The following is a 72,089-nucleotide window of genomic DNA, read 5'->3' as shown; positions in this document are numbered from 1 at the left end:
TTGAGGAGCATTCCCATTGGTTCAATTAGAAGCATTCCCATTGGTTTAATGAGGAGCATTCCCATTGGTTCAATGAGAAGCATTCCCATTGGTTCAATGAGGAGCATTCCCGTTGGTTCAATGAGGAGCATTCCCATTGGTTCAATGAGGAGCATTCTAATTGGTTCAATGAGGAACATTACCATTGGCTCAATGAGGAGCATTCCTATTGGTTCAATGAGGAGCATTCCCATCGGTTCAATGAGGAACATCCCCATTGGTTCAATGAGGAGCATTCTCACTGGTTCAATGAGGAACATTACCATTGGCTCAATGAGGAGCATTCCTATTGGTTCAATGAGGTGCATTCTCACTGGTTCAATGAGGAGCATTCCCATTGGTTCAATGAGGAGCATTCCCATTGGTTCAATGAGGACCATTCCCATCGGTTCAATGAGGAGCATTCCCATTGGTTCAATGAGGAGCATTCCCATTGGTTCAATGAGGCGCATTCCCATTGGAAGCCCCAGTGACACATTCAAAAATGCTTTGCGAGGGATTGCTATTCTTTAGTATAACTAGCCCCAACCCCGCAAATACTGCTGCTGACAACCCCCCTGCCAACACCCATAGCAGTACCACTGGTACCAACAGAACCCCCTGCCAACATCCACAGCACCCAAGACAACCACCAGCGCCACACACGCTGCACCGCCGACACCCACCCTCACCGCCCCTGAACTACTGGGAAACCCTGGCAAAAGCATCTTTCATTTTGCCACCAGAGTTTCCCATTGGTTATTACACTAACCAATGAGATCCCTTAAAATGGAGGAACCCTGACTTTTCAACCTTTACATTGAGAAAAAGTAAAAAGGAACACAGCCTAGTTCTGTGTTGGACTGGGACTGTGCATACACGTTATATTTTGTCATCATGTCACACTTTACTCCATCTGTTGCCAGCATTGCTTTTTCTCTCTTTTAGCCGCAGCCTCAGCCCTGGATGGAGACTACGTCAATGTGGAAAGAGAGTGACGGCTGGTTGAGCTGGTTTTCAGCACCGAGGGAGAATGTTACGGGATCAAGAAACACCTCTGACTTTTCCAAATTTTGACCATGCAATTTCATATTTTGGAAACCTAAGGGGTGGGGATTATTTATAGATGGGAGTGCTTTAGGATTTGCACACTCGTCACATGTTGCACGCATGTCATAATAGATAGCGTTCCTTGTGAATTTTCGCCAAAGTCATTTTTGCGTCAAAAATTCTATTTTCAATGAAATAACATTTTTTGCGAAAAAAGTTCTTAAATATTCGCGTTTTTGCAAAAAAATTTATTTTGATTGTGAAAATGCATAAAACTTTAATTTTTATCATGACAATTTTAGTGCAAAACATCTGTATTTTTATCGCAACAGTTCACGATAAACATGAAAACAGCGAAAAATATTAACACTTTTTAAAAAAAAAAAATTTGCTCAAGAATCAAATTTAACATTATTTTCATGAAAATAAATGCGAAAACAATATTAGCATTTTCGCTCATCACTGATAATAGATGATTAATTGTTAATGTCTTTTATTGTATTCAGTTGCATATAGTAAGTGATGCAGGTAGAAAAAAAACAAAGTCTTGTAAAAGTAATACCGTTTAATGGCTAACTGATAAAGTTAAATAATGCAAGCTTTCTGGGATCTAGTCCCCTTCTTCAGGCATATTTCCAGATGTAAGCTGAAGTACTGATCACCTGACATCTAACTGCTAAACAGCAACCAGCACAACTGCCATCTATGTGTTTATTATTAGCCTGCATCAGTGTTTTACTTCAGCCAACATCTGGAAATATGCCTGAAGAAGGGGACTAGATCCCAGAAAGCTTGCATAATTTAACTTTATCAATTAGCCATTAAAAGGTATTAGTTTTACAAGACTTTGCTTTTTTTCTACCTACATAATTTGTTTGGCTAACACGGTACAGAAACATTTTTACTACTATATAGTAAGTGAAAAATTATAGCTTGTATTTTTTTTTGTGGAAGACAGCTTTGCAAATCCTTCAAGCCAGATAATGAAAAATAAACACTGTAAAATGCTTTATAAGCAACAAACACAAATGTGTGCATTGCAGATTATGATATACAGTATTCCACGCAACAGGCATTAAAACAAGAGCCTGAATTGAATGTTTCAAATGTTATAGCCAATCTCTTAGCATAATAATTTACAGTTCACAGAATGAAGTGTGTTCCTCCTCCTGTTAATGTGTAATTACATAAAAAGCTTGAAGATCGGAATTTCAAATGGAGTCACAAAAAACGGATTCAAAAAAAGCATCACATTTAATTCTAGTACAACATTCTTCAGGTTCATACAGATCAAGGAATCAAATTCACATGCAACTTCACATGTATAGTCCAAAATAATGGCCTGACACGCGTTTCACGGTAAATCACCGCTTCCTCAGGCACCTACCAAAATACATATACATTCTGTTGGGAAAGCATATACAAAAAAATACATGTAAACTCACAAAACATACTCAAATATGGCCAGAGCGTATATCAGGATTCAAAAACAGATCTGCATCAAATCTTACCAGTTACTTTAAGCGTAAGGATCCATTCACGCTGAATCAGTTACTGTCAGTTATAACTGACGTGCAGTCCAGTGTCCATGTTTTCCTATGGGTCAGTTCACGTTATATGCATTTAAGGCTGGATTTACATTTAATGCATTGCATTGTGTTGCGTTATGTTGCACCCCATTGAAAAAAGCATGTTGCAACGCAACACAACTCGATGCAACTCAACTCATCTTAGTTTAAAGAGAAACTCCGACCAAGAATTGAACTTTATCCCAATCAGTAGCTGATACCCCCTTTTACATGAGAAATCTATTCCTTTTCACAAACCGACCATTGACTGATATTGTGGTGAAACCCCTCCCACAAGAAACCCCTCCCACAACAAAAGTACGTACTCTTGGCAGTTTCCTGTCTGTGAACCTTGCTGCATTGTGGGAAATAGCTGTTTACAGCTGTTTCCAACTGCCAAAAAACCATGAGCAGCTACATCACCTGCCAACAGTAAAAATGTTCACTGGAGTTCCTCTTTAAAGGGAACCAGAGACGCCAGAAAAAAGATTTTATACATACCTGGGGCTTCCTCCAGCCCCATACGCACGGATCGCTCCCACGCCGCCGTCCTCCGCTTCCTGTATCCGCCGGTACCGGGTCCTGTAGTTTTGGCCAGTCGGCGTCAGCGCGCAGCCAATTGTCCGCATCACAGGGGCTCCCAGCATACCCTTACGCTGGCGGCTGCATACTGCGCAGCCGCACGCGTAAGGATATGGAGGGAGCCCCTGATCATGCGGACAATTGGCCGCGTCCGCCGGAAGTGACGGGACCCGATACCGGCGGATCCAGGAAGCAGAGGATGGCGGCGTGGAAGCGATCCAGGCTTATGGGGCTGGAAAAAGCGACAGGTATGTATGAAATCTTTTTTCTTTTTCCATGTCCGGCGTCTCTGGTTCCCTTTAAATCCAGCTTTTCACAATGCACTGCCATGGAACAACTGATCAGTTAAAACACATCTTTAACAAGAATTCAATACTTGCCATCAGAAATATACACTAGGCTACTGCATTTTTCCAATGGCAGGTATTGAATTCTTGTAATATTCTTGAAATATCTTATTTCATGTAGCAATAAGAGAGGCAAGGGGTCGGCACCACAGGGAGCGTCTGTGATGTGAGGGACTATGGCGGGATACACACACCGCTATATACTCTGGCACAGCCAGCTTGCTCTGATGCAAGCAGTCAAATGTTTTTGCAAGGAAGGCCAATTTCCTCTTCCTCTCTTCCTTGCAAAAAAAATCTTATTTCATGTGCCTCTGAGGAAGCGGTGGTTTACCGCAAAACACCTGTCAGGCCATTAGTTAGGACTCTGCATATGATGTTGCATTGATCTGAGTGAACCTGAATAATTTTGTACAAGAATTATGTGATGCTTTTTTATCAGCAGACCAGTGTTTTGTCTTCATTTGAACCTCTAAACTTCAAGCTTTCTGTGTAAATATACTAATTCACAGGCTGCTATAGAAGTAGGAAGATCCTGTTCTAAAGATGCCAGTTTTGTAGCTAGCTTGATGAAGGACACAGTGACACCTGAAACAGCATCCTGCTGCTACTTTCTAAAGTGTTATACTCTGGAATCCAAAGGAAAAAAAATTGTCCTGAGTAGATTTACCTGATGCTGGTTACCAAGTTTGTCAAAAGTCCTAGAGTGTGCAAGTTTGGAAAAATTGAAATAAAAATAGTGATGCTGACTAGTATTCTTTTACCTTTACCTTTAAAGATCTCATTTAGGTGTAGTTTATGTATGTATATATATATATATATATATATATATATATATATATATATATATAGTGTATATACACACATTCGATAGGTCATTACTTTTAAAAATGTGTCATTAAGTTTTAAAAGTGTGTATAAAAAAAGTAAAGATAACTGTTCAAACTGATAACTAAACCAAATCATAGATTCTCATCTGTTCATCTGCATTTAGCAACCTCCACTGCCTGCTTCCTCTCCTCCTTCAGTCCAGTGAAGTCACGCCTCCCTACAAGCGATTGACAGCTGTGATAGACCATCAGCCAGGAGGGAGGTGTGGTTTCTACCCATAAATAAATCAATCTCCACTCTTCATACCCATGTGACTTACCGCAGGAGCAGTGGCGGACACAGCCAGCAGTGGGCCCCTGTGCAAAATTGCAATTGTGTGCCCCTATGACATGCGGGGCGCGAAGCACGCCGCGGCAAAAAATGGCTATGGCCATAACCTAAAAACGGGTGTGGATAGAACCTGCGGCAAAAAATGGGTGTGGCAATGACTGGATGAGGGCGGAGCTAACTGTAATTTAAAGTGAACCCGGGGTGAGAGTGATATGGAGGCTGCCATATTTATTTCCTTTTAAACAATACGAGTTGCCTGGCGGCCCTGCTGATCTATTTGGCTGCAGTAGTGTCTGAATCACACCAGAAACAAGCATGCAGCTAATCTTGTCAGATCTGACAATAATGTCAGAAACCCCTGACCTGCTGCATGCTTGTTCAGGGTCTATGGTTGAAAGAATAAGAGGCAGAGGACCAGCCCGGCAGCCAGGCAACTGGTATTGCTTAAAAGGAGAGAAATATGGCAGCCTCAATATTATTCTCACCTCAGGTTCCCTTGAAAAGTGCAACGCAAAGACAGTGGGCCCAAGTTTTGGTGACCCTTTCCCCAGAAAATTCACATAATTGTGCAGGTTTTCCCAAGAAAATACACATAATGTGAGCAGATTTGCCCAGAAAATACATTCAATCATGTCGGCAGATATGCCCAGAAAATACATTCAATCATGTCGGCAGATATGCCCAGAAAATACGTGCAATCATGTCGGCAGATATGCCCAGAAAATACGTGCAATCATGTCGGCAGATATGCCCAGAAAATATGTGCAATCATGTCGGCAGATATGCCCAGAAAATACATGCAATCATGTCGGCAGATTTGCCCAGAAAATACATGCAATCATCTGGCAGATTTGCCCAGAAAATACATGCAATCATGTGGCAGACCTGCCCAGAACATACACCTGCTAAAATAAATAAAAAAAAAAACATTTACTCACCTGCAGCAGCAGACCTCCTGTCCCAGCCTCCATCCGGCGCGCAGCTCCCATTGGTGGTTTGGTGGATAGGTAGCCTGGTGGGTGGGTGGGTAGGTAGGTAGCCTGGTGGGTAGGTATGTAGCCTGGTGGGTGGGTAGGTAGGTAGGCAACCTGGTGGGTGGGTAGGTAAGTAGCCCTTAGCCGGGTGGGTAGGTAGCCTGGTGGGTGGGAGGGTAGGTAGCCGGGTGGGTGGGTAGGTAGCCTGGTGGGTGGGTGGGGTAGGTAGCCGGGTGGGTGGGTAGGTAGCCGGGTGGGTAGGTAGCCTAGTGGGTGGATAAGTAGCCTGGTGGGTGGGTAGGTAGCCGGGTGGGTTGGTGGGTAGGTAGGTAGCCTGGTGGGAGGGTAGCCTGGTGGGTAGGTAGCCAGGTGGGTAGGTAGCCTGGTTGGTGGGTGGTTAGGTAGCCTGGTGGGTGGGTTGGTAACTAGCCCGGTAGGTAGGTAGGTAGCCTGGTGGGTGGGTGGGTGGGTGGGTAGGTAGCCGGGTGGGTGGGTAGGTAGGTAGGCAGCCTGGTGGGTATGTAGCCGGGTGGGTAGGTAGCCTGGTGGGTGGCTGTATAGCCGGGTGGGTAGGTAGCCTGGTGGGTGGGTAGGTAGCCAGGTGGGTAGGTAGGTGGGTGGGTAGGTAGCCGGGTGGTTAGGTAGCCTGCTGGGTGTGTTGGTAACTAGCCCGGTAGGTAGGTAGCCCATGGTTAGGTAGGTAGCCGGGTGGGTTGGTAGGTAGCCTGGTGGGTGGGTAGGTAGCCGGGTGGGTGGTTAGGTAGCCGGGTGGATAGGTAGGTAGCAGGGGCGTAGCAATAGGGGGTGCAGCGGTAGCGACCGCATCGGGGCCCTTGGGCCAGAGGGGCCCCGAAGGGCCCTCCCTCAATTACAGTATTAGCTCTTTATTGGTCCTGTGTTCATAATAATCACTTCTATAGATACTTTGAATAGTGGTAATCATTAACAAACTGTTTCCCATCCCCTTCTTGCACCTCTGACACTGTAGTTCCTATTGGTAGGTTTTGGTGCGCCGTATCAATTGCTATGTATAGAGTGCTTGGGGGGCCCCATTGTAAAACTTGCATCGGGGCCCACAGCTCCTTAGCTACGCCACTGGTAGGTAGCCTGGTGGGTGGGTAGGTAGGTAGTCTCTTCTCTTGGGTCTTTAGATAGATAGCCGGGTGGGTGGTTAGGTAGCCGGGTGGGTGAATGGGTAGGTAGGTAGGTAGCCGGGTGGGTAGGTAGTTAGCCCTTAGCTATCCGGGTGGGGGGCCTGACTCCTATCCTCCCTCCCTCCCTCACCTCGGGGGCCCCCCCCCCTCCTAGTATGCACGGTGGGAGAGCGGCAAATTCAGGAAGTCTCCGGGGCTCCAGCAGGCGCTAGAGGCTCAGCCACTTGGTCTCCCGTGTCTCCTCTCCTCTGTATACTGCTCGCTACTTCCTGGTTTAGTAACGAGCAGTATACAGAGGATACTAGGAGACATCAGAGACCAAGCGGCTGAACCTCTAGCGCCTGTTGGAGCCCCGGAGACTTCCTGTATTTGCCGCTCTCCCGCCGCATGAGGGGGGGCCCCGAGGTGAGGGGGGGAGGATAGGAGTCGGGGCCCCCCAAGAAAAAAAAAATTAAAAAAAAAAAACAGCAATACTTAATGGACCCCTGAAGCAACGGAACTTCAGGGGCCCTCGTGCGGTGGCACGGCCTGCACGGCCGTATGTCCGCCACTGCGTAGGAGTTATTATCTACACAAAGTAGGAGAAATTGTTGCTTATTTTCTACACCTGCACTAACTGAGTGACACAGCAGCAGGTTTGAACAGTCCCAGTCTCTGTTAGGGACACTGTGAAATGTCTGTAAGGAAATTATAATTTTTTTCACCGTTTTAGATTTAGATTTTTGAAATTTAGTTTATATCTGTATATTGTTAGGGTTGATGACATGACAGACATATGCAATTGCTTACCTTGTATCCAGTAACTTGATATAAAATGCTCAACTATTTAACACTGATCATAACAAAATCGGTCAAGACCAAAGGCACTGCAAGAGAGAATGCAGAGGTTGGGACCACAACACGGCCCCTGGTTTGTTAAAAATCAGCTCACTTAAAGAGACACTGAAGCAAAAAATAAATTATGATATATACAGATAATTACTAGAACATTAGTAGCAAAGAAAATATTATCTGTAACGATTGTGGAATTATGTTCGTGGTCAGCGCACAAGATGTGCGCTGACACTGCGGAAGTCCTCCACAAGCGTATTAAATGATAGAACCCAGCTTTGGTGCAATGCACCTGTAGAGAGAAAAGTGAGCACAGAGACAGAATGTATGTGTGTCCACCAATCTAGTCGCCACCCGGCGACGGTGAACACACAACAGCGGAAACCAAGTGGGAACGCAATCGCAAGAGTGGCGATTGCAAACAGTGACACAAGACCGAGTAGAGACAGAGCACAAGTGTAGCGAGAAAGACACAGTAAATAACAATGATCAGAACGCCAAGGAAAATAACAAACGCTAGCTAAACGCGAACTTTGCACTCATTCGCAACAGAGAACGCGTTGAAGACACGATCACCGCACGTTAGGCGCCCAGTGATAAGCGTGCAACCCGACCTAACCAATGAAACACAAACACGAAATAGAGAACGCGAACGCTTGCTAAACGGTTACCTCACCGAGCCCACAGCAAGCGTTCGTACCAGACAAGACAGACAGAAGGAGTAGGCAGTAGCAACCGCAGCTCTGACCTACATGCCCAGACAGAGTACAGAAGGATCCACCACCACTACCGCTAGGGCGAATGCGATCCCAACAGACAGAACGATTTCCCTTTCGACCGCCGCTGGCGACAAGACAATCGCAACAGATAGGACAGAATACAAATAAAACACAAACCTGACTGCACTAAATAGGAGTGCAAAGAGCACTCCCCAAGGATTAACTACACTAAGATAGCAATGGCTGAAACTCCAGGTGAGTTAGCAGGAACAAACCTCTATGACCAGCAAGGAATTCTGGGAGCAAAAGGTATTTATATTGCAAGCCATCAAAGGAAGCAGCTAAGCAATTTGCATGACAAATGTATGCAAATTCCTCACCAGCAGAGCAACTCTGAAACTTGCAAAGTGAAGACAGGTCTCTTTTCCAGAGACCTGCAGCACTCAGACCTAAAAAATGGTCAAACAGCTGCCTGCCTGTGCAGACAGCTGAACAGATCATTACATTATCACATTCTTATTTTCAGTTAAAAAGTGTTTTTTATAACATTGCATCATTCTCTAATATTTGTTGTTTACAAACTACTCAGCATTCTAAATGATTTTAAAGAGCAGGCAAGTGAACTTTTGACCTATCCTCTGGAGAGAAAAAGAAAATACAGTGACAGACAGTTGAGATAACAAGCTTCAGACGACAGAGCTCTCTGCCACTTCGAAAGTCATGGAATTCAATGGCTCTTTTGCATAGATAATGTGAGGATCCGCGCGGCTGCCTGCGCAGGCAGGCAGCCTTTTGACCACTGTTCAGGTCTGCATTCTGCAGGTCTCTGGAAGAGAGACCTTTTGTCAGTTGTGCAGCTTGCTGCTGAGGAATTTGCATACGTTTGTCATGCAGATTGCCAAGCCACATCCTTTGTAGGCTTGCTATATAAAGAGCTATGTTTCCCAGAGTCCTGGGCTGGTCATAAGGGTTAGTTCCTGTGAAACACTCCGGAGAGTGTCAGCCTTGCTCATTGTTTGAAGATTAGCTTAGAGTAATTCCTGGGACTGCACTAGGCAGGTTTCCCTAGTGCAGTTAGGATTGCTTATCTGTTTTGTTTGTCTGTTGCGATTGTCCTGTCCCAGCGATGGTCGACAGGAAATCGTTCTGTGTGTCTGGGTGCTAACCTGAACAGAGGTGTTTACTGGTAGCCCCTTCTGTTCTGTCTCCCTGGATCGCACTAGCCTCTTTCGCTAGTGCTGTGGATCCTATCTCTCGCTTGTTCCTGTTTTCGTGTGCCTGTCTTGTCCGCTACAAACGCTTGCTAGAGGCTCGGTGAGGTAACCGTTAAGCAAGCGCTCGCGTCCTCTGTTTCATGTTTGTCTGTCGGTGGTTAGTTAGGCGTGCTTGTCTCTGTTGTGCTTATCACGCGGAGACCGCGCATAAACGCGTGCACTGTTGCGAATGAGTGCGGTGTTCGCGTTTAGCTAGCGTTTGTTATTTTCCTTATCTTCTCATTGTATGATTTGCTGTGCCTTTGCTACACTCGTGTTCTGCCTTGCTGTAGCCTTGTGTCACCTCTGGCAATCGCCTCTCTCGCGATTGCGTTCCTGCTTCATATCTGCTGTTGTGTATGCACCGTCGCGGGTTGGCGACTAGTTTGGTGCACACACATACAATCTGTCCCTTTGCTCAATCTCATTCAGGGCTATCTTGCCCTGCGTTTCTTCCCTTCGTGCAATTCCTGTCTGGCGTGTGTGGTAGGGCGGAGGAGCTGTTCCTCTGCACTCCACAGCTCCATCTGCCGACAGGAATTTCCCTCTACAGGTGCTTTGCATCTTTTGCTGGGTTCCCTCAAATTACACGCTTGGAGGATTTCCGCAGTGTCAGCGCACGTCTTGTGCGCTGATCTCGGAGAGAATTCCACAATCGTTACACATAACAACTGGAGTTTCTTAATTCTTCCTGTTTTGGAAACAATATTAGACTCATATATATGCTGCTAATGTTTTATTTCTTAGCTGTACTACACATACACATCATTATATCCTCATTTTTTTTCGCATCAGTGTCTCTTTTAGTACAAGCAATGATTGGCCAATTTTACTACCTCCATGTGGAATAAGGGCCAACAGATTCTGAATAATATGAACTACTTGGAAGTAGAGATGGGCCGAACGGTTCGCCGGCGAACGGTTCCACGCGAAATTCGGTGGTTCGCATTCGCGTCCCGCTGGCGAACCTTTGCGGAAGTTCAGTTCGCCCCATAATGCACCTTGAGGGTCAACTTTGACCCTCTACATCACAGTCAGCAGGCCCAGTGTAGCCAATTAGGCTACACTAGCCCCTGGAGCCCCCCCCCCCTTATATAAGGCAGGTAGCGGCGGCCATTACGGTCACTCGTGTGCTGCCTGCGTTAGTGAGAGTAGGGCGAGCTGCTGCAGACTGTCTCTCAGGGAAAGATTAGTTAGGCTTAACTTGTTCCTGTCTGGCTGCATACCTGTTCTGTGAACCCACCACTGCATACCTGTGCTGTGAACCCACCACTGCATACCTGTGCTGTGAACCCACCACTGCATACCTGTTCTGTGAACCCACCACTGCATACCTGTGCTGTGAACCCACCACTGCATACCTGTTCAGTGAACCCACCACTGCATACCTGTGCTGTGAACCCACCACTGCATACCTGTTCAGTGAACCCACCACTGCATACCTGTGCTGTGAACCCACCACTGCATACCTGTGCTGTGAACCCACCACTGCATACCTGTTCTGTGAACCCACCACTGCATACCTGTGCTGTGAACCCACCACTGCATACCTGTTCTGTGAACCCACCACTGCATACCTGTTCTGTGAACCCACCACTGCATACCTGTTCTGTGAACCCACCACTGCATACCTGTTCAGTGAACCCGCCACTGCATACCTGTTCTGTTCAGTGGACCCGCCACTGTATACCTGTTTAGTGATCCCGCCACTGCATACCTGTTGTGTTCAGTGAACCTGCCACTGCATACCTGTTCTGTGAACCCGCCACTGTATACCTGTTCTGTTCAGTGAACCCGCCACTGTATACCTGTTCAGTGAACCCGCCACTGCATACCTGTTGTGTTCAGTGAACCCGCCACTGTATACCTGTACTGTTCAGTAAACCCGCCACTGCATACCTGTTCTGTTCAGTGAACCTGCCACTGTATACGTGTACTGTTCAGTGAACCCGCCACTGCATACCTGTTCTGTGAACCCACCACTGCATACCTGTTCAGTGAACCCACCACTGCATACCTGTTGTGTTCAGTGAACCCGCCACTGCATACCTGTTCTGTTCAGTGGACCCGCCACTGTATACCTGTTTAGTGAACCCGCCACTGCATACCTGTTCAGTGAACCCGCCACTGCATACCTGTTCAGTGAACCAGCCACTGCATACCTGTTGTGTTCAGTGAACCCGCCACTGTATACCTGTACTGTTCAGTGAACCCGCCACTGCATACCTGTTCAGTGAACCCGCCACTGTATACCTGTACTGTTCAGTGAACCCGCCACTGCATACCTGTTCTGTTCAGTGAACCTGCCACTGTATACCTGTACTGTTCAGTGAACCCGCCACTGCATACCTGTTCAGTGAACCCGCCACTGTATACCTGTACTGTTCAGTGAACCCGCCACTGCATACCTGTTCTGTGAACCCACCACTGCATACCTGTTCAGTGAACCCACCACTGCATACCTGTTGTGTTCAGTGAACCCGCCACTGCATACCTGTTCTGTTCAGTGGACCCGCCACTGTATACCTGTTTAGTGAACCCGCCACTGCATACCTGTTCAGTGAACCCGCCACTGCATACCTGTTGTGTTCAGTGAACCCGCCACTGTATACCTGTACTGTTCAGTGAACCCGCCACTGCATACCTGTTCAGTGAACCCGCCACTGTATACCTGTACTGTTCAGTGAACCCGCCACTGCATACCTGTTCTGTTCAGTGAACCTGCCACTGTATACCTGTACTATTCAGTGAACCCGCCACTGCATACCTGTTCAGTGAACCCGCCACTGTATACCTGTACTGTTCAGTGAACCCGCCACTGTATACCTGTTCTGTTCAGTGAACCCGCCACTGTATACCTGTTCAGTGAACCCGCCACTGCATACCTGTTGTGTTCAGTGAACCCGCCACTGTATACCTGTACTGTTCAGTGAACCCGCCACTGCATACCTGTTCTGTTCAGTGAACCTGCCACTGTATACCTGTACTGTTCAGTGAACCCGCCACTGCATACCTGTTCTGTGAACCCACCACTGCATACCTGTTCAGTGAACCCACCACTGCATACCTGTTGTGTTCAGTGAACCCGCCACTGCATACCTGTTCTGTTCAGTGGACCCGCCACTGTATACCTGTTTAGTGAACCCGCCACTGCATACCTGTTCAGTGAACCCGCCACTGCATACCTGTTGTGTTCAGTGAACCCGCCACTGTATACCTGTACTGTTCAGTGAACCCGCCACTGCATACCTGTTCAGTGAACCCGCCACTGTATACCTGTACTGTTCAGTGAACCCGCCACTGCATACCTGTTCTGTTCAGTGAACCTGCCACTGTATACCTGTACTGTTCAGTGAACCCGCCACTGCATACCTGTTCAGTGAACCCGCCACTGTATACCTGTACTGTTCAGTGAACCCGCCACTGCATACCTGTTCTTTGAACCCACCACTGCATACCTGTTCAGTGAACCCACCACTGCATACCTGTTGTGTTCAGTGAACCCGCCACTGCATACCTGTTCTGTTCAGTGGACCCGCCACTGTATACCTGTTTAGTGAACCCGCCACTGCATACCTGTTCAGTGAACCCGCCACTGCATACCTGTTGTGTTCAGTGAACCCGCCACTGTATACCTGTACTGTTCAGTGAACCCGCCACTGCATACCTGTTCAGTGAACCCGCCACTGTATACCTGTACTGTTCAGTGAACCCGCCACTGCATACCTGTTCTGTTCAGTGAACCTGCCACTGTATACCTGTACTATTCAGTGAACCCGCCACTGCATACCTGTTCAGTGAACCCGCCACTGTATACCTGTACTGTTCAGTGAACCCGCCACTGTATACCTGTTCTGTTCAGTGAACCCGCCACTGTATACCTGTTCAGTGAACCCGCCACTGCATACCTGTTGTGTTCAGTGAACCCGCCACTGTATACCTGTACTGTTCATTGAACCTGCCACTGCATACCTGTTCTGTTCAGTGAACCCACCGCATCAGTGCGCATACCTGTGCAGTTAAGTGAACCCACCTACCTACGTGAGTGCACGCAGTGTGATATACCACTCCGTGCATACCCGATATGGACAAAACAGGTAGAGGAAGAGGTAGTGCCAGAGCCAGAGGAAGGCCACCCGGCAGGTCTGCGCGAGGTCGTGTAAATGTAATTTCGTGTGGACCTGGCCCACAGTACAGTGCTCGGAAGAAGGCACGTCCCATCACCTCCCAAGATTGTCAGGACGTGGTTGAGTATTTAGCGACACAGAACACCTCATCTTGCTCAGCCACCAGCGCTACTACTAGCACCACTTCCGCTGCATTTGACACTTCGCAAGAATTATTTAGTGGTGAAATCACTGATGCACAGCCATTGTTGTTACAGCCAGATGAATTTTCACCAGCTCATATGTCTGCGTTACGCGGCAACACTATGGATGTAACGTGTAAGGAGGATGAAGGACCTACTGATGGTGCATGTTTGGATTTTTCTGAGTCAAGCGAAGCTGGGCAGGATGATTACGATGATGACAATGATAGGGATCCTCTGTATGTTCCCAATAGAGGAGATGAAGAGGGGGACAGTTCAGAGGGGGAGCCAGAGAGTAGTAGGAGGAGAGGAGTTGCTGAAAGAAGCTGGGGCAGCTCTTCGTCAGAAACAGCTGGTGGCAGAGTCCGGCACCATGTATCGCCACCTATGTACAGCCAGCCAACTTGCCCTTCAGCATCAGCTGCTGAGGTCCCCATAGTGCCCATATCCCAGGGTGGCTCAGCGGTGTGGAAATTTTTTAATGTGTGTGCCTCAGATCGGACCAAAGCCATCTGTTCGCTCTGCCAACAAAAATTGAGCCGTGGAAAGGCCAACACTCACGTAGGGACAAGTGCCTTACGAAGGCACCTGGAGAAAAGGCACAAACAGCAATGGGATGGCCACCTGAGTAAAAGCAGCAGCAGCACACAAAAGCAAAGCCACCCTCCTTCTCCTCTTCCTCCTCCATCAGGTGCATTATCTGCTTCTGCCGCTTTCTCCCTTCCACCTTTACAGGCACCCTCCTCCACTCCGCCTCTGCCCTTGAGCGGTTCCTGCTCCTCTGCCCACAGCAGCAGTCAGGTGTCCGTGAAGGAAATGTTTGAGCGGAAGAAGCCAATTTCGGCCAGTCACCCCCTTGCCCGGCGTCTGACAGCTGGCGTGGCGGAACTGTTAGCTCGGCAGCTGTTACCATACCGGCTGGTGGACTCTGAGGCCTTCCGTAAATTTGTGGCCATCGGAACACCGCAGTGGAAGATGCCAGGCCGCACTTATTTTTCGAGAAAGGCCATACCCCAACTGCACCATGAAGTTGAGAGGCAAGTGGTGTCATCTCTTGCGAAGAGCGTTGGGTCAAGGGTACACCTGACCACGGATGCCTGGTCTGCCAAGCACGGGCAGGGCCGCTACATTACGTACACAGCCCATTGGGTGAACCTGGTGGTGAACGATGGCAAGCAGGGCGCAGGGGACCAAATTGTGACACCTCCACGGCTTGCAGGCAGGCCTCCTGCCACCTCCTCTCCTCCTGCTACATGCTCTTCGCTGTCCTCCTCCTCCTTGGCTGAGTGGCAGTTCTCCTCTCCAGCTACACAGCCCCAGCTCCGCAGGGCCTATGCTGCATGCCAGGTAAGACGGTGTCACGCCATCTTAGACATGTCTCAAAGCGGAGAGTCACACTGGAGCAGCTCTCCTGGCTGCTCTTAAAGAGACTCCGTAACAAAAATTGCATCCTGTTTTTTATCATCCTACAAGTTCCAAAAGCTATTCTAATGTGTTCTGGCTTACTGCAGCTCTTTGTACTATCACAGTCTCTGTAATAAATCAACTTATCTCTCTCTTGTCAGACTTGTCAGCCTGTGTCTGGAAGGCTGCCAAGTTCTTCAGTGTTGTGGTTCTGCTATGAACTCCGCCTTCCAGGCCCCTCTATGCACACTGCCTGTGTATTATTTAGATTAGAGCAGCTTCTCTCTTCTCTATTATCTTTTACAAGCTGGATAAATCGTCCTCTGAGCTGGCTGGGCTTTCACATAGTGAGGAATTACAGACAAGGGCAAAGCTGTTTGCAGGAAGAAAAGAGCAGCCTGCCACTTCAGTGCATGAGAGATGCAGGGGGAAAGAAACACACAAATGATCTCTTGAGATTCAAAAGGAAGGCTGTATACAGCCTGTTTGTGTATGGATGTATTTTCTATGTGTGGACATACTGTACATCAACCTACTTCCTGTTTTGGTGGCCATTTTGTTTGTTTATAAACAAACTTTTTAAAACTGTTTTTAACCACTTATAATGCGGTGGGGAGCGGCGAAATTGTGACAGAGGGTAATAGGAGATGTCCCCTAACGCACTGGTATGTTTACTTTTGTGTGATTTTAACAATACAGATTCTCTTTAAGAAACAGGTGGATGAGTGGCTGACCCAGCACCACCTGGAGATAGGCAACGTGGTGTGCGACAACGGCAGCAATCTGCTTGCCGCTTTGCATATGGGGAAGCTGACACACATACCCTGCATGGCACATGTCATGAATCTAGTGGTTCAAAGATTTGTGGCAAAGTACCCTGGCTTAGCGGATGTCCTGAAGCAGGCCAGGAAGTTCTGTGGGCATTTGAGGCGGTCTTACACAGCCATGGCACGCTTTGCGGAAATTCAGCGCAAAAACAACATGCCGGTGAGACGCCTCATTTGCGATAGCCCGACTCGCTGGAACTCGACCCTGCTCATGTTCTCCCGCCTGCTAGAACAGAAGAAAGCCGTGACCCACTACCTCTACAACTACAGTAGAATGAAACAGTCTGGAGAGATGGGGATGTTCTGGCCCGACAACTGGACACTGATGAAAAATGCATGCAGGCTCATGCGGCCGTTTGAGGAGGTGACCAACCTGGTGAGCCGCAGTGAGGGCACCATCAGCGACTTAATTCCCTACGCTTACTTCTTGGAGCGTGCTGTGCGTAGAGTGGCGGATGAAGCTGTGAATGAGCGTGACCAGGAACCGTTACGGCAGGAACAGGCATGGGACCAATTTTCATCAGACCCAGCTGTTTCCTCAACACCTGCGGCAGCACAGAGGGGGGAGGAGGAGGAAGAAGAGAAGTCGTGTGCAGAAGACGAGTCAGACTCAGAGGATGATGAGCAAGGTGTTTCTTTGGGGGAAGAGGAGGAGGAGGGGACAGCGGCAGGAGAACAACCGCAGCAGGCGTCGCAGGGGGCTTGTGCTGCTCAACCTTCCCGTGGTATTGTTCACGGCTGGGGGGAGGAGGTTGACTTACCTGACGTCACTGAGGAAGAGCAAGAGGAGATGGAGGGTACTGGATCCGACTTTGTGCAGATGTCGTCTTTTATGCTGTCCTGCCTGTTGAGGGACCCCCGTATAAAAAACCTCAAGGGGAATGAGCTGTACTGGGTGGCCACACTACTAGACCCTCGGTACAGGCACAAAGTGGCGGACCTGTTACCAACTCACCGGAAGGTGGAAAGGATGCAGCACATGCAGAACCAGCTGTCAACTATGCTTTACAATGCCTTTAAGGGTGATGTGACAGCACAACGCCAGCAAGGTACCACTGCCACTAATCCTCCTCCCGTGTCCACGCAGTCAAAGACAGGACGCTCCAGCGATCTCATGGTGATGTCGGACATGCGGACGTTCTTTAGTCCAACGCCTCGCCGTAGCCCTTCCGGATCCACCCTCCACCAACGCCTGGAACGGCAGGTAGCCGACTACCTGGCCTTAAGTGTGGATGTAGACACTGCTGTGAACAGCGATGAGGAACCCTTGAACTACTGGGTGCGCAGGCTTGACCTGTGGCCAGAGCTGTCCCAATTTGCCATCCAACTTCTCTCCTGCCCTGCCGCAAGCGTCCTGTCAGAAAGGACCTTCAGCGCAGCTGGAGGCATTGTCACAGAGAAGAGAAGTCGCCTAAGTCACAAAAGTGTTAAGTACCTCACCTTTATCAAAATGAATGAGGCATGGATCCCGGAGGGCTGCTGCCCGCCCCAAGACTAAGTCAGTCCCCGCACACACAGCATCTCTGCCTGCACGCCGTGTGACTGGCTTCCTGGGCTGCCCCAAGAAGACTAAGTCGCTCCCAGTCCCTCCACACAGCATGTCTGCCTGCAGGCCGCTTGACTACCTTCTCCGCCACCACCAACAGGGTCCGGGACTCCAGGCGGATTGCTGAATTTTTTAGGCCGCTGCTAGCAGCGGCCGCTGTATTAATTTTTCTGGTGCGTGTACATGACTGCCTAATTTTTCTGGCTGCACTGCGGGCAGCTGCAACAACAAAAGAAAAGGCATGTACATGCGCCCATTCCCCTTCGTGATCATTACCTTGCCGTGGTGAAGGGGCTTGCGTATCACAATGAAGCAATGACCGGCGGATAGATGAGTGTCTCGGGGGGCACACAAAAGATAATAAGGTCGTTGCTTCATTGTGGTCAGACCAAATTTGATCAGCTGGACAGTCACTGTTCTGTCATTCAGCTACATCAGCCAGGCGACCATATGGGCTGTAAAGCCACCAAAACATGCACTCTCGCCATGGTGCGCACCAGTCCAGCACGGCCGTCACTACACAAACAGCTGTTTGCGGTGCGTTACACGGTGAGTTTGTTGTGTCAGTGTGAAGCAGTACCTTAATTACACTACCTGATTGATGTATACACATGCAAGATGTTTTAAAGCACTTTAGGCCTGTCATTTAGCATTCAATGTGATTTCTGCCCTTAAAACGCTGCTTTGCGTCAAATCCAGATTTTTCCTGGGGACTTTTGGCGTGTATCCCACTCCGCCATGCCCCCCTCCAGGTGTTAGACCCCTTGAAACATCTTTTCCATCACTTTTGTGGCCAGCATAATTATTTTTTTTTTCAAAGTTCGCATTCCCATTGAAGTCTATTGCGGTTCGCGAACTTTAACGCGAACCGAACCTTCCGCGGAAGTTCGCGAACCCGGTTCGCGAACCTAAAATCGGAGGTTCGGCCCAACTCTACTTGGAAGTAGTAAAACTGGTCAATCATTGGCCAATTAAAATTGGATATGTGTATGTACCCTTACATTGCTGTATGTAATGAGCATTTGAATGCATATTTAATAGAATTGAAATTTACTAATGACAAAAAAAAAGGTTTCAATTTAATAAAAAAAATCTACATTACATAAACTTAGTTCAGAAATCTTTTAATGGTTTTATTACGTCTCAATAGCACTGTTTGCAATTCAAGTAGGAGGAACAGGAAAAGTTACAGCAAACCTACGGCAAACCCATTTGATAGAAACAGAGCATTGGAGGAAAAACAAGATAATCAGAGAGGATATTAGAAATAAGAAATAGCAACCCTACTTAACCTTAAAAAATACAGGAAATACTACTATCCCCAAAACTATCAATCACTCAAATTACTCAAAAACTGATATAAAAAAAACTGAAGAGTGCTGAAATGGGAAAGGTACAGAAATAAATATAGACATACAATTAAACCATTGAAATTCTTAAAGCAATCACGTTGTTAAAGAATACCTGACCCAAGTCAAAGCTACCTAAGGTAAGCCCAGATCCCTGTTCATACTGGATCCAAACAGCTCTGTGCATCGGCGGTTTCTCTCCTCGTTCCACCCGGTCCCCGTACTCTACTTTTTGCTAAAGTCACACTTATAGACAGGAATAGGCAGGCTTTTGGTAATGTTGCCTCCTATCACCCTCCTATTTCCTCTTCTTACCACCCCATTCACTCCTTTTCATGGGCAGAGAAGAGGAGAGAATGGGAGGGTGACAGGAAGGAACATTGTGGCAAGCCTGCCTCTTCCTGTTTCCTTTAGCCAAAAGTCACATTTTTCGAGGAGCGATTACGGGGACCATGGGTAGCAAGTAGAGGAACGGACCACACACGGAGATATGTGGATCCAGCATTACCATACCACTGTGCTTATATTGGGTAGCTTTGCTCCAGGTCAAGTGTCCTTTAAGGCACGTACATGATGTCACACATGTGCCCAGTGCCACGTTGTACAGGCCACGTGGTCACGGTAAAGGAGGACATGACAGGGACAGCAGAGAAGGCCAGAAAGCATGCCAGGGGATAGGTGAGATTTTAGGAAGCCCGTGCACCAGGGGGCATTTTTATACTGGGGCAGCAGCCAGGAAGGAGGCAAAAGTGATGGCACCAGGCCGATTTCTGATAGATTTCATGCTGAAATGTGGTGTATTGGCAGGCAAAAGATCCCAATTTCCTGATGTATGGGCACCTTTAGGGCTAGGGGCGTAGCAATAGCCATAGCAGTCATAGCAACTGCTATGGGGCCCAGGAGAGGAGGGACCCAGGTGGTATTTGATGTGTTCACTTTGTTACTCTACCCTCTGACTTTGTCTCAGTGCCCGTGGACTATACACACTAGTGTACATTGCTTGGGAATGTAAATTGCCTATTCAACTCATATCTGTAGGGTACGGGCAGGAGGCATTGCTCTAGAGTGCCTAGATCTGATGGTTCCATAAAAATGTTGCTATGGGACCCCCTAGTCTCTAGCTACACCATTGTTTAGGGCCCATTCACACTGGCGATTGCTCTGGTGATTTTACCGCAATGAACGCAGTAAAATCACTATACACAATAGTGATTTTTGAGCGATTGCGATTAGCGCTTTTTAAGCACTGTATTGTGACCACTCTAGCAGGGGTGTAACTAGAAGTCCCCGGGCCCCCCTGCAAGAATTTGAGTGCCCCCCACCCTGGGGCCTGCTCATGGCCTTTTTATGGGGGCAGGAGGGGTCACAGCATGAGGGGAGAGGCTCTCCCCTCTGCGCTCCCCTCCTGCCTCTATGTAAGTGTTAGCAGTGGCGGCGGCAGCTATAATTACCTCCATTCACCACCAGTGGTCACTGATCTGCAAGGGCTTCACATTACTTCCTTAATATGAAGCCCTTGCACATCGGCAACCTCCATGGTGGATCGAGGTAATTATAGCTGCCGCCGCCGCTGCTGACGCTTACATAGAGGCAGGAGGGGAGCGCAGAGGGGAGAGCCCGAGGTGAGGGAGGGGGGGTCCATCCCCCCTCCCCACCGACATGCTACCAAGCTCTCCCGTCATGCTGCGACCCCTCCTACCCCCCCAAAACAGCCCAGGGGGGCCCTAGGCACCCCTGCGGGGGCAGGGGCTGTTTCCCCTAATGTTACGCCAGTGCACTCTAGCAATGCGGTAAAATGCTGCATGCACTGCTTTTTGCGATTGCCGCTAATCGTGAATCGCCTGCGATCAGTGGCAATCGCAGCAGTAAGATCACTGCCATTACGTGAGTATTGCGCTAAAGTGCTAGCGCTTCAGGGATTAGCAGGAATTGCCCGCTAATTGCCTCAGTGTGAATGGTACTGAAATCTCCATCAACAGTAGGAGGAGGTGGGTGTGGAATTGTACGCAGTTCTATGCTGGAGAAACGCCTCCAAGTCTACTGGCAATAAGGAACTACTGGATACATTTATCATGTGCATTTAAAATAAATCACACTAAACCGGGAATTTTAGATATCTAGGGATTTTTGTTGAATATACTACTGAAATTTCATTAGCAAGACTGGTAGGAGGAGTTAGGAAGGCTACGTTTGCAAAAACATTTAAGCATGAACTATAGTTTCAGAAAACAGTTTATCCTTTCCAAAAATGCACAGAGACAAAAAAAAAATACTCCTTTACAAAATAGTACACTAATAAAAATCAATTCAGAAAAGTCCTAAGCAGCAAGAGCCTTAAAGCTCGGCAGGTAACTCTGCAATAGTATCAGCTAGAAACAACATTCCATCTGTACAGAGTATAATAGTACAGTTCCTTAGGTATCTCAGTAAGGTAATAACACAAGCATCCAGCAGCAACTTATTCCTTAGAGTCCATATTTTAGCTATAACACACTGCTATGCACTGTGAAAGGACTTGGCATGGCCAGAAACGCTGGAGATCTCTCAACACTCTCTTTTCAAAATCAACGTCCTCTGATGATGGTGTTCTCCGGACGTGCTCCACACGTGTGCTACATACAGCCATCCTTCCCATGTCCAGAACCCGGACATGGGTGGCCAAGCAGAGTTCATCTAAATGTCCATCACAGCTTCTACCAAACATCTCCATAAGGTGGCATGGTTCCTAGACAGCCTTGTTGATTGGTCAGTTTTTGGCAAGGTGTTGGGTGGAGTCTCACACCGATGTCTGCCTGCATTTAGAGTCTACCTATGGTGAATACTCCATATCTTCCACAGTTCCAGAGATGGGGCAGGTGTAATAAGGCAATGTGAGGCTAACAGTAACTCCTGAACTTCGGTTATTGAAAGCCATCCATTACATTAAAAGACCAACAAGAAGGCCACAAAAGAAAGGTCCCCTCCTGACATACTGGGACTTTCTTCTGACCTTCAGAGAAACAAAATAAATTTAACAATGTCTGATCATGTACTTTAACCTTCAGGGGTTTGTTTAAATGGCTCGAGTTGACTTCAGAATCACTTTAAGTGGCAGCAGAAATGTGTTTGTGTGAGTACAGTAATTGAAAAAATACAGAGGTGTTCTAAGAGGTAGCAGCCATGATAGTTCAATTGCATAATCTTCTTCAAGTGGCTGCACATTATCCTAACAGGGATTATGGACAGGGATGGATTAGGGCAAGGTACCAATTTAGGGAAAAGAAAAGAGGACAAGATTGGTGCATCATGGGAAACCACAGATGCTCACTTAAAGCAAACAAAGTGTTTCTGAAATAAAAACATACTTACCTATGGAGAGGGAAAGCTCTGGATCCTATTGAGCCATTCCATTTCTCTTATGGTTTCTTTTGTTCCAGTGCTGTCTCACCCATTCAAATCTCCCACAACAGGAGGCTTGGGAAGTTTTTCTGGAGCACAAGAGCTCCTGAAGACGGGTGGCTGTGTAGTGCGCATGCGCGAGGGCACGAGAGAGAAAGTGCTCGTATGCACACTACAGAGCCGCCCACCTTTGGGAACACTTGGGCTCCTGAAGACTTCCGGAGCCTCCCGCGGCAGAAGAGAGCAGTCACAGACCCATCAGTCGGAGAATGCTAACGGGGGAACCAGTGCTGGAACCAGGGGCCAGGAAAGGAACGGGAGGGCTCTATTGGACCCAGAGACTTCCCCCACCATAGGTAAGTACCTTTTTTATTATTATTTTAGGAACTCTTCAGTTTTACTTTAAAGCTTAATTACCTTGAAATAGGGCTGGTCAAAAAATGTCAGCAGAATTCCAATTTCCGAGCTTCCGATCGGAAATCAGGTTAACGGCATGCGGAAATCGGATGCATTGCCACAACTCAGACATTTTACCTGTTGTGAAATACATTTTGAACGTAATCGTTATTAGAATGTGAAATTTCGCATTGAGTGTGTGAAAATGGTTTTCCTCATTCCAGTTGACTTCTAAGGCATTTGTTAAAGATTAAATTGTTACAAGAATACCCATAACGTTTTGCACATAAACTCATCTATGCAAAAATATGTTCAAAATAATCAAGTGAATTGCATGAACGTAATTTCAAGTACTGTATATTCTGGCGTATAAGGCTGCTTTCTAACCCTTGAAAATCTTCTGAAAAGTCGGGGGTCGTCTTATACGCCGGGTGTCATTGATGCCGGGTGATACGCCCTCTCCTGTTACCACCTCTCAGATCTCGCTGCTGAGGACTGTAGTGAAGCGGCGCAGGTGCACATATGCGAGATCTGAGAGGCAGAGAAGGAGGTAAATAGGATACAAGGGTGGGCCAGAAGGGTGAAAGAGGAGTGTTTTTTGGGCACATCACGATCTATTCTTCCATACCGCTCTGATAAACAGGGAGACAGAGAGAGCTGACCAATCCGCTTAGGGAGAGGGAGAGTTGACCAATCCAACCAGTCTATCGCCTGTTTAGTGTTTTATACTGGGTACCACATACAGGACAGCACCAGTATCTGTTCATACATAGCACCAGTATATACTGTTTATTTTTTTCATTTTTATTTGGTGTGCGTTGGAAGAAGGGTAATCTTATACGGCGAGTAGATCCCAAACTCTATATTTTAACTGGAAGAGTTGGGGGGTCGTCTTATATGCCGGAAAATATGGTAACTAGCAAAAATTCAGCAAAATCGAGATTGCATGCAAAATAGTAATTGAGGGTCAGGATCGTATAAGCAAAAATTATTCAAAATTTCACTAAAGCCAAATTATCCAAAACAATCAGCACTACTGCTATTGAAAACTTATTAAAAATATATATCTACACATACATATAAGACGTACATTTTACCCAGAGTACAATACACTATTAGTTATAGTTTTTTCCTATGTTGCTGTCACTTACAGGCATTATTATTAATCTGACAAATCTGCACCGCTAAATGACTACGGTTTTGTACGGTACGGTTTTGTACCAGCACATGCCTAACTCAGGATTCTCCATTTATTTTATTATTTCCAAAAGCACTGCCTAGAAAGGAGCTCAGAGGCATGTCTAGGTAAAATAGCACCCATGGCACAAACTGAACTTGCCCCTCCCACCTTCACCGAAACCCCCTGAATAACAGCATCCTACCTCACCCTCAGAGGCTGAACAACCCCTCACACAATCAGGGTCCCCACACAAATAAGGGCACTCCTTCCCCACAGAGCTCTCACTCACCACACTAATGCCAAAAATGAATATGCCCCCAGATACATAAATTAAGTAGTATCAAGAAGTCACATGAATGCAGATAAAAGAATTAAGTAGTCACACATGCATCCAAATAACAGAATCAAGTAGTCACATGCATCCACATAACATAATTAAGTAATCAGCTGCCTCAAGATAAGAATAATAGCCCGAGATAGGTAGTAAGGGTCCACTGTATAGGTAGTATGATGCCCCCAGTATAGGTAGAATGCTGCCCCCAGTATAGCTAGAAATTTGCCCCCAGTATAAGTAGAACTAGAACGTTGTCCCCAGTATAGGTAGTATGCTGCTCCCAGTATATATAGTATGCTGCCCATAGTATAGGTAGAAAAGTACCCCCAATATAGGTAGAAAGTTGCCCAAAATATAGGTAGTATGCAGACCCCAGTGTAGGTTGTATGCTGCCCACAGTATAGGTAGTATGATGCCTCCAGTATAGGTAGAAATGTGCCCTAACTATAGGGAGAAAGGTGCCCCCAGTATAGGTAGAAAGGTGCCCCCAAAATAGGTTGTATGCTGACCCCAGTATAGGTAGTATGCTGCCCCACTGTATAGGTAGTATACTTCCCCAGTATAGGTAGAGTGGTGCCCCCAATATACGTAGTATACTGCCCCCAGTATAGGTAGAAAGGTGTTCCAGTATATGTAGTGTGCTGCCTCCAGTAATGGTAGCTCACCCGTCAGCTAAAAGTGTCCCTCTTTTCTCATCCTCTGCACACGCTGTCTGCCGCCCTTCCGACCTCGAGATCAGCCCGGAGACAATCAGACCTGTATCAGCATGGGACGCGAGAGCAGAGTGGCACACAGCATGCATTTCAAATACAGGAAGTGACGTCACTTCCGCATCTGTGTGCCGCTCGGGTCTCACGCTGATCTGCAGGTCTGAGAGGGAGGGCGGGCTGCTGGCAGGCTGTGGAGTGCGTCACCATGGCAACAGGCGCCAGCATGGTACCGATAGGGAGAAGACTGATTTTTTTGTGGGGTGCACCCTTGTAGATACGCATCTGAAGGAGGTATACAAAGTTGCAGGGCAGCAAGTTTACCACATGCAGCTTTCTGGCAGTTGAACTGAACCATCACTGTACTGTCCGGGGAGTATTTTTGAAATTAATGGAAATCTTGAAAATCCTTCATGAAGAGATGGATAAGTCGAAAGCCTGTCAGTTCAGGGCTGTCAAAATCCTAATCCAATTGTAAGTTGCAGTGACCTAGGAAAAAAGTAATTTACAGTGCATTCACTCTGGGACAGCTATAGATCTTACATGAAGGTGTACATATGGATTTTAAATGTTATGGGGCATATTGACTAATAGGCAGTAAAATGTCCATGCACAAGTAAGCACACAGCAATTGTACCATTTGACCCTAATTTGGTGGCATGCATTGCAGAATTAGAAAACACTTGCATTACCTAAGCAATGCTCACACTGCTAGGGTAACTGGCGGAAGTCACAGGAGAATTGCCGTACGTGGCCTACGCAAAGCGATTTTGCCATTCCAGTAGGGTCCCCAGTATCCGGCTCCAGCCAGGGATCACCTGAAGCCGGATACATTTATTTGCCGGTTGCTTGACCAACCTGCCGAAAAAGCACATACATCCCCGCTTGTGCAGGACAAAATACTCACAGAGCCTCCAACGATGACTTGCAGCTCCTATCAGGCTCCTGGCAGCTCCATGCATGGCTCCCGGTGTGTCACCTGACCCACGTTTGGTCACGTGACATGCCAGGAGTTGTGCATGGACGCCGGAAAGCTGCCAGGAGCCTGCTTGGAGTTGCAGGATGTCACTGGAGGGTTGGTGAGTATTTTGTGACCAGCAAAGCCCCCCAAAACAGTCCCAGTTATCTCCTCATGCATGTCAGTTAGTTGAGACATTTGGCCGCCTGAGTTCAAGATATCGGGGACTTTGCTGTATGTTGTGAATATGCCTCACGGTTCTTCATGACAATGGTCCTGTGAAGTGGAAATGTTGATAATGCTTCTCCTGCTTGCCCCGTGATTTTTTTTAGTTAATGACAGATGCGTCAGAAGCCAGGCCCCTAGATGCTCAAGGGGCCCTAGACATGTACTTAGGGGATACCTCATGAATGATCCAACCCCTATCATGGAAATGAATTCAGAGTTAGCAGCTATGACGGATGAGAAACTTGTCAGAGCTAAGAACCTTTAGCAAGCTGATTATGGCTGTGTTTCCTCTCCTAAAACAGCAGAAAAACAAGTGAGAAATTGTTGATGCGAGGACTATAGTGGTCCTCTTGATAGTGACCACACACCATTGCGATGGTTGAAGATCATGTTATCCAAAATCTTGAAGATCCAGCCGGGGAGACTTGTAAAAACCAGAGTTGAGTTCAGACGGCAACAAGCAAGAAGATGAGGAAGGAAACGCAGTACGTGGTGACCAGCGCTCCCACCACCAGCATCATCTTCACGGTTCTGTATTTGTCATGGGTGGTGTTGGAGGTCAGAGCAGTTGGTTTTTGGAAGATGTCGTTCAAGTCTGCATGGAAAGACAAGGAGCGAGACGTGTTACACAGCTGTACATGCAAAGCCTTCCTAAATTGGCTTGTGAGCAGGGGCGTAACTAGGGGGAAGCAGCCCTGCAACTTCACGGGGGATCAGAGGTGCTGGGGGGGGGGGGGCAACTAATGACCTTCCCTTTCTCTTATACTCCAGATCAGGTGTCTTTGTGGCTACGCGTGTTATGGGTGCGAAGATCCTGATGGCTACACTTGTTTTATGAACTTTGTAAGATGGGCCCCCAGGCTGTGAGGGTCACCAGGAGTAGGCAAGAGAGAGAGTGTGAACTTTGGGGGCCTCATAAAATCTTCCTGGAGGGTCCGGTGATTTATAATCATGCCCCTGCTTGTGAGTTTTAATTTTTTTTATTCTTGGGGGGGTGGGGGGGTAGAGCCATCAGTGTTGAGTGTGTAGTAAGGGCCAAAGCTGATTATACAGTTTTAAACCCTCCCTAACAATATCCTCCCCTCTTTTCCTATCCCCAACACTTAACCTCTCCATGCACCTACCTCTTATGCTAGGCTTCTCACCTCATCTATTCCTAACAATAACCTTTCCTCCTCACCTGCGTACGAGAGATTTCCCCGCCAGGAGACTTGGGCGCAGGACACAGCCGGTATGGCTTATCCTGCTGCTGCACAAGTCCTGGTGGTGTTAATTACTATTCCCCCTCCAGGCCCACGTGGATAGTGGGGAATGATGTATTCCAGCTATTGCTGGCGGACGAGTTACAGTGTTTTAAAAGGAACTTCAGCTCTGTCTTCTGACGGCACCGAAGTATGCGCTGCTATAGCCGTAATTCCTATTACGGTCTATGGTGGCGCCATCTGTGCCCGAATCTCCTGCGATGGATTTCCAGTGTTTGCCTCACCTGCCCCTAACACTAACGTTTTATCCTCACCTATCCATTACAATAGTCCTCCACACCCACCTATCATTTACATAAACCTACCCCTTCACCTAAGCTCGCATTCAGAAACACGTACTGAAGAGGGAAGTTTCCGGATCCTATAAAGCAGAGTTCCCCAACCCTGTCCTCAAGGCCCACCAACAGTGCATGTTTTGCAGAAAACCACACACATACACAGGTGAGGTAATTATTAGTGTCTCGACAGAGCTGATTAACTACCGCTGTGGATTTCCACAAAACATGCAGTGTTGGTGGGCCTTGAGGACAGGTTTGGGGAACACTGCGAGGCTTCCCGGAATCCCAGATCCTCCTCGCTCCTGTAGCCATTTACCGGGATCCTCCTTTACATCAGGGCCATGCTTCCCTTCTGGCACAAGTGCAGCATGTTGTACCCACGCAAGCAAGGCCCCACCTGCATGTAGCCTGGAGCCAATTGTACATGAGCAGCTCTGGCTTCCTGCACATGTACGGCTGTACTCCCACGCCATGTTTAAAAAGGAGTGCAGCCTTGATGTTCCTACTGACAAGCCCTAGTCGGTTTTCTTCGGGGAGGTCCATGCTCGGTGATGGGGGACCAGAGGGCAGCATGGGAAGCCTCTATGGGATCCAAAGGCTTCCCTCTTCTTAGGCACAGTGCTTTGCAAAAGTATTTGGCCCCCTTGAAGTTTTTTCACATTTTGTCACATTACTGCCACAAACATGAATCAATTTTATTGGAATTCCAATACAAAGTGGTGTACACGTGAGAAGTGGAATGAAAATCATACATCATTCCAAACATTTTTTACAAATAAATAACTGCAAAGTGGGGTGTGCGTAATTATTCAGCCCCCTGAGTCAATACTTTGTAGAACCACCTTTTGCTGCAATTACAGCTGCCAGTCTTTTAGGGCCTGTTTCCACTACATGCACATTTGATGCAGATTGGATGCAGAAAAACTGACTCCAATGACTGCCTGTGGGAAAATTTGCATCAGAATAATCGCGTTTAGGGGAAACAGGCCCATAGGCTTTCATTGGAGTCAGTTTTTCTGCATCCATTCTGCATCCAATCTGCGTGTAGTGGTAACAGGCCCTTAGGCCCCGTTTACATCACAAACACGGATGGCCATGCGTGCGGAACGCGTGCGGACCGCAACGCATACAAACGCACGTATGTATGCGTTGCGTGGCTGATCCCATCACTGAAAAGTGAATGGGACAGCCACGCGTTTTGGCAAAATCTGCGTGCAGCATGCGTTCCCGGACCGCAAAGGTCCGGACCGCATGCAGTGTGAACATCAGACATTGCACTCTATGCAATGCCTGATGTCGTGCGTGTCGGCCACCTGCACGCGTTTCCAAAACGCGGCTGGAAACGCGTGCAGTGTGAACGGGCCCTTAGGGTATGTCTCTACCAGCTTTGTACATCTAGAGACTGAAATCCTTGCCCATTCTTCTTTGCAAAACAGCTTCAGCTCAATCAGATGAGATGGACAGCGTTTGTGAACAGCAGTTTTCAGTTCTTGCCACAGATTCTCGATTGAATTTAGATCTGGACTTTGACTGGGCCATCTAATTTTATGAAAAAAAGAATGACCGCCTGCTCACAACAGATTAAAAACAATCATGTAGTTGATCTGTAGTTGATTCATAGGCGTTTTGTCGATATGATTAGGTCTGTTCTGATCAAGGTGAAAATTGTACAAAGTTGATGCATATGATCTATTATTAATTAAATAAAATTTGTATCAGCACGGCTTTATTGTTAACTTTATCTTTCCAACATTCATTTGTGATATGATTTTGACCTTGTATGCTTTTATCGTAATATTATTATATATATATTTATATTGTATATACTGTATATTTATACACACACACATATATACAAAGCCAGGCTCACATCCAGAACCGCTGGTGTCTAGCAAGCCTATAGCTTTAAAGAGCCACAGAGCCACAGAGCCACATCAACACTCTGTAAAATTTAATGCTACAGGTTTGCAAGACACCAGCGGTTCTGGATGCTAGCCCGGCTTTCAGGGGCATAAACAGATAATTTGCATATTCAGTAGTGCTGCATTGTGGGTAACCACAAATGTTTACTTTTAGCTGAATTATTGCAAGTTTCCTTCTGTTTTAAGAAGGCAAATCACACCAAGCATTGCTTATTAGTAGGAGGGCTTTTTGGTCCCTTTTAGTCCCCTATATTCTCCTTGAGGTTTTGGGTCACCCCGAGCTGCTTGGGTACTGTATATATAAAAAAGTATTACAATAACAACATTGTTTTTAATCTATTGAGAGCAGGCACTCAATCTTTTTTCATAAAACTAGATCTGATTAATCTGATCGATGTATAAAATAGTCCATAAAAGTTGTACCATTAATGGACACCTTCAGTGAGAACATTACTGTCTAGTTCATTTGGTCGTTACATACCTTCAACAGTAAGGGTGCTGACATGACTCTTCTCCATTCTCCGGTAATGGATAGTACAGGAGTATGTCCCGCTGTCCTCCTTCTGGACATGGCTCAGTCGTAAGTTTGCTTTATTTTTATAGAGGTTGTCAAGGTCACCAGGGGTAATATTGGACGTCCCATTGAACAGCCACTTTGTGGAGCCATCCTTGGTCCAACGTATGGTCAAGTGATGCAGTTTCATAGAGCGATCCGTCTGGAACATACACAGCAGCGTGACATTTTCTCCGGGTTTAGCTTTGTAGGTTGGTTTACCAACAATAGTTAAGAATGGTAGTTCTTCAGGCATATTTTGGCTTTCTTGAAGTGGAACCAGATGTAGAGAAGGAAAAAAGAAAATTATCAGATGTTTCATACAATCCTGAGGCATTGGCTCTACAGAATATGCCTCCTTAAAAAACAAAAAAAGATTGCAAGGTTTCCTTTCACTTCATGAACTGGTAATAGTTATCTATCAAGGCCAAAAGATCAGCAAGATTGCAGGACGACAGACTTGGTAAACGAGATGCTCATAATTAATGGTTAGCATGCAGTTTTATTGCAAACTGAACATGGTTTAGGGCGGAGCCAATCTAAATAACCAGGACATTTATTTGATTGTCCCTGTTAGAAACTGCATACGATTCGCATGAGATTTGCACACAAGCTAGAATTATTAACTTCTCTTTGTATCTTTTGGACAAATGGAATTTTTGAACAAGGCAAGAAAGATGTCAGACCCACTATTGCACTACAGGTTTACTTTGAATTGCTTTTCCAGTTAATCCTCCTAACATTTGTATATCGCTTTTCTCCTGTTGAACTCAAGCGCTCAAGAGCTGCAGCCTCTGAGGGCACGCTCAAGCGGCCACCCTCGAGTGCTGGGAAGTCTTGCTCAAGGATTTCTTACTGAATAGGTGCTGACTCTTGCCAGGATATGAACCCTGGTCACCCATCTCAAAGGCAGAGCCATTAACCAGTACAATATCCAGCCATTACAAGTGATGTTCAAAAAAATTAGAATATCGTGCAAAAGTATATTTGTTTCAGTAATTCGAGTCTCAAAGTGTCAGACTCTAATCAGCAAATTAATTCAAAATCAGAGGTGTAGCTGGCTGCCCGAGGTGCCTCTGCTTCTCTCCCTCATTCTGCAGAGGAGTGCAGAAAAGTTAGCAGACAGCAGCAGAAAAAGGGTAGTACATCTGGCTATATAAACGACGGCGGCGGCGGCGGGGGGGGCACATGTGGCTATGTAAACAGCCTTTGTACATCTGTCTCCACCCATGACCACACCCACATTCTGATGTGTGTCCCATTTTGTCCGGGGGAGGGCGCAAAAACTGTCTTTGTCCCCAGGCGCTGAAAACCATAGCTAAGCCTCTGTTCAAAACACATGCAAAGGGTTTTTCCTGAGCATTTAAATGGTCTCTTGATCTGGTTCAGTAGGAATCACAATCATGGGAAAGACTGCTGACCTGACAGATATGCAGAAAACCATCATTGACAAACTTCATGAGGAGCAAAATCCTCAAAATGTAATTGCAAAAGAAGTTGGATGTTCCCAAAGTGCCATATCGAAGCACATTAATAGAAAGCTATGTGAAAGGGAATAGTGTGGAAATAAAAGGTGCACAGGCAGCAGGGTGACCGTAACCTGGAAAGGATTGTCAGGAAAAGTCCACACAAAAGTGTTGTGGACTTTCACAAGGAGTGGACTGAGACTGGAGTTAGTGCATCGAGAGCCCCCACACAGACAGATCCTGGACATGGGCTTCAAGTGTCGTATTTCTCTCATCAAGCCGCTCCTGAACAACAAACAACTTCAGAAGCCTCTTACTTGGGCTAAAGAAAAAAATAATTGGTCTGTTGCTCAGTGGTCCAAAGTGCTCTCTTTTAATAAGAGCAAATTCTGCATCACATTTTTCAAACCAAGGGCCCAGAGTCTGGAGGAAGAACGGAGAGGCACACAAGATGCTTGAAGTCCAGTGTGAAGTTTCCAGAATCTGTGTTGACTTGGGGAGCCATGTCATCTGCTGGTGTTTGGTCCACTGTGTTTCATTAAGTCCAGAGGCAACGCAGCCGTCTACCAGGAGATTTTGCAGCACTTCATGCTTCCTTGTATATTGTATGTGTTAAAGTACTCATTAATGATGCAACATTTATGAACAGTTTTAAAATATGATCAATTTTATTTAAATTGGAAATAATCCTTTGCAATTGAAAATGTTTTTTTTTTTTTTTTTTTTTTTTAATTCTACAAAGAAACAATTGTATCTTTTACATAACAGAAAAATAGATCTTAGACAAGTATTATTAATTAGGACCATTTTGAATAATTACAAAAACAATTTCTATATTGACAGTGCCAGGGCACTATATGTGCATGTTCTTCCTGTGTCTGTTTCCTCCAGACTCTCCAGTTTCCTCCCATATCTCAAAAACATACAGATAAGTTAATTGGCTTTCCCCTAAAATTGGCCATAGACTACAATACATACCCTACACGTCACAATCATATGACTATGGTAGGGATAAGATTGTGAGCACCTCTAAAGGAACATGTTCAAGTAGAGCCAACATCCAGGAGCAACATGCTCCATATGCAAAGCACACTTCTCATAAACTTTAATCTCATCTTCCTGAAGGCATAACAGCAATTAAAAGCGATATACTTATCAGCACATGTAGCTTTAATGCTGGGAATACACAATGAGTTTTTTTTTGGCAGATAGATGGCTCGATAGATAATTTCTGACGGGTGCGATCTGATTTTCGATTGTTTTCATGATTGATTTGTGTAGCAGTGATCAGAAAACTGAACAGAAAAATGATTGAAATCAGATCGAACCTGTCGGAAATGATCTATTGAGCCATCTATCTGCCGAAAAAACTTGTGTATTCCCAGCATAAGAGAGGTGCGTAGGAGGGTCGACAATCGTTTCGCCCTGCAATATGGGCTTTCTCAGGACCTTCTAAAGGAACAGTTAAGTGACCTTTGTACAGCACGGCGGAAGATGTCGGCGCTTTATAAATACTAATAATAATAAACAAGGTGAAAAATTATATCACAAATTAAAGTGTACCCGAGGTGACATGTGACATGATGAGATAAACATGTGTATGTACAGTACTAAACATATTAATAACCAGGGTGTTTTGCTTGTTTTATTTTGCTGCCTGAAATAGTTAATTTTTAAGGCTGGAAATGACAGCTTCTGTCTTGTCAGGAACTTGTCAGGAATATAGTAAACATCACTGATAAGCAAATTACAACCATAAAAGTTTTTTGTGGCAAAATACATTTTCTACATATTTCTGAGAGCAGATGGAGAGAGAAAGGGTCAATATAGTTCATGCATTTTCATTTAGGGACACTTAATAGACTGCAACTGAGCAGAGACAACAAAACATTCAATCTACTTTGTAAATGTTTAAATATAAAATAACATCCTGGGATGTCTTAAAAGTCATTTTTAGGAGTAGGAGGATAAATACAATTGTTTGTCGCATCAGTTTATTTTCACCTCGGGTTCACTTTAATGTTTGAAAGAAAAAGTTAACAATAAAACTTTTTAATAATAAATTGTTTTGTAAAAAAAAAAAGTAATAATAGTAGATTGTATACATCACTGGTACCATTTTCAATGAGATCAGAACAGATCCAATACAAATAAGCTATAAACGATCAATCTTCTATATGATTGTTTTTTTAAAGGGAAGGCTCAGGCAGCACTTAAAAAAAAAAAATATCCATATCCACTTACCTGGGGCTTCCTCCAGCCCGTGGCAGCCAGGCTGTGCCCTTGGCAGTAGTTCTGCGCCAGCGCAGTACAGCCCGGAGGACGTCGGATGAGGTCAACGCGCACCAATGACACGCATTGTGGAGCGCAGAAGAAGCCCATCCTGGCAGCTGGCCTGGCCAGGTCGGGTCGGCCACCGGAGACCACCGGGAGCCTGCGGAGCGGCGCCGAGGGCACAGCCTGGCTGCCACGGGCTGGAGGAAGCCCCAGGTAAGTGGATTTGGATATTTATTTTTTTTAAGCGCTGCCTGAACCTTCCCTTTAATCTATCATGAGCAGGCGCTCGGCTCATTCTTTTTTGATATACGGTTCATTTGGATCTGAATAATCTGATCAAAGTATGACATTTTCCATAACAATTGTACCATTAATGGGGACCTGTAGTGGGAACATTACTGTCTAGTTCATTTGGACGTCACATACCTTCAACAATAAGGGTGCTGACATGACTCTTCTCTATCCCCTGGTAATGGATAGTACAGGAGTATGTCCCGCTGTCCTCCTTCTGGACATGGCTCAGATGCAATTTTGCTTTATTATCATACAAGTCATCACGTTCAGCTGCGGTAATACTTGATGTCCCATTGAACAGCCACTTTGTGGAGCCATCCTTGGTCCAACGTATGGTCAAGTGATGCAGCTCCATAGAGTTATCTGTACCGTACAGACACAGAAGCGTAACATTTTCTCCGGGCTCAGCTTTGTAGGTTGTATTACCGGTAATAGTCAAGTACGGTGATTCGTCAGTCGTATTTGGACTTGCTTGAAGTGAAACCAGATGTAGAGAAGAAAAAAGAAAATGATTAGATGTATCATACAATCCTCAGGCATTGGCTGTAGAGACGGTCGGACATGCCCATTTCTGATTCCACATAAATTCCGATTTCCACCAATGCCAATTTCCGTTTTTCCAATTTTCCATTTTTCCCATCTCCAATTTTCCGATGTTCAATTTTTCCAATTTTCAGGGGGTATTTTATTTGTCATTTTTTTGCATCAGAAAATGGGAAAACAAAACATGGGAAACAAAATTGGAAAAAACGGAAATTGGAAAAACTGAAAATCAGTTTTGTGATTGGTCTAAATTATTTTGTAGAAAAATTCTGCATTCTCTGATTGATCCAATACTTCTGAGTTCTGTGATTGGGCTAAAATTACCGATTTACAATAAATCGGTTTTCCACAGAGTTTTAATTTCCATTTTCCAATTTCTGAATTCCAGAAATGTGGAAATTTCAATTCCCCTGATTTCGAAGGAGCATCCCTAATTGGCTCTACAGAATATGCCTCCTTGAAACAAAAAAGAGATTGCAAGGTTTCCTTTCACTTCATGAACTGGTAATAGGAAAGCTGTAGGCGCCCAGGTAGGATATAATAATTAAAAAACAATTAAGAATGAAGTTATGCATTGGCCTACCTTCATGAAGATGACTCATGTATTTCAAAACAGATTTATTCAGCACCAAAGACAACGTGTTTCGCAGCTCAAAGGTGCTTCATCAGGTCAAAACAGTGCCAGATCGTAGAGCAGTGAAGCTTAGAGTGCATTTTCCAGTCAAAGTCACCCCTATTTGTCATTTTATAATTTACCATAAAGTTTATTGTTTTTAGAGCAGCGACTGCAATCTACACACAAGGCCGAGTAGGGCGGATTCTTCCCCTCATGCTCTTGTTAGTGGTCACCCACCAGGTGTCGGTGTCCCTGTGTTTTTTCTTTTCTACAAGAGCTAGACTTTCACATCTATGCCTATTCATTTTACAGTCTCTTTATTATTCAGCTGTTCGGAGGTAAAAAAATATTTAATCTTGATATACATTGAGTGCCTAAGGCGGGGATAACACCTCCTCTATTACAGTATTCTGAAGTGTTTTTCCGTCCTCTTGGCCTTTTATTTCCTTCCTGTGTTCCCATTTGTGAGAATGTGCCCTGTTTTTATTGCTCCTCCCTCCTTTTCTGCTTCTAGTTTTCATTTGGCCTTTGCCCATCCCCCCCCCCCCCCCCCGGTGCTAATTATTAGTCTTAAGAAGCCTCTTTGTACCCTCCCAAATAGTAGTATTAGGCTGTCTGCTGAATCTCCCCCTCCCCCCAAAAAAACTTTTAGGTATCAAAATGTGCTGCAAAATTTTAGTAGATAGCCAGAGGTGACCCCAGAATAGTATTACATGGTCATGCGTGCTGCCAAATAGTAGTAGGTAGCCCCAGTAGTTACCAGTAACTCCCAGTAGGTAACAATCTCAAGAGCCCTCCAGTATTAGGTAGCCAGATCCCAGAGGTGGCCCTATGTAGGTAGCTAGAGGCGCTTCCTAGTATTTGTTTATCAGAAGTGTCTCTAGTGCAGTGCTGGGAAAACTAAGGCCCACATCCTGTCAGAACATGCCAGCGTATTACTTGCCGGCTCCAGCGTGTAATACATCAGCACGTCCTCATATCATGTCATGTGATGCCCTGTAGCCATGGAGATGCGATGCTGGAATCAGCGATCAGTTGAGTTTTCACCCCCGCTTATAACCCGCTCTCACTCTGCAGGGAGGGAGGGAGGAGGGAACAAATTTTAGGCATGCAGACCATGGTCTGCAGCATGCGGCCCAGGCCATGTAACATTTGCCCAGGGCTACCCTAGTGTATGCAGCAAAAGGGTGCCCCCAGTATAAATAGCCAGAGGTGCCTCTTAGTATTCGGTAGTCAGAGGCAGCCCCCAATATAGGAATCCAAAAGGTTCCCCAAGTGTTAGTAGCCAGAGGAACCATCCAGCATTAGGAAGCCCTCAGGAGGGGTAGTGAGCCAGCAGCTGAGACCAGACCCTCCCCCAAACTACGGGCCCCATGGAAGCTGTCATAACGGCTATGGTGCTGTACAGTTATTTGTTAATTTCAGAATTAACAGTGCAAAAAAAACTCCAGTGGGGTAAGTTGAGTTGGGCAGTGCACACATACACTTGCACAGTTTCTCCATCCTTTTCAGTGGAGCTGCGTATGGCCAATCTTCTGGTGGTCAGGAATGCACCAGTACCTGCTGCTTCAATGCGTTGTCACTATACTGAGGAATCACAAATTGCAATCCTTTAGAAAGAAAAAAGTCTGATACCGTACTTACCTATAGAGGTCCCGTCGTTCCAGCGCTGTCATCCCCGTGATAGCTATTCAACCAACTGGTCAAATACACCTTCATAAGCTCTCAGAAGGACTTCCAAGGGCTCCCAGTGGTGGCGTAACTTCACTGGGGATAGTACTTGAACAAGGGGAATCGGGGGACAGAAAAGGCTCGATAGGGTATAGAGCCTTCTCTCTCCATAGGTAAGTATCAGACTTTTTTCCTTACTACAGATTTGCGTTAAAGAGACTCTGTAAAGAGAAAAAACCCTCTTGGGGATACTTACCTTGGGATGGGGAAGCCTCAGGGTCCCAATGAGGCTTCCAAGACCTCTGAAGATAGCAGGAATCCAGCGCTGGCTCCCCCAAATCCTCCCCCGACATGCTTGACAAGCAAGGATTTATTTACCTCTCCGGGATCATGCACAGGCACAGTAGTGGCTCTTCATTCGGGCTAGGCGGAAATAGCCAAACCCGATCTAATCCACTCTACTGTGCAGGCGCAAAAGGACTCGCGCCTGCGCAGTAGTACTGGTACCGTCGGGTTTGGCTATTTCCACTTTACCAGAACGAAGAGCTGCTAGTGCACCTGCGCAGGATTGCGGTAGGTAAAAATTTACCTCACTGCTGTTCGGGGGCTGCAGCGCTGGATTGCCGGGACACTGGAGGACGGGGGTAACCTTGTTAGCATCCAGAGGCTTCCCCCTCCTGAGGTAAAAATCCCCCAGAGGGTTTTTTTTTTTTGCATTACAGATCCTCTTTAAATGAGTTCTGGAGTGAGAAAGCACATACGGGTATTGCACAAACCTGTCCTCCTCATGTCATCCTGAGGACAACTGCATCCTCATTTCCTCCCTTTCCATTCAAGTGCAGTATAGCCTGTATTAGGTCCCCGACCACTTGGGTTGGGACCTGTGAACCAGAAGAAGACCTCCCCATTCACAGGATGTGGCCCCACATGCAGTGCTGTGAGCATGCGCACCACAATCAGTAGGCACAGCATCAAGGCCAATAATATTGCGCATGCACAATACATATTTTTGGTGATCTGCACATAAACAAAGAGATCTTCCTCCGGTTCACAGTCCCAGACCCAGTTCCCTAGTACAGGCCATAGTGCAGCGAAACAGAGCAGCGTGGAGGAGGACCAAAGACGCGGTTGGTGTCAGGATGGTATGAGGGGACAGGTATGTGTGACACCTATACAAGCTTTCTCATGGAACTCCTTTAACCTTCCTGGCGGTAAGCCCGAGCTGAGCTCGGGCTATGCCGCGCAGGAAGATATCTCAGCCCCTGGTGGGGCGATTTTCTTCATTTAAAATGCTGTACGTGCAGCTAGCACTTTGCTAGCCGCGCGTACAGCTTGATCGCCGCTGCTCTGCGGCGATCGCCCGCACGCAGCGGCGCAAGAGGGCCCCCCCCGCCAGAGCCCTGCGCTGCCCGGACCAATGAGTTCCGGGCAGCGCTATGGGCTGGATCGGAGGCGTCTGACGTCAGGACGTCGGCTGACGTCCATGACGTCATTCCGATCGTCGCCATGGCGACAGGAGAAGCCAAACAGGGGAGCGCGTTATATACGCGTTCCCCTGTTTGCTATTGATGCCGGCGACGATCGCACTAGAGGGACACATGCGCCCTCTAGTGGTGTTTCATGTAGCTACCACTCTGGTAGCTTTACATGAAACAAAAAAAAAACAAACAAAAAAAAAGGATTTTTTGCCTTTTTGGCAAAAACAATTAACCGCCAGGAGAACATCCCAGGTGAAAATAATCTGATGAGAAAAACTATTTTATCTATCCTCCTCCTAAAATTACTTTTTTTTAGACAACCCACAGTTTTATTTTATATTTAAATCTAGTTTTTACTGTTTCATTGTCTCTGCTCAATGACACCTTCATTGAAGTATGCCAGAGCAAAAATCTATGAATTATTGACCGTTTTTATCTCTGTCCTGCTCCCAGAAGCCATTTACTGACAGGAAAGCGTTTTATGGCTGTAATTACTCATCAGCGAGGGTTATGCTATAGTCTGATCCAGTCTGACCCGGTCCTGACCCGGACAGAAACTGTCACTTGCATACCTGATGTTTAACTCTTTCAGGCAGAAAAATAAAAAGAAAGGAACACAGCCTAGTTAGTTGTGTGCTAGTCACTGTACATACTCATGTCTATCCCATCATGTCACATGTCACCTCGGTTGTCCTTTAAGAAATCAGCTTGAGTTTTTCAATTGAAAATGGTAAATGAGATGCTAATAAATTTAAGTTGATGGAAGATTTGATACTTTTATGCAAATTTATGCGGTTTGGAATTGGGCCAGTAAATGCTGAATATATTGATTAAAGGAAACCCAAGGTGAGAATGATACGGAGGCTGCCATATTTATTTCCTTTTAAGCAATACCAGTTGCCTGGCAGCCCTGCTGATCTATTAGGCTGCAGTAATGTCTGAATAACACCAGAAACAAGCATGCAGCCAGGGGCGTAGGAATAGACCCTGCAGCCCCTGCAGTTGCAGGGGGGCCCCTAGCAAGTCAGGGGCCCGGAGGAGGAAAGGCTGTCACCACCGGCGTACCTACCGGGGATGCGACTCTCTCAGCCGCAGGGGGGCCCTGCCGCCCGGGGCTGCTCTGGGGCCCGCTCACTGTGCGTGGGGGGAGCGCTGCTCTGGACCCCCCAGCAAGGTGCTCAGCCAGTTCATTCCCCGCAGCCCCGCTCCAGCAGCCTGCATAGTCTCCGGCAGGCAGAGCAGGGCTACGGCAAGATGGCCGCCGAAGAAGCCCTGCACTGGAGACTATTTGTGTCTCTAGTACAGGGCTTCGGCAGCCATCTTGCCGTAGCCCTGCACTCTGCCTGTCAGCGCGGGAGATGTGCTGCAGGAGGACTCGGGGAGCTGCGAGCCAGATGCCGGGAGAGAAGAAGACTTCTGTCAGGTAAGTGAATGGTTTTTTTTTCACAGGTGCATTTTTTTTTCTAGTGTCTGCTGCCTACATTGTGATTTTCTGGTCACTGCTGCCCACATTGTGATTTTCAGGTGTCTGCTGCCCACATTACGATTTTCTGGTCACTGCTGCCCACATTGCGATTTTCTGGTGTCTGCTGCCCACATTACGATTTTCTGGTCACTGCTGCCCACATTGCGATTTTCTGGTCACTGCTGCCCACATTGCGATTTTCTGGTGTCTGCTGCCCACATTACGATTTTCAGGTGTCTGCTGCCCACATTGCGATTTTCAGGTGTCTGCTGCCCACATTACGATTTTCAGGTGTCTGCTGCCCACATTACGATTTTCAGGTGTCTGCTGCCCACATTATGATTTTCTGGTGTCTGCTGCCCACATTGCGATTTTCTGGTGTCTGCTGCCCACATTGCGATTTTCAGGTGTCTGCTGCCCACATTGCGATTTTCAGGTGTCTGCTGCCCACATTGCGATTTTCTGGTCACTGCTGCCCACATTGCGATTTTCTGGTCACTGCTGCCCACATTGCGATTTTCAGGTGTCTGCTGCCCTCATTACGATTTTCAGGTGTCTGCTGCCCACATTACGATTTTCAGGTGTCTGCTGCCCACATTACGATTTTCAGGTGTCTGCTGCCCACATTGCGATTTTCTGGTCACTGCTGCCCACATTGCGATTTTCTGGTCACTGCTGCCCACATTGCGATTTTCAGGTGTCTGCTGCCCTCATTACGATTTTCAGGTGTCTGCTGCCCACATTACGATTTTCAGGTGTCTGCTGCCCACATTACGATTTTCAGGTGTCTGCTGCCCACATTGCGATTTTCAGGTGTCTGCTGCCCACATTACGATTTTCTGGTCACTGCTGCCCACATTGCGATTTTCTGGTCACTGCTGCCCACATTGCGATTTTCAGGTGTCTGCTGCCCTCATTACGATTTTCTGGTGTCTGCTGCCCACATTACGATTTTCAGGTGTCTGCTGCCCACATTGCGATTTTCAGGTGTCTGCTGCCCACATTGCGATTTTCTGGTCACTGCTGCCCACATTGCGATTTTCTGGTCACTGCTGCCCACATTGCGATTTTCAGGTGTCTGCTGCCCTCATTACGATTTTCAGGTGTCTGCTGCCCACATTACGATTTTCAGGTGTCTGCTGCCCACATTACGATTTTCAGGTGTCTGCTGCCCACATTGCGATTTTCAGGTGTCTGCTGCCCACATTGCGATTTTCTGGTGTCTGCTGCCCACATTACGATTTTCTGGTGTCTGCTGCCCACATTACGATTTTCTGGTGTATGCTGCCCACATTAGGATTTTCTGGTGTATGCTGCCCACATTAGGATTTTCTGGTGACTGCTGCCCACATTGCGATTTTCTGGTGACTTCTGCTTCCATACATTGCGATTTTCTGGTGACTGCTGCCCACATTGCGATTTTCTGGTGACTGCTGCCCACATAAGGATTTTCTGGTGACTGCTGCCCACATCAGGATTTTCTGGTGTCTGCTGCCCACATTACGACATTCTGGTGACTGACTGCTGCCCACATTAGGATTTTCTGGTGACTGCTGCCCACATTACGATATTCTGGTGACTGCTGCCCACATTAGGATTTTCTGGTGACTGATGCCCACATTGCAATTTTCTGGTGACTGCTGCCCACATGGCGATTTTCTGGTGACTGCTGCCCACATTGCGATTTTCTGGCCCACATTACGATTTTCTGTTGAACACTGCCGAACGTTACGATTGTCTGGTGAATGCTGTCCACGTTACGATTTTCTAGTGAACGCTGCCCACATTACGATTTTCTGGCCCACATTACGATTTTCTGGTGAACACTGCCCAAGTTACGATTGTCTGGTGAATGCTGTCCATGTTACAATTTTCTGGTGAACTCTGCCCACATTACGATTTTCAGTCCCACATTACGATATTCTGGTGAACGCTGCCCACATTACGATTGTCTGGTGAATGCTGCCCACGTTACAATTTTCTGGTGACTGCTGCTCACGTTACTATTTTCTGGTGACTGGTGCCCACATTACGATTTTCTGGTGAACTCTGCCCACATTATGATTTTCTAAAGGCCCACATTACGATTTTCTGGTGAACTCTGCCCACATTACGATTTTCTGGCCCACATTACGATTGTCTGGTAAAATGCTGCCCACTTTACAATTAATTTACAGTGAAACGCTGCCCCATTACGATTATTTGGCACCTATGGGGGGGGCCCCATCCAAATATTCGCAGGGGGGCCCAGTGATTTCTAGTTACGCCCCTGCATGCAGCTAATCTTGTCAGACCTGACAATAATGTCAGAAACACCTGATCTGCTGCATGCTTGTTCAGGGGCTACGGCTGAAAGTATTAGAGACAGAGGCAGGCAACTGGTATTGCTTAAAAGGAAATAAATATGGCAACCTCCATATAACTCTCACCTCGGGTTCACTTTAATCCAATTCCAAGCTGCATACATTTGCTTAATTGTAATATAACATTTGTATCATCTCTGCAACTCCTGCATCTTGTTAACCTTCTGTATTTTGCATACTAAAGTAAACCTGAAACGTCCCAAAAAGTAAACATTAGAATCAGTCTTTGGCCCCCTTCAGGCAGCCTTTTTGAAGTACTCGGGTATTACAATTTGTTATTATTAATAACATTATTATTAGTATTAATGTCTTTATGCAGCACTTTACAGAGTACATAGTCATGTCACTGACTGTCCTCAGAGGAGCTCACAATCTAATCCTACCATAGTCATAGTCTGCTGTCCTACCATATTATTATTATGTATTTATATAGCACTAACACCTGCAGCACTTTACAGAGTACATTGTCATGTCACTGACTGTCCTCAGAGGAGCTCACACTCTAATCCTACCATAGTCTAATGTCCTACCATATTATTATTATGTATTTATATAGCACTGACATCTTCTGCAGCACTTTACAGAGTACATAGTCATGTCACTAACTGTCCTCAGAGGAGCTCACAATCTAATCCTACCATAGTCATAGTCTAATGTCCTAACATATTATTATTATGTATTTATATAGCACTGACATCTTCTGCAGCACTTTACAGAGCACATAGTCATGTCAATGACTGTCCTTAGAGGAGCTCACAATCTAATCCTACCATAGTCATAGTCTAATGTCCTACCATATTATTATTATATATTTATACAGCTCTGACATCTTCTGCAGTACTTTACAGAGTACATAGTCATATCACTGACTGTCCTCAGAGGAGCTCACAATCTAATTCTACCATAGTCATAGTTTGATGTCCTACCATATTGTTATTTTGTATATATAACACTGGCATCTTCTGCATCACTTTAAATGTCACTTTAAATGTTTAAATGTCACTTTCATGTCACTGACTGTCCTCAGTGTTGCTGAAATCTAATCCTACCATAGTCATAGCCTGGTATTCCTCCTATGGTCTAGAATCTATTGTAGGGGTACTTAATTAACAATACCCCTCGATGTACATACATTTTTAAGAAGAGCACTCTATAATTCTGCTTAATAAAATATTTCCTTTGACCATATTGCGAGTCTGATCCAATTAACTTTTTCTACTGAGTTTTCTCGTAAGGCATAATTTTTCATCTCCTGTTTAAAATAACTTTTCAGAACTCTGCAATTTTAAAAAGTACTAAAAAGTAGTCAAAATTATTCTGAGAATGTTCTTGCTTGCTGGTGGCTTAAAAGGTATTGTATGGCTAAGATGAGAAAATATCACCAAGATGAAAACTTGTATCATGCCCAATGTGTTTTCGCAAATATTTCCTCGAAACCAAAAATAGCATTTTTAATGCGAAAATGGCTTTGGTGAAAATCACAAGCAAGGTTGCTAGCGGCTTTCCCCAACGCCCAAATGACCGGTGCCCTTTTCACATATACTCACTCACCTGAATTATCTCCTAGGAGATAATTTTCATATTCTCTTTAAAATAACTATTCAGCACTTTACAATTCAAAAAGTACCTAAAGTTGGTGGAAAAACTGCTATCCAAAATATTTTGAGTGTTCTCTTCCTTGCTGGTGGCTTAAAAAGCATTTTTTGATTAGGTGTGAAAAAATATCAACTCAGGAGAAAAAGTAGATTGCATAGGGGCCTATGTGTGGCTGTTGGTAAATTGACCAGTTGCCAGCTGCCTGGATTGCAGCCACTGGCTTTGATAGGCTAGCAGAATTCCCCACGCCTGTCTACTGATGATGATGTAAGCAGAAATGGACTTACCAGCGGTCAGCAGGAAGAGAATGCTGAGAAGGTGACAGAAGTTCCTCATGATTAGATGAGCACACGGCTTTCAGTTTCAGCGGGAACACTCTGAGCCAGAAATGCCTGCATGTTTGTTTTATATCCCCTCCTTATCACTCATTTCCCAGAGCTTATCACACAGTCCACACATTGGAGGGGCGCCCATCTTGGCGGGAAAGAAAACACTTGCAAAGCTCTGAATAAACAGAGTCCTGTCAAGTTATGTAAAAATGTTAAAAGCATTACAGTGTTTGCAGAACGAAGCAGGACAGTACCGGTTACCTGAATTTAAAGGACAACTGAAGTGAGAGGGTAATGGAGGCTTCAATATTTAGTTCCTTTTAAGCAATACCAGTTGCCTGGCATCCTGCTGATCCTCTGCCTCTAATACTTTTAGCCATAGACCCTGAACAATCATGCAGCACATCAGATGTTTCTGACATTATTGTCAGATCTGACAAGATTAGCTGCATGCTTGTTCGTGGTGTCATTCAGACACTAATGCAGCCAAATAAATCAGCAGGGCTGCCAGGCAACTGGTATTGTTTAACAGGAAATAAATATGGCAGCCTCCATATTCCTCTCACTTCAGTTGTCCTTTAAAGCTTGTCTTGGCCCGGATTTACATCACATGAGCCTGTAGACACAGATGTCCTGGCACCCTAGACTTTGCCCACTGTGAACCTACAAACCCCACCAAACTGCACCGCAAGTGTGCTGACTGTACCTTCTCTCTTACTTCCTTTGCCCATCACAGGTAGTTATAGGTGCCTCTTTAGTATTATGGAGCCAGAGGTATTAAGTAAACACAGACAAACAAACACAGAACATTTATATTGCGCTTTTCTCCTGGCGGACTCAAAGCGCCAGAGCTGCAGCCACTAGGACACGTTTTATAGGCGGTAGCAGTGTTAGGGAGACTTGCCCAAGATCTCCTACTGAATAGGTGCTGGCTTACTGAACAGGCAGAGCCGAGATTCGAACCCTGGTCTCCTGTGTCAGAGGCAGAGCCCTTAACCATTACACTATCCAGCCACAACTATCTAGCCCACAACTGAAGGGAGATCTCGTCAGAGGAGTGCATAGAACTGGGTGAGTAGCCTCTCATTTACACTCTGCTATGACTCTGCATAGGGAAAGAGGGAGGGAGGCGCTCACGGAGGGGAGTGAGCCGCCTTTCCATCATTAGGCGCCTGTAGGCTTGTGCCTACAGTGTCTTATGGTAAATCCCAGCCGTGCTTTTCCCCCTCAGCAATTTTCAGCTGTCTGCTCACTCCACCTCTACATTTTCCACTCAGTCTGAAGCCAGGGAAGGTAAACTGGGTATTTGGCTTGAGGTTAGTGTGTTTGTTTGTGTGGGTGGGGCTAGGTGGGCTCACACCTGTACATAATGCAGAGCAGCAGCGGCAAAAGAGTGCTCTCTATTCTCCTCTTCAGTAGCCAATCCCCATGAGGTTTCTGTTCCTGTCACATGATATGCAGGGACAGAAGCCACACGATAAGGAGATTGATTGGCTGTACGGCGCTTGTACTCAAAGAGCACTGAAGAGGACCTGTCCCTCTGCCGAAAGGAGGTAACGAGTATAACACTCCACTTCTACTGCTGCTCTACATAAAAGAGACATTGTACAACTTAGATTATACTTTACATGGATCCCCTTCTAAAAAAAATAGCTATACAGGGTCTTTAGCTTTCAAATCCCCCCCTCCCCAAGCCCTGGAAGCCAGCGCCTTTGGCGAGTAGCCCCACCCCCTTGCATCGAGTGCTATGGAGATTCTGTATCGGAGAATATGGAGTGCCATGGAAACGCCAGAGCACTCAGCTGCAGAGGGGCGGGTCTATGTACCGGAAGCACTAGGTTCCAAGGCTTGGGAGGAGATCTGGAAGCTAAAGACCTGGCAAGTTGGCATACATTGCATCCAGAAAGTATTCAAAGCGCATAATTTTTTCCACATTTTGTTATGTTACGGCCTTATTCCAAAATAGTTCAAATTCACTTTTTCTTCAGAATTCTACACACAACACCCCATAATGACAATCTGATCCAGAACGCTCTTGAACTCAAACTGGGGTGACAGTTCGTCTTTCAGCAGGACAACAACCCTGAGCACACAGCCAAGATATCAAAGGGGTGGCTTCAGGACATCTCTGGGAATGTCCTTGAGTGGCCCAGCCAGAGCCCAGACTTGAATCTCAGAAAACATCTCTGCATCTCTGAAGAGACCTTAAAAATTGCTGAGCACCAACACTTCCCATCCAGCCTGATGGAGCTTGAGAGGTGCTGCAAAGAAGAATGGGTGAAACTGGCCACGGATAGGTGTGCCAAGCTGGTGGCATCATATTCAAAAAGACTTGAGGCTGTAATTGCTTCCAAAGGTGCATTGACAAGTGCAAGTGCAAGAATTAAAAAAAAAATAAATTTGCTAAAACCTTAAGTAAACTTTTTTCACGTTGTCAGTATCGGGTGTTGTGTGTAGAATTCTGCAGGAGAAAATGAATTTGATCCATTTTGGAATAAGGGTATAACATAACAAAATGTGGAAATAGTGGTGCACTGTGAATACTTTCCGGGTGCACTGTATCTTTTTATCAAGACAAATGACATTTATATTGCACTTTTCTCCCGGCAGACTCAAAGCACTCGAGCTGCAGCCGTTAAGGCACGCTCAGTGGGCAGTAGTGGTGTTAAGGAGTCTAGCGCAAGGCCTCCTTACTGAGTAGGTGCTGGCTTACTGAGCAAGAAGATCCAAGAATCAAACCCAGGTTGCCTGTGTCAGAGGCAGAGCCCTTAACCATTACAATACCCAGCCACTATCGGAAGGGGAACCTAAGAAATGTATAATTGTATCTATATACAGAGGCATAGCAACAGGGGATGCTGGCTGTATAGTCTCCTTAAGTACAGGAATGAGCCCCCCAGGACTGGTTGAAGCAACGCAGGGGCCGAGGGGCAAAATACTCTGGGGGGCCCCTGACTCCCCAGCTGCCCCCCCCCCCCCTCAATACATAATAACACTGGTACTGAATGAACAGGTAATTAGGGATGGACATTAAGATTCAAATCATTATTGATGATGTATTATACAAATGTATGCAATTTAAAAATGGACCAATAGTATGAACCCAAGGTAGGATTTGCCTGGGCCATTTTAAAACTGCATATATTTGCAATGACTCATGAGCTGTATGAAAAAGACTCAAAGCTGCCACCAACTAGCCGCCCCCCTCAACATGCTCCACCTAGCATCAAACAAGTCGAGGAGCTCAGTAAATTCTACTGTAGGTTTGAGGGCCAGACTGCAGCTGTTGGGCATCTGTCACCATCTGCCATCCAGGCCCCTGAGGACCAGGCCTCGAGTCTAAGCCTACCTCCCCAGTTGTGAGCGAGCTCTATATTATGTGCCACCTGTTACCATTGAATTCTAGGAAAGCCTCTGACCCTGACGGCATTTCTCCAGCCTGTCTGAGGATTTGTTCACAAGAACTTGCACCCATCCTCACCGCCATCTACAACAAATCGCTTCAGGAGGGCAAAGTCCCTGCTAGCCTTAAGAGGTCCACCATCATCCCTGTCCCCAAAAAGCAGGGAGTTTCCAACATCAACAACTTTTGGTCTGTGGCCCTAACATCCGCTACCATGAAGATCCTCGAAAGAGTGGTCCTGTCTTTCCTGAAGCTCTCCACCTTGCCCCTTCTGGACCCATGATGATTCCATTAATATCTGCTTGCAGGGGCGTTTCTAGGGTCCTTGGAGATCGGGGGCACCTGTGGGCACCAGGCGGGGAGGTATATGCGGCGCGCACAGCGCGCCGCGGCAAATAACGGGCGTGGCCATGAGGTGAGTGGGCGTGGCCATGGGTGGGGCCAAATTTACATGAACTTAACAGCGGTGTAAGCTACAGATAACAGGCCTGCCCATCGAAATATTGTCCTTTACTTAGATAATTTACAATCAGTATAGACATAGATCAAGTTGAAAATAAACTGTGAAGATAAACAATTTCATCCATCCTACTCCTGAAAAATGTATTCAATTTTTTAGAACCTCCCAGTTTTATTTTCTGTTTTAAAAAGCTAAAAAAGTAAGTTTAATGCTATTGTCTCATTTGATAAGGATTCAGCTTTTCCCATAGTCTCGCAGTTAGCAATCATGTGACCCCCAACAAGACAAATTCAGCAATCATGAGGCCCCCAACAAATCATGAGGCCCCCAACAAGACAAATTCAGCAATCTTGAGGCCCCCAACAAATCATAAGGCTCCCAACAAGACATATTCAGCAGTCATGAGGCACATAAATAGACAGCATTTCACATAAATAGGCAGAATGCCCCCTTAATATGGTAGCCCCCAAGTTAGGTAATGAGTGACAGGGACCCCGATAGTGAGTGACAGGGAGCCCTTTAGGTAGTGAGTGAGTGCCAGGGAGCCCCTTTAGGGAGTGAGTGAGTGCCAGGGAGCCCCTTTAGGAAGTGAGTGAGTGCCAGGGAGCCCCTTTAGGCAGTGAGTGAGTGCCAGGGAGCCCCTTTAGGGAGTGAGTGAGTGCCAGGGAGCCCCTTTAGGGAGTGAGTGAGTGCCAGGGAGCCCCTTTAGGAAGTGAGTGAGTGCCAGGGAGCCCCTTTAGGTAGTGAGTGAGTGCCAGGGAGCCCCTTTAGGAAGTGAGTGAGTGCCAGGGAGCCCCTTTAGGCAGTGAGTGAGTGCCAGGGAGCCCCTTTAGGGAGTGAGTGAGTGCCAGGGAGCCCCTTTAGGGAGTGAGTGAGTGCCAGGGAGCCCCTTTAGGGAGTGAGTGCCAGGGAGCCCCTTTAGGGAGTGAGTGAGTGCCAGGGAGCCCCTTTAGGGAGTGAGTGAGTGCCAGGGAGCCCCTTTAGGCAGTGAGTGAGTGCCAGGGAGCCCCTTTAGGAAGTGAGTGCGTGCCAGGGAGCCCCTTTAGGAAGTGAGTGCGTGCCAGGGAGCCCCTTTAGGGAGTGAGTGAGTGCCAGGGAGTCCCTTTAGGGAGTGAGTGAGTGCCAGGGAGTCCCTTTAGGGAGTGAGTGAGTGCCAGGGAGCCCCTTTAGGGAGTGAGTGAGTGCCAGGGAGCCCCTTTAGGCAGTGAGTGAGTGCCAGGGAGCCCCTTTAGGCAGTGAGTGAGTGCCAGGGAGCCCCTTTAGGGAGTGAGTGAGTGCCAGGGAGCCCCTTTAGGGAGTGAGTGAGTGCCAGGGAGCCCCTTTAGGAAGTGAGTGCGTGCCAGGGAGCCCCTTTAGGGAGTGAGTGAGTGCCAGGGAGTCCCTTTAGGGAGTGAGTGAGTGCCAGGGAGCCCCTTTAGGGAGTAAGTGAGTGCCAGGGAGCCCCTTTAGGAAGTGAGTGAGTGCCAGGGAGCCCCTTTAGGCAGTGAGTGAGTGCCAGGGAGCCCCTTTAGGGAGTGAGTGAGTGCCAGGGAGCCCCTTTAGGGAGTGAGTGAGTGCCAGGGAGCCCCTTTAGGAAGTGAGTGAGTGCCAGGGAGCCCCTTTAGGGAGTGAGTGAGTGCCAGGGAGCCCCTTTAGGGAGTGAGTGAGTGCCAGGGAGCCCCTTTAGGAAGTGAGTGAGTGCCAGGGAGCCCCTTTAGGGAGTGAGTGAGTGCCAGGGAGCCCCTTTAGGGAGTGAGTGAGTGCCAGGGAGCCCCTTTAGGAAGTGAGTGAGTGCCAGGGAGTCCCTTTAGGCAGTGAGTGAGTGCCAGGGAGCCCCTTTAGGGAGTGAGTGAGTGAGTGCCAGGGAGCCCCTTTAGGGAGTGAGTGAGTGCCAGGGAGCCCCTTTAGGGAGTGAGTGCCAGGGAGCCCCTTTAGGGAGTGAGTGAGTGCCAGGGAGCCCCTTTAGGGAGTGAGTGAGTGCCAGGGAGCCCCTTTAGGCAGTGAGTGAGTGCCAGGGAGCCCCTTTAGGAAGTGAGTGCGTGCCAGGGAGCCCCTTTAGGGAGTGAGTGAGTGCCAGGGAGTCCCTTTAGGGAGTGAGTGAGTGCCAGGGAGCCCCTTTAGGGAGTGAGTGAGTGCCAGGGAGCCCCTTTAGGCAGTGAGTGAGTGCCAGGGAGCCCCTTTAGGAAGTGAGTGAGTGCCAGGGAGCCCCTTTAGGAAGTGAGTGAGTGCCAGGGAGCCCCTTTAGGCAGTGAGTGAGTGCCAGGGAGCCCCTTTAGGGAGTGAGTGAGTGCCAGGGAGCCCCTTTAGGCAGTGAGTGAGTGCCAGGGAGCCCCTTTAGGAAGTGAGTGAGTGCCAGGGAGCCCCTTTAGGAAGTGAGTGCGTGCCAGGGAGCCCCTTTAGGGAGTGAGTGAGTGCCAGGGAGTCCCTTTAGGGAGTGAGTGAGTGCCAGGGAGTCCCTTTAGGGAGTGAGTGAGTGCCAGGGAGCCCCTTTAGGGAGTGAGTGAGTGCCAGGGAGCCCCTTTAGGCAGTGAGTGAGTGCCAGGGAGCCCCTTTAGGCAGTGAGTGAGTGCCAGGGAGCCCCTTTAGGGAGTGAGTGAGTGCCAGGGAGCCCCTTTAGGGAGTGAGTGAGTGCCAGGGAGCCCCTTTAGGAAGTGAGTGCGTGCCAGGGAGCCCCTTTAGGGAGTGAGTGAGTGCCAGGGAGTCCCTTTAGGGAGTGAGTGAGTGCCAGGGAGCCCCTTTAGGGAGTAAGTGAGTGCCAGGGAGCCCCTTTAGGAAGTGAGTGAGTGCCAGGGAGCCCCTTTAGGCAGTGAGTGAGTGCCAGGGAGCCCCTTTAGGGAGTGAGTGAGTGCCAGGGAGCCCCTTTAGGGAGTGAGTGAGTGCCAGGGAGCCCCTTTAGGAAGTGAGTGAGTGCCAGGGAGCCCCTTTAGGGAGTGAGTGAGTGCCAGGGAGCCCCTTTAGGGAGTGAGTGAGTGCCAGGGAGCCCCTTTAGGAAGTGAGTGAGTGCCAGGGAGCCCCTTTAGGGAGTGAGTGAGTGCCAGGGAGCCCCTTTAGGGAGTGAGTGAGTGCCAGGGAGCCCCTTTAGGAAGTGAGTGAGTGCCAGGGAGTCCCTTTAGGCAGTGAGTGAGTGCCAGGGAGCCCCTTTAGGGAGTAAGTGAGTGAGTGCCAGGGAGCCCCTTTAGGGAGTGAGTGAGTGCCAGGGAGCCCCTTTAGGGAGTGAGTGCCAGGGAGCCCCTTTAGGGAGTGAGTGAGTGCCAGGGAGCCCCTTTAGGGAGTGAGTGAGTGCCAGGGAGCCCCTTTAGGCAGTGAGTGAGTGCCAGGGAGCCCCTTTAGGAAGTGAGTGCGTGCCAGGGAGCCCCTTTAGGGAGTGAGTGAGTGCCAGGGAGTCCCTTTAGGGAGTGAGTGAGTGCCAGGGAGCCCCTTTAGGGAGTGAGTGAGTGCCAGGGAGCCCCTTTAGGCAGTGAGTGAGTGCCAGGGAGCCCCTTTAGGAAGTGAGTGAGTGCCAGGGAGCCCCTTTAGGAAGTGAGTGAGTGCCAGGGAGCCCCTTTAGGCAGTGAGTGAGTGCCAGGGAGCCCCTTTAGGGAGTAAGTGAGTGCCAGGGAGCCCCTTTAGGGAGTGTGTGAGTGCCAGGGAGCCCCTTTAGGAAGTGAGTGAGTGCCAGGGAGCCCCTTTAGGAAGTGAGTGAGTGCCAGGGAGCCCCTTTAGGGAGTGAGTGAGTGCCAGGGAGCCCCTTCAGGGAGTGAGTGACAGGGAGCCCCTTTAGGGAGTAAGAGCCAGGGAGCCCCTTTAGGGAGTGAGTGAGTGCCAGGGAGCCCCTTTAGGGAGTGAGTGAGTGCCAGGGAGCCCCTTTAGGAAGTAAGTGAGTGCCAGGGAGCCCCTTTAGGCAGTGAGTGAGTGCCAGGGAGCCCCTTTAGGGAGTGAGTGAGTGCCAGGGAGCCCCTTTAGGGAGTGAGTGAGTGCCAGGGAGCCCCTTTAGGAAGTGAGTGCGTGCCAGGGAGCCCCTTTAGGGAGTGAGTGAGTGCCAGGGAGCCCCTTTAGGGAGTGAGTGAGTGCCAGGGAGCCCCTTTAGGCAGTGAGTGAGTGCCAGGGAGCCCCTTTAGGAAGTGAGTGAGTGCCAGGGAGCCCCTTTAGGGAGTGAGTGAGTGCCAGGGAGGCCCTTTAGGGAGTGAGTGAGTGCCAGGGAGCCCCTTTAGGGAGTGAGTGAGTGCCCTTTAGGGAGTGAGTGAGTGCCAGGGAGGCCCTTTAGGGAGTGAGTGAGTGCCAGGGAGCCCCTTTAGGGAGTGAGTGAGTGCCAGGGAGCCCCTTTAGGAAGTGAGTGAGTGCCAGGGAGGCCCCCCTCTAGCCGCCGCTCCCCCCCCCTTACCTTGCAGCAGACCTCAGGATCAGCGGCGACCCGACCAGTAAGAGCGGGCGCCGGACGCACCCGCTCGATATGCGGAAGTGATGTCACTTCTGCATATCAGTGCGGGCGCTGGGTCCTAGCGCCTGCACGATTGGTCGCCGGCTCGCCGCCTGATCCTGAGGTCTGAGAGACGCGGCGGCGGAGGCGGCGGCTGGAGAGAGCCGCTGAGATCCGTGGCACCCCAGAACAGATTGGGGGCACGTGCCACGCTAAAATAGGGCTAGCAACGCCCCTGTCTGCTTGGAGCTCAACAGCGATCACCTGGACAGGCTGGACTCGTATGCCAGAATCCTCCTTCTGGACTTTAGTTTGGCCTTTAATACCATCTGTCCACACATACTTAAGGAAGATCTAACAGCACTCAGGGTTCATTCCATGCTATGCCTATGGATCACGTGCTTCTTATCCAAAAGGTCTCAAATCACCAAGCTGAGTGACATTTCCTCACAACCAAGGACTACTAACATGGGGGCTCCACAAGGCTGACTCTGATGCTGTTTTTCCTATATACGAACAACTGCAGATCCACAGCAGACTCTGTCAAGGTCAACAAATTTGCTGATGACACCACCATTGTTGGCCTTGTCACCAATAACAATGAGAGGGCCTATGGTCAGTAGGTTGATAGTATATGCCACTGGTGTAGGGAGAACAGGCTGGTCCTCAACACAGCCAAAACCATTGAGATGATCATCGATTTCAGAAAGCATGCCCCACACCACCTCTAATCTAGATTGACGGCACTGAAGTGGCAAGAGTTCCTTTTGTTTGCCTCCTGGGCACTACCATCTCCGGTGACCTGAGCTGGAAGACCAACACTGGATCCACCCTGGTGAAGGCCCAGAAAAGACTCTTCTTCCTCCGCCAGCTTTAGAAGTTCGGTGTGGCCCAAGAGGTTCTGACAAGATTCTACTCTGCCACCACTGAATCTGTCATCTGCTTTTCCATCTTGGTCTGGTATGCTGGCTCCCTCGCCAACGATAGACACAAACTTCAGAGGGTCATCAGATCAGCAGAGAGAATCATCGGGAAATTCTCCCTCCACTCAACCTCCACTACAACTGTTGACTGCAATCTAGAGTACTGAGAACTTCAAACAATCCCTCTCACCCAGGCCATCACTACTTCAGACGGCTCCTTTCAGTTCTGAGGTTTCGGGCCATCTCCACCAGGACTGCAAAGCACAGGAACTCTTTCTTCCCCTCTGCTGTTAATCCCCTGAACTCCATCCATCCCCCCTTAGGTTCACAGTCTAGGTCTTGCCATAGACAATCAGTCTGTGGGGCACTGTAACTGCACTGCTCCTCCACTGAGTCACACTCTAGTGTTTTGTCTCCACAGACTGATATTGTCATGCATTGGGCTTGATTCACTAAGACAAATAGCATGCCTTATCAGACAAATAGCATGCCTTATCAGAGATACCACGCCTTATCAAAGTTAACATGCCTTATCAGAGTAGCATAGCGAACTTATACCTGCTAATTGGCAATGACGAGAGCTCCACTCGTCCTGCCCTGAGCCCCTGCGGGTTCGTAACGCGTGCTATGCTACTCTGATAAGGCGTGTTAACTTTCATAAGGCATGTTAACTTTGATAAGGCATGCTATTTGTCTTAGTGAATCAAGCCCATTGTGCAATATATTGTATTTATGGTGTGCTAAGCTATGTATGTGCCAAACCCAATTCCCGGCATGACCCAGTCATGCTTGGCAAAATTCTGATTCTGAATTAGCATAATGCTATATCAGCTAAGAATTATTTGCATCTCATTGGCTGGCCCTAGAAACTACAATGCCTTTTCTAGCTGGCTTACCTGCTCTCTTTGGGGTCAGATTCAGTATCCGAAGTGAGTGTACTGGAGGAACAGAAAAAGAAATGAAGATTACTATAGAAGTGAAATTCCAATCTTGCTAATACAAACAAATAATAATGCTATAAACATGGACGGGTGTGGCACAATAATCTTTTACATTTCAATATGGAGAAGCCGTATGTTTCCAAACCTAATCCTGAGCACAAATTGTACTTATTTTCTAGCTTGGAACACATACTCTGCATCTCAGTACACAGCCCAGTAGTTTTTCTCTTCCTGCATGCGCAAGAAAAAAAGACAACACAACTTAAGTTCCAACACAGAGATAGGTACTACAGCGCAAACTACCAGCAAGCATAGTGGCTAAATAACTTAAAGTGAAAAAAAAAAACATATAGCTGTCTATGCTCCTTTTGAATATATCATCTTTACTTCCTGTAGCTGGTGAGACAGCGATAAAAAAAAACAAAAGCAAAATAAAAACATCAGAGGCCTACATAATTCCCATTCCTGCAAAGAAAGTGTTGTTTTAACCAACCTTGTCCTCGTTCATGAAATTCCCTCTTTTCCTATGTTGACTTTTTTTTCCCCTAAAACTTTTAATTGAATTATATTCAGTGCAAGAAAATTCCCAGCTCCTGGAAAAATACAATATTTTAGTTTTGGATAATGTGAAATTTGGACGAGAACTTCCATGGCGGTCTGAGTCTCCATGCAGGAGAATGTTCCCCCACTTCCTGGTCAGACAGGAAGTGGATAAATCTGTGCAACGGGACAGAGAGAGAAGCAAATTAAACTTTTTATATCTTGAGAAAAAATAAAAATCTGCAGCCTTTTTTTTTTTTTTTCCTTTCTGCTCTATTGTTTTTTGATCTTAGGATCACCAAGGTTCATGTTAAAACCATGAGAGTAGGAGTGCATTCTTCCCCCTCTTCCTCTGACCGCAAATTGCTCTTCTTTTTTTCTGTTCTTTCACTAAGCTGAAATCCGTATTACTGAAATCTCAAATAAGGGTCAGTTGTTTAGACAAGAAACAAGTGGCTAGCTAGCCGCGTCTCCCTCTGACCCAGATCTATTCAAGAGGAGCAAAGGCAGCTACTAGTGAAAGGCAAGGGGAGGGAGGTCTCTCATACAGTGAGTTTTAAAGAGACACTGAAGCGAGAAAAAAAAATTATGATATGATTTCTATGTGTAGTACAGCTAAGAAATAAAACATTAGGAGCAGAGGCATAAGTCTAATATTGCTTCCAGTACAGGAAGAGTTAAGAAACTACAGTTGTTATCTATGCAAAAAAGCCATTAAGCTCCACAACTTTCAAAGTCGCAGAGAGCTCTGTCTTCTGAAGCTTATTATCTCAACTGTCAGTCATTGTATCTTCTTTTTTTCTGCAAATGACAGGTCAATAGTTCACTGGCCTGCTCTGTAAAATCATTTAGAATGCTGAGTAGTGTGTAAACTGCAAATATTAGAGAATGACACAATGTTATAAAAAACACTATATAACTGAAAATAAAAAAATTGAGAACATCTTATATCATTTTATTTTATTTTTTCGCTTCATTGTCTCTTAAATGATCAAAATATCATGACATACCGAAAAGCATTTTCCAGAAACAGCTTCCTGGATTTCAGAAGTCAGAATGAAATGATGACTTATTTCTACACCCAGAGATACATTTTCAGAATTATTTTCTACTAGCTATAATAGAGGAACAAGGATTTTTATTGCTGGCAGGGAAGCACCTTAAAGGATTAAAATTGATTAAAAACTGTTTAAAAGACTGGGGAAACTTACCTCAAGAAGAGGACTAATATAAGATACAAAAATAACTTATCCAAAAATACTGGACAATGCGTTTTGCTGGCATCCACTTGCTTCCTCAGGTCAATAAAAACGCATCTCAAGTGATTTGGCTTGGAGGATGTTTATTCATCCGGACTCACTACAGAAATATCCTTACCCTCTACTATCAAGGCATATCGAACGATTTCTCGATCCCTTCCGTATCGGATCAGACAGGTGTAATTTCCGGAGTCGCTCACCGTGACGTTAACCAGGACCAACGAGATGTTCCCTTCCTTGAACTGTTCCTGAGGCATCTGAGCCCGAAGCTCATAAACGGTCAAGTTGTTATCTTTGTACTCCACCAGTGGGCGTCCATCATGCTCCCAGAGTACAGTCAATGCATTCAACTTCACTGATGGCTCGCTCACCTGGATAATGGCAGTCATGAGCACAGGACTATGGCGGTAGGAGGAGAGTCCACTGGTCTGTGAATGGGTCAGGAAAGTCAAAACTGCAAAAAAATAAGATCAACATTAGGTCAGTGCTGCCCCCTCCAGGTTTCATCCAAATATAAACATCCAGGGGCAGTTTCAGACAACTTTAGTGACCATACCAAGGAACCTGCAGTCTACTGCAGGTTCTAGGAGGTTCTAGGTTCAATGTTCCGATTGACTTGCATTAAAATCACAGTAAAATCACAGTTGAATTGACATGGTAGCGATTTTCCAAAAAACGATTTTAATGCAAGTCAAGGGGAACATTTTTTTTATAAACTGCTCAGACAGTGCTGACAGTCAGAAAAGTGCTCAGAAAGCGCTCACAGTGTGTCTAGGGCCAGATTTGTACTCTTTACTGCCCAAGGCCACTGTCAGCAGCCACTCCCTTCAGTATATATAGCCAAATGACCCCCTCCAGTATAGGTAGCCTGTTGACCTTTCCCTCCAGTATACGTAGCCACATGACCCTCCCCGAGTTTACATAGCCTGAAGACCCACCCTTCCCTCTAGTATAGGTAGCCAGGAGACCATTAATTTCCCCCTAGTATAGTCTACTGCCCACCTGCCCTTGATCCTGTAGCGCCCTAGGCCATGGCCGATCTGGCCTTCGCTTAAATCCGGCCCTGAGTGCGTCTCAGTCAGGCCTAAGTGTTGCCAACCCTACTTATAAATATAGTGTGTAATTCAGGAGTGCTTTCAATTTTCCACCAGATGGCACCCTTGCCTAGAGAATATCTTTTATCTGTTTATCTCATGCATATCTCTCCTTATGCCTGGTACACACCATGCAATTTCCCATCAGACTGACGGGTCGAATCGATCATTTCCAACAGTTCAGTTTTTCTGATCGATTTTCCAACCACTTCTATACAAAATCGATCAAAAAAACTATAGGAATTCCGATTGGATCTGTCAGAAAAATTTCAATTCGACCCATCAATCTGACAGGATATTGCATGGTAATTTCCGACAGGTTTTATCAGGTTTCCAATCGATTTTTTCTAAATAGCTTATGCACAAAATCAATCGGAAAATTAATCGGAAACCTGACCGGACCTGCTGGAAATTATTGATTGGTGTGTACCAAACATTACAGTAAGGACAACTGTAATGAGAGGGATATGAAGGCTGCCATATTTATTTCCTTTTAAACAATACCAGTTGCCTGGCTATCCTGCTGATCCTATGCCTCTAATACTTATCCTTAGATCCTGAACAAGCATGCAGCAGATCAGGTGTTATTGACATTAATAGTCAGATCTGACAAGGTGTTATTCAGACACTACTGCAGCCAAATAGATCAGCTGATCTATTAGATCAAATAGATCTTCTCTTAAAGATACACAACAGCACAATAACCTTTAAAGATTTAAATAAAAAATGTTTTTGTTACAGCTGATACAAATTCTAAAAGAGATCTGCACTGTTTCTACTTCCTGCTTTCATGGAAGCAGACATATTATTAACATCCTGTGCTTTCAAATTAGCTTATCTGCCATGGCAGTCATGTGACACAGGGGAGATATCAAATTACACCCTGTGATTAGACACAGAGGAGGGGGAATACGGGCTGGTTCACACGGACTGCAGGTGGAGTCGGGGCAGCTGGAAGCCGCGTCGTCCTGTGACGTCTCATTCGGGGACGGCGGTACGGTGATCGTCAGCTTCCCGTCGAGATCAGCGTTTCTCAACCCTCGCAACGGGACATAAAGACGCGGTGGCTAAGCGACCCTAGAAGCCACTGGACCGCTGAAACAACGCGTTTAATTGGGATCAGAACGCCACGTTTGCGCAATTGACGACAATCTACGGTAACCGTGTGATGCTAAACACTCCCATTCACTTGAATGGGAGCGTTTAGCCGACGAGTCTCGATCAGCTTGGTGGTAAACGCTGCCAAGCGTCCGTGTGGATCAGCCCTTAGACAGGCTAATCTTTCTAAATACATACAGGGCGAATTTCTCTATGTTTTCCGACTGTCCTGTGTAAGAGTTCAGCTCCACCAGCCTTCAAATTCCTCTCACTTCAGTTGTCCTTTGAGGTGGAAAATAAGTAAGCTTTGTGAATCAAGCCCACTATTTCCAAGAAGAGAAAATCCTAATGGTGTAGGGTCCTCTATTCCTCCTGTGTCATCCTAAGTCTCGTGATTGTACTCAATAACAAATAATTATAAAGAATAATAACACTTACAGATGAAGCACAGTATTAGAAGGGTCATTGTGGACGCTCTCTGCCTGGTCTTGGAAGGATGAGAGTATCTCCTCTAGTTTTCCTGGAGTCACAGCTGAACGGAGGTGTCCAGGTCCTGTAGAAGGAGAGGCAGCAATTTCACATGACATAAGCCCGCTCCTTCTTATCTAACCTCCAAGATTAGTTTTCTGGTGAGAATCCATAGGCCTTATCTGGCCCCACATGCTGAGACCCAACAACAATATGAATGAGATAAACTTTTTCCACACTGGGAGGATGCTGAGAGCTTCAGAACAGGGCGTATACTCCAGATCTCCACACGGTATGGAGATGACCAAAGCTGACCTCATGAGAAAGCCACAGAGGAGGCTTCATAATGTGCTTTCTGGTGGTCAGGGTCAGACCTGAATATATGAAATGATATCATGGAAACCTGGAAGCAGATGTATCTTCTTGCGTGGCTAATGAAGGGGTAGGTTCTGGCCAAACTTGTCGCTAGTCTAGCATCGGCTAGGGTGCCCATACATTACTTGATTTTAGGTATTGATAATCAACTGACTCGACTGATCAAGTCCATCAGAATCGACCAAAACAATCGATCAAGCATGATGGAAAATCTCAGTTGAAAGAGCTCGATTGGCAGCAGTAATGGCATTTGATTTCCCAACGACTGACGGACCCCCAGCCGGTGTACTTCCAAGTGTATCTGCACTGCCCAGACCTGTGATGAGTGTTGCAGACTCACCAATCACGCCGGAGCAACCATTCGCCTCCTGTTCAGTGTGTTTTTCAATTGCCACAGAGAATGCCTTTACCACATGACAACGCCACATGTAGACACATCACTCAGGATTTCTGGAAAGGCCACGAAAGCCAAGTTTTTAGGCCGCTGATTCCCATGCAGGGGTTGGACGTGTACAAGCGGTTGCATAAAAAAAGGGCGCAGTGAAAAAAGGACTTGGCTTGACAAGGAAATGGCGCGGGTGGATAACCAAATCTCATAATGATAAATATTGTTGTCAAACTTGGTGAACAATAAATACATTCTAATAACAGTCGGAAAATAATAACGAAAAGATATTAACATTAAAAATCGTTACGTAATTATACAATACAGCTTAACCCAACCTTACTCTCACACAGAACCCTCCCCTGGTGGTGCCTAAAACTAACCACGCCTATGGTGACACCTAACCCTAATTCCCCCCCTGGTGGTGCTGACCCTAATTACCTCCCCGGTGTGGTGCCTAACACTAACCACCCCCCTGGTGGTGCCTAGCCTCCAACCCCCCCCCCCCCCCCCCCCCCCGGTGTTGCCTAATACTAATACAACATGAACCCTTCCTGATGCCTAACCCTCACCTTCTCCACAACATAAACCCTACCTGATGCCTAACCCTCATCTTCTCCCTAACATAAGCGCTACCTGATGCCTAACCCTCACCTTCTCCCCAACATAAACCATACCTGATGCCTAACCCTAACACCCACAGCATAAACCCTACTGATGCCTAACTCTCACATCCTCCATCATAAACTACACCTGATGCCTAACCCTCACCTTCTCCACAACATAAACCATACCTGATGCCTAACCCTCACCTTCTCCCCAACATAAACCATACCTGATGCCTAACCCTCACCTTATCCACAACATAAACCATACCTGATGCCTAACCCTCACCTTTTCCACAACATAAACCCTACTGATGCCTAACCCTCACCTTCTCCCCAACATAAACCCTACTGATGCCTAACCCTCACTTTCTCCCCAACATAAACCCTACTGATGCCTAACTCTCACCTTCTCCCCAACATAAACCTTACCTGATGTCTAACCCTCACCTTTTCCCCAACATAAACCCTACTGATGCCTAACCCTCACCTTCTCCACAACATAAACCCTAGTGATGCCTAACCCTCATCTTCTCCCCAACATAAAGCCTACTGATGCCTAACCCTCACCTTCTCCACAACATAAACCCTACCTGATGCCTAACCCTCATCTTCTCCCTAACATAAGCGCTACCTGATGCCTAACTCTTACCTTCTCCCCAACATAAGCCCTACCTGATGCCTAACTCTCACCTTCTCCCCAACATAAACCCTACCTGATGTCTAACACTCACCTTCTCCCCAACTTAAACGCTACTTGATGCGTAACCCTCACCTTTTCCCCAAAATAAACCATACCTGATGCCTAACCCTCACCTTCTCCCCAACATAAACCATACCTGATGCCTAACCCTAACACCCACAGCATAAACCCTACTGATGCCTAACTCTCACATCCTCCATCATAAACTACACCTGATGCCTAACCCTCACCTTCTCCCCAACATAAACCATACCTGATGCCTAACCCTCACCTGATCCACAACATAAACCATACCTGATGCCTAACCCTCACCTTTTCCACAACATAAACCCTACTGATGCCTATCCCTCACCTTCTCCCCAACATAAACCCTACTGATGCCTAACCCTCACTTTCTCCCCAACATAAACCCTACTGATGCCTAACTCTCACCTTCTCCCCAACATAAACCCTACCTGATGTCTAACCCTCACCTTTTCCCCAACATAAACCCTACTGATGCCTAACCCTCACCTTCTCCACAACATAAACCCTAGTGATGCCTAACCCTCATCTTCTCCCCAACATAAACCCTACTGATGCCTAACCCTCACCTTCTCCCCAACATAAACCCTACTGATGCCTAACCCTCACCTTCTCCCCAACTTAAACCCTACTGATGCCTAACCCTCACCTTCTCCACAACATAAACCGTACCTGATGCCTAACCCTCACCTTCTCCACAACATAAACCCTAGTGATGCCTAACGCTAACACCCACAACATAAACCCTACTGATGCCTAACTCTCACCTCCTCCATCATAAACTCCACCTGATGCCTAATCCTCACCTTCTCTCCAACATAAACCATACTGATGCCTAACCCTCACCTTCTCCACAACATAAACCATACCTGATGCCTAACCCTCACCTTCTCCACAACATAAACCCTACTGATGCCTAACCCTCACCTTCTCCCCAACATAAACCCTACTGATGCCTAACCCTCACCTTCTCCCCAACATAAACCCTACTGATGCCTAACCCTCACCTTCTCCACAACATAAACCATACCTGATGCCTAACCCTCACCTTCCCCACAACATAAACCCTACTGATGCCTAACACTCACCTTCTCCACAACATAAGCCATACCTGATGCCTAACCCTCACCTTCTCCACAACATAAACCCTACTTGATGCCTAACTCTCACCTCCTCCAACATAAACTCCACCTGATGCCTAGCTGTAACCTTTCGCAACATTAACCTCTTCCTGATTTCTAATCCTAACCTCTCCCCAACATAAACCCTACTGATACCTAACCCTAAACCTTTTCCAACATAAACCTCTTCCTGATCCTAACCCTAACCTCTCCCCCCACATGACATAATGCTTAAAGAGGAACTCCAGTGAAAATAATGTAGTAAAAAAAGTGCTTCATTTTTTACCATAATTATGTATAAATGATTTAGTCAGTGTTTGCTCATTGTAAAATCTTTCCTCTCCCAGATTCACATTCTGACATTTATTACATGGTGACATTGTTACTGTGGGCAGGTTATTTAGCTGTTTCTAGCTGCTCTGTCTGTTACAGACAGCTAATAACAGCTATTTCCTGTCTCTGAACATTGTTACATTGTGGCAGTTTGCCAGCAGTACCGCGGTATTCAGAGCCTCTTGTGGGAGGGGTTTCAGCACAAAATCAGTCACACAGCGCCCCCTGATGGTCTGTTTGTGAAAATCATTGTCTTTCTCATGTAAAATGGGGTATCAGCTACTGATTGGGAAAAAGTTCAATTCTTGGTTGGAGTTTCTCTTTAACCGTATCCTCTTCCCAACATTAACCCCTTCCTGATGCCTAACTCTAAGCTCTCTCCAACCTGAGCCTCTTCCTGATGCCAAACCCTGACCTTCTCCAACATAAACCCCTTCCTTATTCATAGTTACATAGTTATTTGGGTGGAAAAAAGACATACGTCCATCGAGTTCAACCAGAGAACAAAGTACAACACCAGCCTGCTCCCTCACATATCCCTGTTAATCCAGAGGCCGGTTTCACACTGCAAGCTGGTGGTGTGGCAGCGTTACTAAGCGGTATTCCCCATCTGACATTGGGCCAAGCAGAAAGTGACACGCCTGCGATCACTTCCTGCTTCGCAGTATGCGGAAGTGCATGAAAGCGTATTGTAAAAATACGCTTCCTGCCATGCGCACCTTGACATTGTGTTGGAATTTTTTTTTAAATTCGCCGTAGCCTAACATGGGCTGACACAGATTGCCGTAAGTCGCTGCAGAAGACGCACGGTAACGTAGTTTTGGGGTCACGTCAGATCGAGGACTTCCAGCGGACCGCACCGCAATGCAGGTAATGTGCATTCCCCCCATAGCATCATGTAGGGGCTGAAACCTTTGGCCTCACTGGATGCCGGCTTCATCCATTCATCAGCTACTGCTGCTCCACCGCAGCAGGGACACCTCTGTTACAGCCCCTACATGATGCCAGTCACTAAACCGGAAGTGAGTGCAGCCGCAGCCCGACACTTCTGTGACAGCCAGATTATCGTCCAGCCCTGCATAATGCTGCCCAGGAGTCGGGACCCACCACAGAAATGAAAACTACTAGACCTTCTGAACTGGAACACCTTGGCATGCACTGCCAGATGTCAGCAATCGGGATCCTCAGCAGCGTCAGCCCTGCAGAACTGGGACATCACTGCGGAGCCTTCGCCTCCCTCTGTCTCCCTCTATGTCTCCTAAGGGATGACAGATGATTGCCAAGTGCAACTGGTGACGCCTTAGTATGGCAGCCTGCCAGCCTCGGCTCTTGGCTTTCGGACATTTATCTCCCCTCTTCCCAACCTTCCAGAACCTGTATAAGCCAAAGCCAATTCCAGGTACAACCCCCGGTTTGTACTTGGCAAAATAAATGACTCTGATTCTGATTCTGATTGTAATCTGCTATGATTATTCAACATTTCACATACAGTTTAGTTATTCACAGACCGTTTAAAAAACATATTTCCTTTCTATTTTTAAAATCAATTTCCTCAAAAACCACATGATCTTTTTGAAAAAAAAAAACTTGTTCCCACTATTACCCTTAAAAGACCACTATGGCAAAAAATTGAAAATTGAAAATACAAGTAAACACATTCAAATAAGAAGAACATTTCTTCCACAGTAAAATGAGCCATTCATTTTTTCCCCTCATCTTGCTGTCATTTCTAGTAGGTACCGGTAGTAACTAGCAAGAAGTTTCAATCAGGATGATACCATGTATTGGCTATCTTAAAAGCATAAGAGTAAGCAAGCTTTCGGCTGTATAGCCTTCGTCGGGCTTCAATCCTGTTTTCAATCCGGTTTGCTTGAAGCCTGACGAAGGCTATACTGCCGAAAGCTTGCTTACTCATATTCTTTTAATTTAGCCAATAAATTGTATCATCCTGATTTAAAACTTCTTGCTTTTACTGATGGCTAACACAGTACAATACCCTACTGCTATTACTAGTAGGTAGTAGAAATCTGACAGAACCGACAGGTTTTGGGCTAGTCCATCTCTTCATGGGGGATTCTCCGCATGGCCTTTACTTTTTATAAAGACACTTCCTGAAAAGGATTTACACAAACATGCCAGCCAGCCTCCCTGCTTGCTACACACTTTTTTTTTTGGCAGTAGGACGAAGCAACTGCCATTCGCTACATGCTTTTGAAAATAAGAAAACCCTGAGAACCCCCCATGAGAAGATGGGCTAATCCAAAACCTGCCGGTTCTGTCAGATTTCTACTACCAACTAGAAGTGACAGCAACATAGGAGTAAAATAATTTATGGCTCATTTTACTCTGGAGGAAATGTACTACTTATTTGAATGTGTTTACATGTAATGTAAATTTTACGATTTTTGCAATAGTGGTCCTTTAACCATTCATGCAGCGCGGATATGAGCTTTAGAGGTGTACCGAACGGTTCGCCGGCGAACGGTTCCAGGCGAACATTGGGGGTTCGCGTTCGCCTGCGCCAGGCGAACTTTTCCGGAAGTTCGATTCGCCCCATAATGCACTATGAGGGTCAACTTTGACCCTCTGCATCACAGTCAGCAGGCACATTGTAGCCATTCAGGCTACAGTAAGCCCTGGAGCCCCACCCCCCCTTATATAAGGCAGCCTCCGGCGGCCATTACAGTCACTCGTGTGCCTGCTAGAGAGAGGAAAGGGACAGCTGCTGCAGACTTTTTCTCTTAGGGACAGATTAGTTAGGTTCTAGGCTGCTTTGCTTGTTCCTGACTGATTAATATTGCTTTTAAAGCACCCAGCAACAGCTCTTTTCAGAGCTCAACCTGTACATTTTTTTTCCTGACACTTTTGTTGCATGCACAGCCTTGCTAATTGATAGTGTGTGTGCCACTGCCAGCAGCCCAGCACATTCAGTGACTGACTGCCTGTGTGTGTGACAGGGAGCTGCACATTGTACTACCCAGTACTGCATATACCCCAGTACCTGTTGTGTTTACTTAACCCACCTCATCACTGCATATACCTAGCTTTGTGTTGAGTGAACCCAGCTCACTGCATCTAACTACCCAGTACCTGTTGTGTTTACTTAACCCACCTCATCACTGCATATACCTAGCGTTGTGTTGAGTGAACCCAGCTCACTGCATCTAAGTCTAACTACCTGTTGTGTTGAGTGAGAACCCACCTCACTGCATCTTAAGTACCTTTACTGTATACTGTTCAGTGAACCCAGCTCACTGCATCTAACTACCCAGTACCTGTTGTGTTTACTTAACCCACATCATCACTGCATATACCTAGCCTTGTGTTGAGTGAACCCAGCTCACTGCATCTAACGACCTGTTGTGTTGAGCGTGAGCCCACCTGGCCACCTCACTGCATCTAACTACCTGTTGTGTTGAGTGTGAACCCACCCGGCCACCTCACTGCATCTAACTACCTGTTGTGTTGAGTGAGAACCCACCTCACTGCATCTTAAGTACCTTTACTGTTGAGTGAACCCAGCTCACTGAATCTAACTACCTGTTGTGTTGAGTGTGAACCCACCTGGTCACCTCACTGCATCTAACTACCTGTTGTGTTGAGTGAGAACCCACCTCACTGCATCTTAAGTACCTTTACTGTATACTGTTCAGTGAACCCAGCTCACTGCATCTAACTACCCAGTACCTGTTGTGTTTACTTAACCCACATCATCACTGCATATACCTAGCCTTGTGTTGAGTGAACCCAGCTCACTGCATCTAACTACCTGTTGTGTTGAGTGTGAGCCCACCTGGCCACCTCACTGCATCTAACTACCTGTTGTGTTGAGTGTGAACCCACCTGGCCACCTCACTGCATCTAACTACCTGTTGTGTTGAGTGAGAACCCACCTCACTGCATCTTAAGTACCTTTACTGTTGAGTGAACCCAGCTCACTGCATCTAACTACCCAGTACCTGTTGTGTTTACTTAACCCACCTCATCACTGCATATACCTAGCCTTGTGTTGAGTGAACCCAGCTCACTGCATCTAATTACCTGTTGTGTTGAGTGTGAACCCACCTGGCCACCTCACTGCATCTAACTACCTGTTGTGTTGAGTGAGAACCCACCTCACTGCATCTTATGTACCTTTACTGTTGAGTGAACCCAGCTCACTGCATCTAACTACCCAGTACCTGTTGTGTTTACTTAACCCACCTCATCACTGCATATACCTAGCCTTGTGTTGAGTGAACCCAGCTCACTGCATCTAACTACCTGTTGTGTTGAGTGTGAACCCACCTGGCCACCTCACTGCATCTAACTACCTGTTGTGTTGAGTGAGAACCCACCTCACTGCATCTTATGTACCTTTACTGTTGAGTGAACCCAGCTCACTGCATCTAACTACCCAGTACCTGTTGTGTTTACTTAACCCACCTCATCACTGCATATACCTAGCCTTGTGTTGAGTGAACCCAGCTCACTGCATCTAACTACCTGTTGTGTTGAGTGTGAACCCACCTGGCCACCTCACTGCATCTAACTACCTGTTGTGTTGAGTGAGAACCCACCTCACTGCATCTTAAGTACCTTTACTGTTGAGTGAACCCAGCTCACTGCATCTAACTACCTGTTGTGTTGAGTGTGAACCCACCTGGCCACCTCACTGCATCTAACTACCTGTTGTGTTGAGTGAGAACCCACCTCACTGCATCTTAAGTACCTTTACTGTTGAGTGAACCCAGCTCACTGAATCTAACTACCCAGTACCTGTTGTGTTTACTTAACCCACCTCATCACTGCATATACCTAGCCTTGTGTTGAGTGAACCCAGCTCACTGCATCTAATTACCTGTTGTGTTGAGTGTGAACCCACCTGGCCACCTCACTGCATCTAACTACCTGTTGTGTTGAGTGAGAACCCACCTCACTGCATCTTATGTACCTTTACTGTTGAGTGAACCCAGCTCACTGCATCTAACTACCCAGTACCTGTTGTGTTTACTTAACCCACCTCATCACTGCATATACCTAGCCTTGTGTTGAGTGAACCCAGCTCACTGCATCTAACTACCTGTTGTGTTGAGTGTGAACCCACCTGGCCACCTCACTGCATCTAACTACCTGTTGTGTTGAGTGAGAACCCACCTCACTGCATCTTATGTACCTTTACTGTTGAGTGAACCCAGCTCACTGCATCTAACTACCTGTTGTGTTGAGTGTGAACCCACCTGGCCACCTCACTGCATCTAACTACCTGTTGTGTTGAGTGAGAACCCACCTCACTGCATCTTAAGTACCTTTACTGTTGAGTGAACCCAGCTCACTGAATCTAACTACCCAGTACCTGTTGTGTTTACTTAACCCACCTCATCACTGCATATACCTAGCCTTGTGTTGAGTGAACCCAGCTCACTGCATCTAATTACCTGTTGTGTTGAGTGTGAACCCACCTGGCCACCTCACTGCATCTAACTACCTGTTGTGTTGAGTGAGAACCCACCTCACTGCATCTTATGTACCTTTACTGTTGAGTGAACCCAGCTCACTGCATCTAACTACCCAGTACCTGTTGTGTTTACTTAACCCACCTCATCACTGCATATACCTAGCCTTGTGTTGAGTGAACCCAGCTCACTGCATCTAACTACCTGTTGTGTTGAGTGTGAACCCACCTGGCCACCTCACTGCATCTAACTACCTGTTGTGTTGAGTGAGAACCCACCTCACTGCATCTTATGTACCTTTACTGTTGAGTGAACCCAGCTCACTGCATCTAACTACCCAGTACCTGTTGTGTTTACTTAACCCACCTCATCACTGCATATACCTAGCCTTGTGTTGAGTGAACCCAGCTCACTGCATCTAACTACCTGTTGTGTTGAGTGTGAACCCACCTGGCCACCTCACTGCATCTAACTACCTGTTGTGTTGAGTGAGAACCCACCTCACTGCATCTTAAGTACCTTTACTGTTGAGTGAACCAAGCTCACTGCATCTAACCACCTGTTGTGTTGAGTGTGAACCCACCTGGCCACCTCACTGCATCTAACTACCTGTTGTGTTGAGTGAGAACCCACCTCACTGCATATAGCTAGCATACCCCCGAGATGGACAAAATGGACAAACCAGGTAGAGGAAGAGGTAGAGGCAGACCCAGAGGAAGGCCACCAGGCACCGGCAGGTCTGTGGCTGTGCGAGGTGGTGTTGCTGTGATTTCATGCGGACCTGCCCCAAAATACAGTGCTCAGAAGAAGGCACGTGCCATCACTTCCCAAAATCGTGAGGAGGTGATTGAGTATTTAACACAGAACACCTCATCTCCCGCAGCCACCAGCGCTACAACAAGCACCACATCCGCTGCATTTGACACTTCGCAGGAGTTATTTGGTGGTGGTGGTGAAATCACTGATTCCCAGCCACTACTGCAACAACAACAAGAAGGCGCAGGTACACCACCTCATACGTCTGAGTTAGGTGGCGATAGTATGGACGTAACGTGTGTGGATGGGGATGATGGTGGACCACCTGAAGTTGGTGCACTTGAGGAGGTGTCTGAGGAAAGCGCAGCTGGCCAGGAGGATTATGATGACGATTATACGGATACCACATATGTTCCCGGTAGAGGAGATGACCAGGGGGACAGTTCAGAGGAGGAGTCAGAGAGGAGTAGGAGGAGACGACTCCATGATAGAAGCAGAGGGAGCTCGTCCTCAGAAACAGCTGGGGGCAGTGTCCGGTGCCATGTATCGCCAGCTATGGCCAGGGAGCACACATGCCCTTCAACATCAGCTGCTGCTGATGCCACCGTAGCGCCATCACCCCAAGGGGGCTCAGCGGTTTGGAAATTTTTTCACGTGTGTGTCTCAGATCGGAGCAAAGCCATCTGTTGTCTCTGCCAGCAAAAATTGAGCCGTGGAAAGGCCAACTCTCACGTAGGGACAAGTGCCTTACGAAGGCACCTGGAGAGAAGGCACAAACAGCTATGGCAAGAACACCTGAGTAAAAGCAGCACTCCTCAAAAGACAAGCCAAACTCCTTCTCCTCTTCCTCCTTCAGGTGCATCGTCTTCATCCACTTTCTCCCTTGCACCTTCACAGCCCTCCTCCACACCGCCTCTTCCCTTGAGCGGTTCCTTCTCCTCTGCCCACAGCAGTACCCAGCTGTCCGTGAAGGAAGTATTTGAGCGGAAGAAGCAAATGTCTGCCAGTCACCCTCTTGCCCGGCGTCTGACAGCTGGCGTGGCAGAACTATTAGCTCGCCAGCTATTACCATACAAGCTGGTGGAGTCGGAGGCTTTCCGTAAGTTTGTGGCCATTGGTACACCGCAGTGGAAGATACCAGGCCGCAATTATTTTTCTCAAAAGGCCATACCCAAACTGTACCGTGCAGTTGAGAGGCAAGTGGTGTCATCTCTGGCACACAGCGTTGGGTCAAGGGTCCACCTGACCACGGATGCCTGGTCTGCCAAGCACGGGCAGGGCCACTACATTACATACACAGCCCATTGGGTCAACCTGGTGACCGATGGCAGCAAGCAGGGAGTACGTGGCTGCGCAGAGGACCGACTTGTCACACCTCCACGGCTTGCAGGTAGGCCTCCAACCACCTCCTCTCCACCTGCTATCACCGCTTCGCTGTCGTCATCCTCCTCCTCCTCCTCCTCTTTGGCTGGTGCCGCCATCTCCTCCCCAGCTACACAGCCCCAGCACCCCAGGGCCTATGCTGCATGCCAGGTGCGACGGTGTCATGCAGTGTTAGACATGTCTTGCCTGAAAGCGGAGAGTCACACTGGAGCAGCTCTCCTGGCTGCTCTTAACAAACAGGTGGAGCAATGGCTGACCCCGCACAAGCTTGAGATCGGCAACGTGGTGTGTGACAACGGCAGCAATCTCATTGCTGCGTTGAATTTGGGAAAGCTGACACACATACCCTGCATGGCACATGTGCTTAATCTGGTCGTGCAAAGATTTGTGTCCAAGTACCCAGGCTTAGAGGACGTCCTGAAGCAGGCCAGGAAGTTGTGTGGGCATTTCAGGCGCTCTTACAAGGCCATGGCACGCTTTGCAGAGATTCAGCGTAGAAACAACTTGCCGGTGAGACGCCTGATTTGCGATAGCCCGACTCGCTGGAATTCCACCCTGCTGATGTTCTCTCGCCTGCTAGACCAGGAGAAAGCCGTCACCCACTACCTGTATCATTACAGTACAAGGACACAATCTGGGAGGATGGGGATGTTGTGGCCCAACAACTGGACACTGATGCGAAATGCATGCAGGGTCATGGAGCCCTTTGAGGAGGTGACCAAACTGGTGAGTCGCGATGAGGGCACCATCAGCGACTTGATCCCCTACGCCTACTTCCTGGAGCGTGCCGTGCGTAGAGTGGTGGATACAGCTGTGGAGGAGCGTGAACAAGAAGAGTTAGGGCAGCAGGATTTATTGGAGCCATTTACACACGAACCCGATGTTTCCACAACACCGGCGGCAGCACAGAGGGGGGAGGAGGAGGAAGAAGAGGAGTCGTGTGGGGAAGGAGAGGAGTCAGACTCTGATGATGGTGATGATGAGGAAGGTGTTTCTGTGGAGGAGGAAGAGGCGGTGGAAGGAGAACAACCGCGGCAGCCATCACAAGGGGCTTCTGCTGCTCCACGTTCCCGTGGTATTGTTCGTGGCTGGGGGGAGGAAGAGGAGTTGCGTCCCGTCACTGAGGAAGAGCAAGAGGAGATGGAGAGTACCTCTGCATCCAGCTTTGTGCAGATGTCCTCTTTCATGTTGTCCAGCCTGTTGAGGGACCCCCGTATCAAAAAACTCAAGACGAATGACCTGTACTGGGTGGCCACGCTACTAGACCCTCGGTACAGGCACAAAGTGGCGGACCTCTTACCAACTCAACAAAAGGCGGAAAGGATGCAGCACTTGCAGAACAAGCTGTCGATGATGCTTTACAATGCGTTTAAGGGTGATGTGGCTGCACAACGCAATCAAGGTACCACTGGCAGTAACCCTCCTCCTCCCAAGTCCACGCAGGCAAGAACAGCACGCTCCAGCGATCTCAGGGTGATGTCGGACATGCGGACGTTCTTTAGTCCAACTCCTCGCCATAGTCCTTCCGGATCCACCCTCCACCAACGCCTGGACCGGCAGGTAGCCGACTACCTGGCCTTGAGTGTGGATGTAGACTCTGCGAAAAGCGACGATGAACCCTTGGACTACTGATTGCGCAGGCTTGACCTGTGGCCAGAGCTGTCCCAATTTGCCATACAACTTCTCTCTTGCCCTGCCGCAAGCGTCCTGTCAGAAAGGACCTTCAGTGCAGCTGGAGGCATAGTTACTGAGAAGAGAAGTCGCCTAAGTCACGACAGTGTTCAGTACCTGACCTTTATCAAAATGAATGAGGAATGGATCACGGAGGGCTACTGCACGACCGAAGACTAAGTCAGTCCACTCCCCACACACAGCATCTCTGCCTGCAGGCCGCTTGACTGCCTTCTCCGCCACTACTAACAGGGTCCAGGACTCTAGGCGGATTCCTGAATTTTTAAGGCCGCTGCTAGCAGCGGCCGCTACACTAATTTTTCTGGTGCGTGTACATGTGCCCATCCCCCTTCA

General features: G+C 47.2%; 2 protein-coding genes across 2 annotated transcripts in view; one reads left to right on the top strand and one right to left on the bottom strand.

Annotated features, from left to right (window-relative positions):
• Positions 1 to 1,237, top strand: part of LOC137525467 (uncharacterized) — a 75,278-nt gene extending 74,041 nt beyond the window's left edge. Inside the window, exon 12 of the mRNA XM_068246566.1 lies at positions 967 to 1,237. Coding sequence (XP_068102667.1) covers positions 967 to 1,016 — 50 coding nt within the window. The 3' untranslated portion in view covers positions 1,017 to 1,237. The remainder of the gene's footprint in view (positions 1 to 966) is intronic.
• A 19,522-nt stretch (positions 1,238 to 20,759) lies between these two features.
• LOC137524242 (junctional adhesion molecule-like) lies at positions 20,760 to 56,538 on the bottom strand. Its single transcript, XM_068243871.1, has 6 exons — positions 56,403 to 56,538; positions 54,441 to 54,482; positions 44,342 to 44,574; positions 34,455 to 34,793; positions 30,214 to 30,552; positions 20,760 to 26,865 (listed from the first exon to the last, which is right to left on the bottom strand). Exons 3-6 carry the CDS (start codon positions 44,388 to 44,390, stop codon positions 26,717 to 26,719), a joined length of 876 nt encoding a protein of 291 aa, XP_068099972.1. The 5' UTR covers positions 44,391 to 44,574; positions 54,441 to 54,482; positions 56,403 to 56,538; the 3' UTR covers positions 20,760 to 26,716.
• Between the last annotated feature and the right edge of the window lie 15,551 nt (positions 56,539 to 72,089).

Source organism: Hyperolius riggenbachi, chromosome 7, assembly GCF_040937935.1.
Source record: "Hyperolius riggenbachi isolate aHypRig1 chromosome 7, aHypRig1.pri, whole genome shotgun sequence".
NCBI lineage: Eukaryota > Metazoa > Chordata > Amphibia > Anura > Hyperoliidae > Hyperolius > Hyperolius riggenbachi.
The sequence above is the reverse complement of the archived record's forward strand: the minus strand, read 5'-3'. Positions and strand labels throughout refer to the sequence as shown.

What these genes read in the sequence shown, in the direction of transcription:
- LOC137524242 (XM_068243871.1), bottom strand. Translation starts at nt 44,390, where the DNA reads ATGAGGAACTTCTGTCACCTTCTCAGCATTCTCTTCCTGCTGACCGCT. An exon ending in CAGCACCCTTATTGTTGAAG is followed by an intron (nt 30,553 to 34,454) that starts GTATGTGACGTC and finishes TTCCACTTCAAG; the next exon opens with AAAGCCAAAATATGCCTGAA. An exon ending in CAGCACCCTTACTGTTGAAG is followed by an intron (nt 26,866 to 30,213) that starts GTATGTAACGAC and finishes CTTTCCATGCAG; the next exon opens with ACTTGAACGACATCTTCCAA.